A 55,062-nucleotide genomic window follows, 5' to 3' on the forward strand; every position below is an offset into this window, starting at 1 on the left:
TCTGCTGCTGGGACCACTCCATGTCCCTCTTGCACCATCTCACCTAAGCAGAACTCTGCATGGATGGTTGAGAGTTAAAAAAGACGTGTGCAAGTCCAGTCTGCACGGTAGGAATCTCACCCAGCTTGTGGAGCTGTAAATCTAAAGAATTTGTACTAAAATCAAGGTGCAGTTATTCCTTCCAGATTTACTGCCAATCCAGTGAGGATAAACATCAGTCATCTTCCAGGTCATTAGCAGCCTTCTCCAAGCATTGCTTTCCGTGCTTTGCTTTCCAATCCTGAGGCCCTAAGTATTTACAAAGCACTGGAGCAAGGCAGATGCAATTTCTGAGACACAGATCCCAGTTTTAACATATGTAAGGAAGAAAATCTTTAAATGGTCAATGTTTTGGTTGAAAACTCAGCTTTCCCCTTTAAAAGAGCAGTAACTATTAAACACATATATTCTATAGCCCCTGTTGCTCTAAGATGGGCTATTATTGCCCTATCAGTGCATCAACGTCAGCAGCATCAAGGCATATTCTCTTCCTTTCACCCCCAGGCTTATTTTACTCATGAGCTAATGCAAGGAGATGCAAAAGGTGGTGTTTGACTTTGGGATGAGGTCTTTGGGGCACCATGTGCTAGCTGCTTTGCCACTGAGCAAGGCAAAGCTGCTGCTCCACATCCCCTCTGGTGTATGTGGCTGACTTGGTACCTGTGAAAACCTCGCTGGCTACCCAGGCTTCTTCAAACAGCACCTTGGCTACAGCATCCCTCCCCTCAGCTCTCCTTGGGAAAAGGCTATTAGAGAGAACATGCTTGCCTTCAACTTCACTGGGCTCACTCAGGCTTGGAAAGCCTCCATCACAGCTGCTTGTACCAAAGGTTGGGGTTTTCTGTCGGGCTTTTTTCTTCCCTCTCTCTTCCCTCTCTGGCCTGGATGAAAGCAGCAGAACCACAGGTGATGCAATTTGATTAGAAGCTCCTGAGGCTTAAATTAAACAGAATTATTTAACAAATCTCTGGGCCGTTAGCCCTGTCTCTAACAACAGCCATGCCATAACCTCCCCGTCGCTCCTCCCACATACATTTCCCTTCTCTTACAAAGGCTCAGCAAGATCCAATAAAATAAAATCAATTCTAAAACCCCCCTTCAGTTAAAAAGAAGAAAGTGGCAATGACAAAAACAGACAAGTGACCACAGCACCAGATGCCAGATAGTTTGCATGCTGCAATGTAACTTAGGCTGTGTAGCATCCCTGGGGGCATTGGTGCCCCCCCCTCATGGGACAAGTTGGGTGTTGTGAAGATGGAGATGCTGCCCACTGCTATTGACCTTTCCCTCATCCTCTTCTTCAGTTCTGCACAAGCCAGCTAAGCCTTCATCTGTGTAAATAAATTGGAGTCTCCGGGGGAAGGTATGCCCACTGCCAGACAAATCTGAGGTGACGCATACTGCATCTAGCACTAATGCATTCCCCTGATGCTCTTCCCAGGGCTGCTGCTTCCAACCCCACTGCCAACAGCCAGCCTCCTCATCTCACCCCTCCAAACCTAACTGAAGAGGACCCTGAAGAACCAAGATTTCATTACTGAGAGACAGCATGCATGACATTTTTTTTGTTTTCTAATTAATTTTTAGTTCTTTGTTCCTTGCTTGATGACAATTTCGGTTTCAGAAAAGCTGGACTTTCTCCTACTTCCACTTCAGCCACAGCAGCTGGGCTTTATCTGGGGTGAGACCTTTTAACAAAAGCCAAACTCTGCTCTATCTTGTCACTGGTACTGGGAGCACCAAGTCAAACATGAAGTTATTTTTCAGTGTACAGTAAATCTGTAGTAGCTGGTAATGCGTTAAATTAACTACATGTTGTTGAAAGCAAATCAATAGGTGAGTTGAGCCTGGAAAATTTTACTTCTCTGGTTCTGATATTTTATCCTATAAGTTCTGTTTGTCTCACTGTTTGTCTCCTGTTTCTGTTTTTTCCCTGGGACAAGATCAGCCTGACAGACATGAAATCTCTGTTTATGCTGAGAAACTTTGTTCCTTCTTGTTTTCCTGCCTAAGCAAATTAAACACTTTGAATTTTAGTTGTCTCCAGCATGCCTGCCCTGCAGGAATGTTACTGCTGCTATTTGCAGAGAGATGATGCTCAATAAAAGAGCATAACTCATCCCTTGGTATTTTACACTTCCTTTACTCTTGGTTGATTATCAAAGATTTCAGTTCTATCTTAGTACTTCCTTCCAGCTTTGTCCAAATTATTTGTCTTGAACATTTCTTGGCTTGAAAGTATATGTCAAGTTCAGTCTCCTGCATGGTGATCCCAGGACTTCTACTACAGCCAGAAAATACTGTAAGTGTAGCCTGCTCCAGAGCAAATAAATCAGCTTGAACAAGGAAAACAGGCTGGAGAGACTCCAGTCGTATTTTTCACTTCCCGGGCCAAAGTTTAGAACTGCTTGCGTTTAATTTCCACCACTTCATCAGCTCCCAAATAAAATAGTAACAAGATATAGTCCAGATCAGTCAGAAAATATAGAAACTGAGGAGGTGCTTTTATGTGCTCTAGAAGCTTGATACTGCTTTTATGAAGCCCTCTGAATTTATTTATATGTATAAAGACAAACTTTCATGTATATAGAAGATCTGCTTTTACCATCTTTAAGGAAGTTGGGGACATGTTTCCTTTAATAATACACAAATAATACAATAAATCTTATTTGAAAGTATTTTCTGACTCTTCCCTAAGCTGGGAGACAATTAAAAAAATAAAAAGGAATAAAAAATGCTATTCAAAATGTAGCAGGCCAGAGCTCTTCTTTTGACAAATGGCAAACAAAACTCCCAAAGTTTAGCAGTCACTTCCAAAGACAAAGAATTCAGGCTTTCAGAGTGGACTCTGCTTCTGACAAAGCAAGTTATCCCATTTCTGCAGTAAATCATAATCTGTAAATAAAGGGCATTTTAAATGTCAATTGATGTAGTGTTCTGGCATGGCTGTATTTTGGTAAGAAACCTATCTTTAGCAAGATTTCTCTTTGAAGTTTGTACAGGACTCAAGCATTCATTTGATGTTCTGCTGCAAGTACCACAGAGGCAACCTTAATTCTGGCATTTCCACACTTGTGTGGGCTTGTCTGCGCAACCTTAAGCCTTTTGTATGTGGCAAATACAGATCCTATTTCTCCTTGCCCTTACACTTGCTCTAGTCATTCACGTCCTTGCAAAGCAGGTGCAAAACGTCATGACTTCACTCACGCAAATGATGTAAAGGTCGGTCAATGCCTGTTATGATGCCTCAAAGTTAATTACCCCCTAATTTGGGAGGGGGAGGGGGTGATAGAATTGCAAATATAATCCTGAATTTAACAAATATAAAAGAGCATTTAATAATTGTAGTTATGTTGTTATCCCCAGACACTTTCTCATTTTCAACAGGATCTGCTCCTCTAGGGTAGGAGGTAATTGCTTATTTCCTTTTCACTTCAGTGATTGCTCTAGAGTAGCTAATGATTTATTAGGAGAGCTGGAAGTGTTCAGGGGCTCTGCAAGTCAGCCAGCAGCACTGTGTCCAGCACCTTTGATGCTGATAACAAAAGATTCATCAGCCCAGAATCAGGACCACTAATCAGGAGTGCTGCCAGGTGGTGACATGGTGATGATACAGGCTCTTTGCAGAGATTCCCTTCCTGTGATATACCTGCCATGAGTCAGGCTCTGGGAAGGAAAGATAATTCTGGCATAGGAACGTCTTTTCCACCCCGTGTTTACCTGCTACAAAGCTTCCTCCAGGCCATCAGAAGCACAGCTGCCTTAGCAACAAAGCCTGTGGTCTGACTGGAACTCTCTCCAGACTTTCGGGTTGTCAAATTAACATTTGCATCAATTTTATTTTCACATGACTCATCGCTGGGGGATTCAGTCTCTCTGAACAGCCTTCAAATGGAACTGACCTTTCTTTCAAACTTGACCTCAGGTGGGGTTTTGGAGGGGGAGCAGGAGAGTGATTCAAATTCAGATGCCAGGGTCAGGTGGCTTTGGCTTTTCAGGGTATAGCTCACAAAGGAGGAGAGCTGTTACTGCACAGGGGACACTTGTGATACACACTTTCTGCTGCCTCTTATGGGTTTGCAAAAAGGACAGCAGGCAGGAAAACAATTGCAATACAGCAGAAAGTGTGCATATGGGACCCTAACACTGAGATTGGAACTTATCTTTGAGAAAAGACCTGTGAGTTGCATGACATTTACCCAAATCCTGTGTAGTCTCTTTGTGCTGGGGTGTTTTTTTTTTGCCTGGAACAAGCTGGGACATACTAGATGGAACTACAGAGAAGTATTTGTGGGGGACACACTTTTCTGAAAGCATAGAATCATAAAGGGGTTTGGGTTGGAAGGGACCTTAAAGCTCATCTAGTTTCAAACCCCCTCCATGGGAAGGGGTACCCTCCACTAGACCAGGCTGCTCAAAGCCCCATCCAACCTGGCCTTGAACACTGCCAGGGATAGGGCAACTGGAACTTCTCTGAGCAACCTGTGCCAGTCCAGGATGCCTCACCACCCTCATTGTGAAGAACTTATTCCTTATACCTAATCTAAACCTCCTTTCTTGCAGTTTCCCCCCTTATCCTGTCACTGCATGCCCTTGTAAAAAGTCCCTCTCCAGATTCAAGTTGGAAGGGACCTCAGGAGGTCATCTGCTCCAGTCCTCCTGTGCTTTCCCTCTGTTTCTTGGAGGGGAATTAAAGGCTTGCAAGGAATGAGGAGAACCTGCTGGTTTTAGGAAGTTCACAGAAAAATGACTGATTGGGCCCACCTCACCGAACAAAGTCAGTTCAACTTTGTCTCTGGTCAGTCCCCATTCCCAAATGGCACTTTCCTCCCCTTCTTTTTGTGTACACTCTTCAGCATCCTGCCCAGGAAAAATCCTCCTTGTATCACCCAAAATCCTTTTTCATCTTAGCTCTTCGATTTATGCCAGTTTTGGGAGCCACCAGCAGCTGTAGTCGAGAGGGGCACAAGATTGACAGGGAACATTCTAGCTTCTCCTGAAGGTTTGTTTCTTAGGAACTCTCCATTTTCAGAGGTTATTGGCTTGCTCTTATCATGAAAGCTGCCCCTGGCAGTACTCAACCTTCCTTTGTAAGAAAAACATCCCGGGCCTGAAGTTATATAAACGTCACATGGGTTTAAGGCATTTTTTCCCCACTCACTCATAAGTGTCAGTTGCAGTTTCTTATCCACAGCCTGGGAGTCCAGGAGCAGCTTGCGTCTCTTGTGTCTCCCGTATCTCATCACAGGGCACTTTTCACTTCAGAAATCTCTCTTCCCTTCTCAGCCTACTCCTCAAGTCAGGAGAAAGACTATCAACTGACGTCTGAAGTGGGGGGAACAGCCCACTAAGTAGCTTGTTTTGTCTCTCTGCAAAGCTGGAAGCTGAGGGGGTATTTGTAAGATGGAAAGACACAGGACATTGACCCTTTCTCTTACATTTTGCTGTAAGAGATTTGAACCATTGATACTCCAGTCCACCATCAAGTGGACCACCAGGAAAAGTCCCAACTGCTGAAAGCCTCATGGCAAGCCACGACAGTCCCCTTGCCTGTCAAATAACATAACTGTATGTTAAGACAAGCATTGAAAATACTGGGAAACAGATAGGAAAAGCAGGAGAAAGAAAAGGAGTACGAGGCTCCCTCCTTGCCAGAGCACAGAGCCAGCCATCAGCAGCACATGCAGACCCAAGCTAGAAAAGCCCAGCAAATCTTTGTGCTTCTCACTGTTGTGGGCACATTCCTCCAAATGCATTGGCAGAATTTCCTTGGCCTAGGGATGTAAAGTTGTGTCAGTTCCCCACAACAAGCACAGGACAACTGCAAGCAAGAGTTACACTCAAATGTCTCACAAATAATACAAAATAAATAAGACAGGAAGATGTTCTCCCATTTTTTTTCCCTGAGAAGAAATGATTCAATTTATAGTGGTTGCAAGCAAGACATTTTAGAGGGAAACACAGTATTTGGGTGACCGTCTCTCATACCTCTGAAATTTGTCTTGCTGATCTATAAACTGTTCCTATGACTCAGACAGAAATTCCAGCTATGTTTTAATGTAGCTCTCTTTTCTCTCATGTTATGTGGGCCTGATTCATCTCTTTTCCACACATAAAACTCAGTTGAATACACGTAATATCACAGAAACACAGTTGCTGACATGCAAGAAAATACTTTTCCAGAGATAAGGTTTGTCCTCTTGTTCTCCCTTTCTCTGACATACTTACTGTGCGTGGTTAGCAGAAAAGTTTAATATCTAAAACAGGAGTCCCACTGTGGGCACCGTGATGTTACTGATTCAGCAAATACATTTAATCCTTTCAGCAGGGTGTAATGCATTACCTGGCTTTAGTTGAAAGAAATTCAGTGGAGGTTTGTTTCTGATTCTTGGATCTTTTACAACAGCTTTACAGCCCACCACCAGGCTCTTGCTTTTGATGGGAACTGCCACTGATTAGCACTGATAAGGCAGCAGAAGAGGGACTAAGGGGCTTCTTCTTAGTCATCTTAGTCATCCATATGCTGATGAGGACAGTTCCAGATCAATAGTGTTGCTGTGCATGAAACCATCTAAAATACAATATTTTGCTGTATAGATACATTTATACATATATATATATATAAGCTGGAGTTTATATTAAAATATATATATAGGCTAGTTTAATGTAAACTCAAAAATAGGGGATAAGTATAGACCAAAAGAAACTTAGAACCTTGGGGCACCAACAGATTAAACAGCAGCTGAGTGATGGCTTTGAGATCTTTGGTTATGTTGGGATTTGTGCCTTTAAGGTCTTGGTTTTAGACTTCTGGTTAAAGTTTCAAGAGGTTGAAATTCCCAATTAATTTTATTTCTCTAGAAGATTTTCATGCATCATTAATATGTGCAGTTTATTAAGCAGGCAATAATAGCATTACAACAGGAAAAGAAGGAAAAAGAATCAGTGCAATAATTTAATCATGTGGCTAAGCCTGCATAATAGGGACAGAACTTCTGAGTTTCAATAACTCCATGTCTGTCTGACCTTGAGATAGTTGTATCTATCTGTTCATCTGTCATCAAAATTATAACCTGCATTACAGATGTGATGAAAACTTGCAATCCTGCCTTGGAAGTCCACAAAGAGCATCTGATGAGTGGTACTTCCCTGCATATCACAACTGTGGAATTGCTTGCAGGGAAATCTTGTCACCAGAGACAGTGGAGCATAAAAACCCAGTTACAACCCGGCTGTTCTTTCGTTTCTATTTCTTTTAGTAAACTTGTATCATCACTATTGATTTTTCTATTAATACAGGGCAGCAGCTGACCAGGACTTGATCAATTACCTGACCAGGCATCATGATCCATCACCTACCTAATTGCATCCCTGAAAAAAATGGTGCTCAGCCCTTTAATGCTCTACTTAAAAGTAATACAATTGTTCTGGAAAGATGTTAATGGTGCTGTGCCACATTTTGAAACAATATAGCTGTTAAAAACTCATTTGGAAGGAAAATACTGATGTTAGGTATTGAAAGGAGAAGTGGTGTGAAGGCTCTGTGTTTGCTGCTCTAATGCTTTAATGCACAAAAACTGTCCAACTCTTGTCAATTATGTCTTTGGTTTAAAGACAGGGCTAGTAACGCAAGGGGAGATATGGGGATGATGGGCCTGACTGCTGCTGGCATAGCCAGGTATGGGCCCAATGGGGTCACCTTGGTTTGGACAGTTTTGACATCAGCAGAAAATCTGGCTCTACGATTATACCTCTTCCAAGGAGATAACTGCATGTTTCATAGCAGGCCGTAACTCTCCAGTGCAGTCTTTGGCGCTGAGTCCTAAACAAAAGTCATCTCAGAAGAGTTTGACTCAGGAGGTTGCAAGTGCAATTTGGAAGACCTGCTTATGTGATTAATGTATGCACAGTGACAGTAAAATAGTACGTCTTTCTTGCTATTGCTAGGATGACCCAGCCTGTGTAAATCAGGGACGTCCCTGTGTCTTCAGCAAGAGGAGATGTACCTCTGGAGGGTCAAACTAGAAAGCTGGGATGCCCAAGATGCACCACAACTAGGCCAGAGAGATGGAAAATTAGACTACCACCTTGTAGTGCTGGCCACAGACAGGAGGACAGACCAGTGCTCTGTTCTCTCCTCTCAGGACCATTGCTGGGGTTTTTCAGTAAATGGCTGTCTCCTGTAAAGGGAACAAGCAATGCCTGAAGCAGGGATCAGCACCCAGGAAGGCCATCAGAGAAGATTTAGCAGCACTGCAGGGTCACCTGGGCCAAAGGATCACCCATCACCTCATACTTAGGAGAGCCTCCCTTGACACTTAACTTTGATTTTCTTTGATGGCAAAATACAGCAACTTCTTTCTGCTCTTCCCCCACAAACATTCCCCATCATCCCAGATTAGAAATTCACCACACACACAATAGGACCACATTCTACTCATCATTTTCTTTAGTCACACCTCTGTGATGTTTAATAAGTCTTCATTGAATTTGACAGCAGCCATATGCCAGAAGCACAGACATAGCATTAGTCATATTTCTTCTAGTCTGGAGTAATTCAATAATGACTAGGTAACGAAAGCCTGCCCCTTACTAGCATGTTGGGCTTTTTGCTTTTTCTTTTGCATATTCAAAATTTAGTCATTTTTTTTTTTCCTGCAGTTCCACCCTCTCTGATGTGGACAAAGCCTTGTGAACTGCACAGTGAAGGCTGTGCCAGAGCATCAAGGAATGAGGGAAGAACAAGTGAAATGAAAGCAAAAGAGGAAAAAGTACATGAAAACAAGAAAGGCAGAGGGAAAAGTGGAAGCAAAACTACCAGCAAGCCACAAGCATCCTGGGCCATTGCCCTGTGCCTTGTTTGAGACCTGTGCAAACTCACCCCAGAAGTGAAATGGCAACACGCACCCCCCTCTATGGTGCAAGGAAACATATAGTAGGACACATGCCAGGTAACATGGAAGAGCAGTACTTTAAAAAAGGTGCTAATCTGCACACAGAAGTCTTCTCTTTCAAGTTCTGAGCTTTCACCCTGTGATCTGAAGTGAGCATTAGGCAAGAGAGTTATGACAGCTGGTGGACCCATCGTATCTGCATCTTTTGCTGTGAGTCCTCCTCACGAACTTCCTTTCTCATTACGTTCCTCCTCAGCCTGGGTTTTTTTTTTGACTTTCTTCTGAAAACCAAGGGCAGGGTTTTCATATGTCAGTGCTTAAAATTAGGCCGTAAGCACATTTTAAAATAAATATCAGGTCAATAGCAGAACCACTTCAGTCTCCATTAACACTAAGACTGATGACAAACTACTGCAGTTCACATAAGATGACTTCTAATTATTTCATGTCTGAGGTAGGACAGTAAGGATGTGCTCTCCCAGAGTGCCTCATGAAAATCAGATTGGGGTATTTGTCTCGGTGTACCAGGTGGGTTTTAAGACCTGGCTCTTACTGAGCTAAGGATCACCAAGTGGAGGAGGCAGCACTGTCCTCAGGCCATGTGCCACAACATGGTCACTCCTACAGCAAGTGTACCTCTTCCTTTTGCTCGCCCAACAGCATCTAACCCTAACACAGAACAGGCTTTCTCTGTACAAGGTTTTTGACCTTCATGAGGCAGCTGATGCTATGGAAAGGCCACAGATGGACAGGAGTAATTGTCAATTATTCACAAAAAAAAAAACAACAGGCTGTCCAAGAAACCCTGAGATGTATGACACAACAAAAGACAACAATGAAGTTTTATCAGCAAGGCATTTTGACATTAGATGTTTATGATGGTTCTGGGGACTCAAACATCAATCATCAACATCCTGAGCTGGGGCTCCACATGTTGATCTTGCTCTGTTCCTACACTCCTGTTCTGTAGTGCCTGCTAAAAGCAGTACTAACAGGGGCCAAAGACAGCATGTTGCCAGCAGCTGAAAAACAGCCTGGGAGAGATGCAGCACCATTGGCTGGAGATGGGAGATATAAAATCATGAAGAAGGTAAGATGGGCCAAGGAGCCAGCATAACTGACCATGACTGCAGATATACTTTACCCTGGAAAAAGGTGCTTAAATGTACAAACACCCAAAGAACAACAGCACCCTTGAGTACCATAACTGTAAAAACAAGAGCACTTTCTCAGACCTCACTCTCACAGACTACTGAACTTTCACCCCAAATAACGTTCTGAAGGTCAATAACCCCTTCATATACCTGAAGTTAGGTATCTCCTTTCTGTTTTCTGATGCCTCAGGGCTTTCTGCATCCCAAATACAGCTGAAGAGATCTAATATTAGTGCTCTAATTTTGAAAGTCTCGGTCGCCATGATCAATATATTAATGCTTAAACTGTTAAATATATACACTAAATTATATAGGTGGTACACTGTGACTTACTCAACATTTCTATTTTCTGCCTTTTCAACTCTAGAGAGGCAAATTTCCTTTTTATGAAGACCACCCTTTGAAGTAACTACTTGTGTGAATAAGGGTTTGTAGGAAGATACCTGAAAACTCTTAAGTTGTTTGGGTAGGAACCTCATCTTTTCATCCATGCACAAGATACAGGAAGTAGACACATACTCTTGTTAAATTGTATGTTGTAGCCGAGACCTCTGTTCTGCTGTGTGGGCTCATTTGGAGTTATATTCTGCTCCATTAAAAAGAGTGGGACTACTTGATAGCTAATAGAACTGAAAATTTCATCCTGTGTTTGCAGACACATTGTCAAATCAGAATCAGGGGGACTTCATATTTCGGATGAAATCCTCAAGCTGGAGTGTCCTTTCCTGATCTTCAAGGCATGTTCAGGTACGTTTGTACTGGTAAATTAAACAGTCTAAGGCCTGTTAGGTCCACCAAAACATGGTGGACCTTTGCTGGCAGCTGCCTGGAGGTGCTCTCAGTTGCTGTGCAACTGCTCCTGTTGGGTCCCAGCGGGCTGTATTGGCAAGCCCTGCAATGGTGAAAGCAACTCCTTTTGGGAACTGAGAATGCTGAAACCTGTGCCCCAGCTTAAAAAGATGATCATGGTTCCTTTCATAAGCCCACTCCTCCTTTCAGGTTCCCAGGGATCTCTGAAGGGCTGTGAAAGCTGCAATAACAATCTTTAGTAAGAGTAAAATGTTTCTTTTCAAGTGGTTGCGTTATGTGTTGGAAGCATCTAAGCTTACTAAAACATTCACCTGGAGGGAATGAAAACACCCCCTCAGACACACACACATACATCCCGTGGATAAAACCTCTTTCTAATTGCAGCAGGAAATGTGACATTTCAAACTGGATGGACAAAGGCACTAATCATCCCCAGTGAGGAACAATCCTGCAGGGACTGCAAGAGGGAGTGGGCAACCAAGCTGCTCCTTTCCAGCTCAGTGCCAATATGCTGTGAAATATGTTTTCTTAATTTAATAAACAGCCTTTCTCTCACCCACACTACCCATTCCTCAGAGCAAATACGAAGTGGAGAGAGCCTCTCTTGCAACAAAGGTGGGAAGTTGGCATTGGTTATGACAAAGGTTCCCCATTCTTTTGCACAACATGCATATTTTCTTCTGCTTCCCAGGGTGTTAAAAGACTCAGGTGGTTCATTGCCATTGACAGACCTCTAGTTAGTGTTTAAATTTTTTTCTCAAGTGCGAGGAAACCAATTTTACATTTATTTGATTGCAAACTCACATCTTTAATATAGCATATATAAAGCTGCTTTACTACCTGTCGTCCACTCCCCGGGCTGCCAGTCTCTCCAGGAAAACAAAAAAATGATGGTAAATTTAGACATTCAGCACAGGGTATGACCACCTATATAAGCAATGCCATACCACTTGTTGAAAGACACTGTCAAATATGAGCACACAGTCAATAAATTATACAGATCTAATGCAAAATACCCCATGTCCCTTTTTCCCACTGCCAACCACTCCTTGTCAGGCAGATATTTGCTGCAGCATTTACATGGAGTATTTTTATACTATTATGCTGATGATTATTATTATTATTTTTATTCGTTATCCTATTTCCTTACACAGACACACTGGAGGGGAGGAAGGTGGGATGCTCTGTTCTTGCCATCTACCTCTCTAAGCAGTTTGGTGGCAGGCACAGACAAGGCATTTTGGGAAGGGGACATCCCACCCAGGAGTAAAGTAGCTTGTACCAGGACATTTGCCCACAGGAAATGCAAACCTTGCCAGGGGCCTGACTCGGTAGGAAAAGGGATCTGGGTGTAAGTGGGTAGCATCACTGTGCAACATGCATGTCTGAGCACTGGGGATGGCCCGTGACAGCCTGTCACCACTGCTGCGTGCTTCTCTGACCCCCCCTCTGTCTTTGCCTCGCTGGCATCTTGCTTTTCTGAAGTTTCATGTTTCAGTGTCCAGCTGTACTTGAGGTAAAATTTGTTGACCGGCGGGGGGGGGGGTGGGGGTGGGGGGTGGGAAGTGATTTACTGTGAAGCACTGGCTGAAAATCATTTTCTGAACCACTGCACAATTTTAATCAGACGACCATACTGTGTCCAATCAAGGGAGGATTTGTGAGGGGAGCAGGGAGGCGTTTCACTGTGGCCTTCCCCAGAGGACAGTAAATCCAAGCTCTGCTCAGGAATATGAGATGTCTCGGGCTTCGCAGCCTGCCCAAACCTAATTTGCACTAGAATTACATGGCCATTATTAATGTAGACTGTGACTCAAATTGATTACTTTGCTATTAGTAAGAGCAACATGTTCACTTTGGTGATGGCAGCTTCCAACCCAGGAGGAGTACAAAGGCAAGAGAACAAAGCAAAGTTTCTGCTCTTAAAGAGTACACGTGAATGAGAAGGGCTGTGAGTGAGGAAGATGATGCTCAGGCAAGAGTTCAGCATGCAGAAGAGCATGGGAATGGCTGGACTCAGCATTTTATGTGCTTTGCACATGTTGCATTAACAAATAAAATCACCTAGCTTAATCTTTGAGCCCCTGAAGTCCTATTACATGTAATGGGAATGTCTCTGGTTTTAATTCAGGACTCCTAAGGCTATGGGAAATCCCAGACCTTCCTGGGGCTCCTGTTCATATTTGCGCTGAGGTGCTGCTTTGTGGGAGGCCCCAAGCACACTCCTGCACAGTCTCACACACTTCTTCAAAGCACTTGCTGCCTCTGCAGGGTAGAGACAATATGCTCTGCAGTGAGGACTGCATCCTCCCTTCTTGGCCCAAATGTAGCCAAAGCTACTGAGCAATTTAGGGGCACCATAAATGCTTTAACAGGATAGTTCACATCCCACTTCTTCCTCCACCCCCATGGTGAATGTGTCCCCTTCAGAGCGGGAACCTGGACTTCAAATCTGCAGTGGAAATCAAGTGCAGAAGGTTTGAATATTGGTCTCCAGCATCTTCAGTACATGTCTGCTTTTTACATGCATGGTTTTTGCAAAAAGGACGTGCCCTGCCTTGGGCACCTAACTCCTAGCAAGGGCTCAGGACAGGCAAGCCCAGAGGTAATGAAGGTGACACTCTACTACTGATAGGAGTTACCCTGATGTCAGGAGCTTTGATCTCTTTTCCGAGATCTCCTACTTGCTACAGCACAAGCCTCATGTAATGAAAACATAACCCTGGAGCCAAAACTCTTCCCACACACCCACACACCAATCCTAACTCCACATGAACATACATTCTTGTATTCCCACCCACAGGAATCTCTCCACACATTAAACCACCTGAAGACTGAAGCTGGGACAAGGGAGGATGAGGAAATTTCACCATAGCCTTCTGCTGTTTCTGCACAGCTTTTCCCTGTGCAGCTTTTTCCTGTTACACTTGCTTGACATTACAGGATACCTGTGACAAAGCAAAACGAAAGGTTAAGGTGTTGTCACCCAGGCTAACACACTGAGCAATCACTCTGTTTGCTCTTTAACCCTGGCAGGTATTTGCAGGGCTCCAAAGTCCTCCCAAGCAGTGGGTGGCAGTGGGGAAAGGCAGCCCTGTTGCCAGAATGTCTCTTACCATGGAGTCCTGAGCTCCAAGGGAGCACTATTGTATTCTCTGATTAGATTTCCCTTGGTTAGAAAGGACAGTCAGTCTGATACACTAATAATATAACAATACAGTTACTGATAGGTTAGCAATAGGAATAGCAACAAAGATAGTCTTAAACATGCAATTAAATCAAGTTAGGTGAATCCCAGCACCTTTTCCTGGAGCTCCAGCTGCTACACATCACAGCTGTAGGTGAGCTCTGCTGAGTGCAATGCTATGTCCCAAATAAGCAAACAGGATAATGGTCAGGTTCTCTCCTCTTCCCTCCTCCTCAAGAATGGGAGAGGAGTGGTATCTCCTTGCAGACAATGAAATTCAGCTTGTGGAAGTGCAGATAATATAAAACCAGTCAAAGGCTGAATCCTCAGTACTCAGATCTGGAGAAGACTGAAAAGGAAGTGATGAAGGGAAAGACTGCTGTATCAGCAAGCCTTACATTTCTTGCCCACATCCATTTGGGACGAGCACATGTATACAAATGCACACCTCACAGAATGGTATCACAGGGCTGATGTTCGGCAGAAGGCTCTTCAGCTGCCACTGAAGCAGCTCAGGTTCAACCCAAGGGAGCTCCTGATGGCTGAGTGACATGGTTTGGCATCCTGCCCTCCAGCACCGCCACCAGTTGGGTCAACTTTCCCGCCTGGCTTTCACACGTTTTAGTTTTAGCTTACCTTGCATCCCTGGTAATCAAATCCAAGCTCAAGCCCACTTCTACAGCCAGGGTGTGTAATGCAGCTATGGTTTCATTTTGCCATGCATTGTGTCCCATTGTGGGTTCCCAGGTGCTTGGGCATGGCCACCCCACTTTTGGAGGCACTGCAGCACCAAAACGTGTTGGCTGGGTAACAAAATTCGGTGTAGGGAGGAATGCATATTTTTCTTAATCCATGGGAGTAAAAGGAGGCTGGCATGGAGATGGGCTGGTCTTCCTCCAGATGGATGCATTCATGCAAAGATGGGAAAGGATTACAGGTTGCTCTCATGCCCTGCCTGGCTCCAGCCTGCTCAGTGCTGAGCCTGGCCCCATCAACTATTGAGAGCTGCTAGGGAGAAGTTGCACTGGTCTTTATTTGTTGTCTTGGGAAATATTTATTCTTGACACAAACCAAGTTTACTTCTGTGATCTGCTAAATACTTCCACATTGTTTCTTAAGCAGAGTTGGAAGCACTTCATTCCAGACCTGTTTGCTGCATCTTTCCCAACCTGCTCAGAGCACTGGGGGAGAAGCCAGGATGCCAGGAAGCCAGGATGCCAGCCATCGTACCTCGCAAGCCAACATCAAAAGCCTCCTGTTCAGCTTGTGAAAGTGAGTATTTTGGGAGTATTATGTTGCCACAGCTGTTAATTTTTCACACAGCAGGTGGCAAACCTGCCCTGTTTGAAGGGCACAGTGGAAAAGGCCAGTTGCTTTGTAATATTTTACAACACAGGAAAGTGGGGGTTGTCCATAGACTCCACTGAGTATCCAGCCCAGAGCATCCACACAGATATTTTAAGCAAATACACAAAGCTCTTGTTCAGTCTCTTCCTCCAAGCTATGGCAAAAGCAGACAAGCCATTAATTGCACAGGCAGATGGCTATTAGGAAGTGTGTGAGAACTGGCTACTCCATCGCTGTGTAGGTGGAGCTGATTAGATGGACCTGAATCAGAAAGAAAAAAAAAAAAAAAAAGAAAAAAGGAACATTTCCTACATTTCCTTTGCTACATGGTGAGAAAAGCTTTTCCCGTGTGACTGCAGAAGACGATTCAAAAATAACAGCAAAATTGCTCCTCACTTCCCCGCCGAGCCATGTTACTAGCAAGAGCACTTTGGGGTTTATATACAATTCCTCCATACCTTCACTGCTGGGCAACAAGCACATAGGACCAGGATGAGCATAGAAGAGTTTGGAGTCTTCTTCACATGGGCTGGCACAGGTTAAACACAAAGAGACCAGGTACTACAGTATCAGATGCCCACTTCTCCACAAGCTGCCACCAAAAAAACCCTTCCCTGTTCTTCTGCTGTCCTATCTTTAAGCATTTCTGGTTTAGGGAAGGAATTCCTTTTGGTGGAGGAGTTTTTCCTAACCAATCTAAACCTCCCCTGGTGCAACTTGAGGCCATTCCTCTAGTCCTACCACTTGTTACTTGGGAGAAAAGACCAACACTCACCTCACTACCACCTCCTTGCAGGCAGTTGTAGAGAGATAAGATCCCTCCTGAGCCTCCTTTTCTCCAGACCAAAGAACCCCACTTCCCTCAGGTGCTCCCGATAAGACTTGTGCTCTAGACTGCTCATCAGCTTCATTGCTCTTCTGTGGATGTGCTTCAGCACTTTAATGTCTTTCTTGTGTTGAGGAGCCCAGAATTGAATAGTGTTTGGCGTGCAGCCTCACTGGTGCTGACTACAGGGGGACAATCACTTCCGTGGTCTTGCTGGCTATGCTGTTGTTGATACAGGCCAGGATGCTGTTGACTGTCTTGGCCACGTGGGCACAAGCTGGCTTATACTCAGCCAGCTGTCGAGCAACACCCCCAGGTCCTTTTCCTGAGCAGCTTTACAGACACTCTTCCCTATTTAATGGTTTCTCTATTTAACAGTTTTTTTGATGGCAGAGGTTTACCTTGTCTAGCCAATTCCAAAAACAGAGGCTAATGACTAACCCCCTTCCCTCTCCCCTGAGAAACACAGTACCAACCTCCAGCAGTCACTGCTGGCCAGATTAGCAGCTTCTGCAAATCCTGGCCTTTGTTACCTACTTGCCTCCATTTATTTTACAGGGCACCTGCATGTTTCTGTCAGGGAGATGACTCCAGTGACGGAAAGAACACTCAAGGTGGGTTGCATCATCTCTGAAGCCCTTTGATGAAGGAAATAGTCAAATATTTGGGTGTGTATCTTCTCTCCTTTCAGCTGTTGCCTGTTGTTATCTAATATGTTTTACTTTTTCAGGACAGGTATTCTTTCTCCACAGGTTAGTGCAGCACTTACTTAGTAGAACTTGCTAACGACACTCATCTTTACTACTACAGGGCAAACTGAATATTGCAAAATAGTGCTCTGAAGTGAACCAACAGAAAGCAGAACTTCAAATCCCTTCCCCCTCAATTTTGTTTACAAATGCAAACCAATAGCATTACAAGACATCAGTGCAGGGATAAATTCTCACCTAGAATGAGATTCATGAAGAAGCTGGAGTCAAAATTGTCTAGGGAGCAGATACATAACTTATGTGGTCAATCTAAAGGCTTTGACTTTCATTGTCAAAACCCTTATCTAGGAAAAATCATTAGCTTCATACTGCAGTACTGTCAATACAACACTCCAAACAACAATTCATTTTTAAAGGATATCTTAGTATCACCAGCAAAAAGACAGTTATTATGGGCCAGAGACACTTGATGCATATCCCGCATCATTTTTGTCCATCAAGGCCAACATTGTGGAAGCAGTCTGCCCTCAAAAGGCCAAATACCAACAGTGCACCGAGCGGAGATGGTGGGCTGTAGCCCAAAGCCCTTGACCATCACGGCAGCTCTCCCCTGCATTCCCTTCTCTTCTGTCTCCTATTTATCATCACTTTTACCCTGATTCAAGATGAGCAGTAACAATCAGTACTAGACAGTCAAGGGAGTATCAGAAAATCACTGTATCAGGCTGTGGACAGCCTGGTCATCAATCTCCCTTACTATTCAGTTATTTAGCTTTAAACCCAAACATATTAAAACAGTGGAAGAACAAGGGAGAAAATTCTCCATACCCAAGGCTCCCGCAGCTTAGCTGCCTTACAGGAGTTTGTATTGTCACAACAGATGTAGGCAGGGATGTGATTAAGTGTGCAAGAGGAATGACGTGGACACGAGCACAGTTCTCACCAGGGATCTCGAAGCAGTAACTTATGGACATGGCTCTAACAAGCATGTAAAGCCTCACTGCCTTGCTATTACTTGTCTAACATTTCCTGTTGTAAAAAGAAGGTTTGTTTTTTGTCTTTTTGCTGCATGCTACAGTCCACAGTTACTTCAGATGAGGAAACTAGCTGGAGATGAGCAGGTGAATGTCCTCTTTGGCACAGAGCAGCACTGGAAGTGGTTCCACTGTTCGCCACCTGCTGCCACCCTCCAAGGAGAGCTGAGGAACATCAACCATGCTCAAACAGAGCTGACAATTACACAGGGCATCCAGTCTGTATGTTAAGCCATGAGGCATGAAAATCATGGTAATCAGGGCTTGCAGGAATTCAAGGGGGCACAGAAGACCCAAGGTATCAAGTTAGGGAGCAGCTGGTCTCTGCAGCAGGTCTCCACAGGAGAGTCACACTTCTGCTGTCCTAACAGCAAGCTGTCAGCAGAAAGGAAGGAAGTTCCTTGCATACCACTGGTGCTGTTCCCAGAGTTTTTTGCTACAGATGGACACATATCTGTAGCACATAGATCTGTTACAGCTCTCCATAGAAGTGAGCGAGCCCTTGCAGGTGAGATGTGCTACCTCTCAGCTTTGACCTGTAGTAGTAAAGATGGGTGTCATTTGTAACCATTCTGGGAAGCCTACAGCCATGGGGATGGTGCAACAAGCTTTGCATTTATATTTTGAACAGAGCATTACCACTCCCCTACATCTCGTTCATCTGATAAGCTATGAGAGTCAACTTAAACAGCAACAGGAGTAAAAGGTCAGGCACTGTGTAACGTCTGCATGTAGAAGAGTAGCTGAATGGTCCCCAGCGAATCCTTTTCAGGTTATACTAAATTGCAGCCTCAGCATGACTTAATTTGATAGAAGATAGATTGTACAGCTGATCAGCTTTGGGGCTTCCATACGATCCGTCTTGAAGAAACCAGTTTTGTTCTAGGGTATCATAGAATCATAGCATAGTTAGGGTTGGAAGGGACCTTAAGATCATCTAGTTCCAACCCCCCTGCCATAGGCAGGGACACCTCATACTAAACCATACCACCCAAGGCTCTGTCCAACCTGGCCTTGAACACCGCCAGGGTTGGAGCACTCACAGCCTCCCTGGGCAACCCATTCCAGTGCCTCACCACCCTCACAGTAAAGAATTTCTTCCTTATATCCAATCTAAACTTCCCCTGTTTAAGTTTTAACCCGTTACCCCTTGTCCTGTCACTACAGTCCCTAATGAAGAGTCCCTCCCAAGCATCCCTATAGGCCCCCTTCAGATACTGGAAGGCTGCTATGAGGTCTCCACGCAGTCTTCTCTTCTCCGGGCTGAACAGCCCCAACTTTCTCAGCCTATCTTCATATGGGAGGTGCTCCAGTCCCCTGATCATCCTCGTGGCCCTTCTCTGGATTTGTTCCAACAGTTCCATGTCCTTTTTATGTTGAGGACACCAGAACTGCACACAACACTCCAGGTGAGGTCTCACAAGAGCAGAGTAAAGGGGCAGGATCACCTCCTTCGACCTGCTGGTCACACTCCTTTTGATGCAGCCCAGGATACGGTTGGCTTTCTGGGCTGCAAGCGCACACTGAAGCTGGCTCATGTTCATTTTCTCATCAACCAACACCCCCAAGTCCTTCTCCGCAGAGCTGCTCTGAATCTCTTCTCTGCCCAACCTGTAGCTGTGCCTGGGATTGCTCCGACCCAGGTGTAGGACCTTGCACTTGGCATGGTTAAACTTCATGAGGTTGGCATCAGCCCAGCTCACAAGCGTGTCAAGGTCCCTCTGGATGGCATTCCTTCCCTCCAGTGTATCAACCAAAAATGTGGGTCTCTTCTAATGTGGCTGTAGTAGCTACATTTTCTGCTCCATTTTTCTCTTGCAGGCTTTGAAGACATCCAACCACGTCACCATCCAGAGCATAGTGAGAGCCGTCGGCGTCTTCCCGGGTATTCCCAAGCCTTGCTGCATTCCCATGCCCTGCTGCATTCCCAACAAAATGTCTTCTTGTAGTATCTCATTCTCTGATGGATGTAAAAATGTGGTTCTTAAGGTGTACCCAGCATGACAGTGGAGTCCTGTGCATGCAGATACCGTCTCAGGAGACCCTTTTGAAATGCTGAGATGATCACTTGCTAAAGGGGAGGGCAGGACGGGCTGGGGAGTGTTTCACAATATGTACATTGTGTTTGCACTGCCAGTGCCTTTTGTTTGGAAAAAGACAAAAAAAATGTACGGAAATCCAAACAGTGAGGCTGGAAATGGAATGGCAATTCCAAGGAAAGAAAACACAGACTTCATGCTTGGGGGGGTTGGGCAGGGAGGAGGCAGATGAAGAGCCCCTGGTTTGGGACAACACTGTTGTCATGGCCTGATTGCCCCACCACTGTTCCCAGAGCACGTCCATGCTCCAGGAGATAAAGCAGGAGCTGAAGGAGCAGGCGGAGCTGAAGGTGCTGGCAGAGCAGCAGGAGGTGAACAGGGCCACACTGGAACAGTTGGTCACCACATCCCAGCAGCTGCAGGAGCAGGTGAGGTGCAGGGAGAGCTCCCACCACCCACCGGCTCAGGGGGGTGGTCCTGATGGGGTTCCCGGCCACATCCTCTGGCTGCCTGGGGCCATGGAGCCACCACAGCACCAGGGGTTGTTGGCTGCATCCATCCCATCTCAGAGATGCTTCCTCCTCCCCTTCTTGCAGATGGAAAACGCTGAGGGCAATGGTGAAGAGTGCAGGGCAGGAGCAGGCAGAGAGGCACGCAGTGTGCCCCCTGTGCAGGGACACCAGCATGCAGGTGAGGAATCTCCTGCAGCGCTTTGAGAAGCTGCAGGAGCATGTGGACCCCCTTCTGTCGAGGCAGGAGGCTCCTCCCACCCTTCCTGGGCCGTTCAATAGAACTTGAAACCCCAGCAGCCAGGCAAGACTGGGGGTCCCCAGCTGAACCCCGAGCACCCTGGCAGCCCAGCAGCTACTCAAAAAGTACTTGTGTTCATCCAAGTGCCTGTGTGGCATGGCGGGACTCTGGCTAGGGATGTGCCCATCACGTACAAGGAGGGCTCGGCAGCATCCCTGGCCTGTGGCCATGAGTCACTGGAGGAGCTGAAAAGAGCCCCTGGCCACCCCACGTCCCCAGGGCCTGTGCCCCCTGAGCTGCCGCACTCCCCCTGGCCTGCACAAGCCCCGTTTGGGAGCCTGTGGTCCCAAAGTCGGTCTGTGGGAGCCAGGCAGTGCAGCAGTGGGAAGAGGATGCTCAGTTGCTGCTGAAGGCTGTGGCAAATGGGCACTTGGGTGGGAAGGGCAACAGCAGCAGCACACAGCTTCATGCCAAAAGCCATTCCCAGGCCAAGCCTGCTGCTTTGCTCTCTCTTCTGCGGAGGGCTGAGCACCACCCAGCCGCTTTCCTTCTCTTCTCATGGGTGATGCACAGGTCATGGCTGCTGAGAGCTCCACATCTCTCTGTCCATATTGGCAGAGGGTCTTTCTGAAAGATACTGAGGCAGCATTTGCCTTAAAAGGAAGGATTCAGTGCTTTGATTTTTTTTCTTCACTTTTGGTTGGCTGGGTGGAGAGTGGGAACTGGGAATTTCTATTCCTGCTTTGGAGAAGGCACTGAGACCCCGGCTCTCGTTAACACTGGTTCCCGAGTCCTTAGGGATTCCTGAGCCCTTGCGCAGCCAGAGGGACCCCTGGGCAGTCCCTGCTTCTGGCAGGGGCCTGCTGGGCAGAGCTGAGCAAACAGCCCATGGGATGGGCTCTGGGAGCACTGACTGGGAGGACACCTGGGCATGGAGAAGCAGCTCCTGGAAAGGACAGCTCCAGGCAGCAGAGACATGGGCAGGGAATGAGCGGTTGGCAAACCAGCCTGGGGAGGAGGTGTGTTCAGGCAGCTCTCTTGTTGTCTGTTATTGGAGGTGTCTGCTGGCAAACAAGGTAAAATGAACAAATAAGGCTTTCTCAAAAGCAGTTCTGGACGCAGTGGTTTTTAGATGCCCTTGCTACTGATCTCTCCTTGCTTTGTCTGGGATCTCACCCTGTCGAGTTAGGAGATAACAAACTTCAGACAGAAAGCAAGCTGCTCTTTAAGAGTTGAGGTGAGACTTTGCAAACACAGGTTCTCAGGCAGCAGGAAGTGTCACGTACCTTTGTGGAGATAAAGAAACTTTCAGAAACCTAAAGTAGAGTAATGATGAAGCAGCACTGTGATAACAAGGTTGCTCTTCCTTTCACAGAGCCTTTGTTAGCCCCTGCAACCCTACCACCGCTGGGTAGTGACATGGTTTTGTGGTTGACTTGGCAGTCCTGGGATAATGGTCTCTTCCAGCCTAGTTGATTCTAGTATTCTATCACTAGCATGCTCCATAACCTCATGGCCTAACTCCCAGACTACCTTCAAACCTCTGGAGAAAAGCACAGTGAGCCATGCAAATGCTCCTGCAAGTAAAAAGTCCCAAGATGAGTTTAATATCAAAGAGGCAAAATGACAAGTTTAGTACCAAAGAGGCAAAATGAAGTTTAGTTCATAGAATCATAGAATCATAGAATGAACTAGACTGGAAAAGACCAATTTATTTTCTGTCAAATTCGGGTTCAGCTTTCCTGCAGGTAGTACCACCAGCACCCAAGATACTGCGTTTTAGCTCCAGTTTCTCAAACAAGTACATTTGCACTACTGGCTACTCTTATGGTAGCTAAGTCTAGCAGTCCCAAAGGAGTGTTCTTCCTCCTCCTCTTCATCGCTCTGCTCTGCCTGGGGTAGGCACGTAGGTGGTCTCTGCTCTGGAAAAAGTTCATAGTAGAAAAAAGGTGAGAAATAAACAGAAAATAAAGAGTGGGCAAATACAGCACAGAGTTTAAATGACTGACATGAAGCAGGAGGTCCGATTGCTGTAAACTAAGCCCGTAAGCACAGGCCTGCAAAGCCATAACCGGGACAACAGAATCCTTCTACAACTTCCTCCTAAAGGGCCTAATAACCTTTCTGCATGAAACTCTCTGGACTCAGCTGGGTGAAGGATTATAGTAGCAGAGTATTACAGTTATTTAGGCACTGTAGAGCTGAACATCTCCTGCCAGGTCCTGCACCTAGAGCTGGATACCGAAACCCATTGTGAGTCTGGTTCCCTGACAGGAATTGGTAGATACCTGTCCCTGTTGGAATTCAAATTGTTCCTTTTGTGCACTTTTTGAATTGTGAAAACCAAAATGACATTGTTTTCCAAAGAAAATGGAAAACTAAATTCTATAAAAGGTGAAGAGAATGCATTCTAGAGCCATGTGTTATTCTTGAGCTATGCATAGTTTCTGGTGCTACTACTAAGACCCTGTTTGCAAAACAATGCTATAACCATCAGGCAATAGCAAACTAATCTGTGCCTATAGGTATATAATATTCCCTTGCTGCGGGCAAGTTCCTAAAGTTCACAACCTGCTAAGTAATGAAGTGCCTCTTCTACCCTTCCCCTTCTTGCCTCCAAATTTTCTGGCCTCACCCTTTCCCTGATTCCATTAGGTGCTTTGACTGCTGACAGACCCACATGTGCTGGGCTTGCCTAATGCTGCAGAGTGCATTCCCAGGTCACGAATGAAAGCTCGGAACTGACATCATTTGCCCTGCTCATAATCCATCGTTAAGGGAAATTAGCAGGGCAACAAGTCTCCCAAGGATGTGTGCGGCTCAGCCAGAGCTGCACCTTGACTCGTTTACACATCTAGAAGTTTGGAGGCAGCTTGGCTTCTTTTCCTCTCACTACTCCACTCAGCCTCCCCTGCTTCTCCCCTCCTAAAAGCAAATCCCTGTCTGTTTTCCATGGCTGGGGCAATGGCCTGAGCCGGCCCTTGTGCAGGGCAGTGTGCCAGGCCAGTACTCCAGAGGAAATTTGCCTTCCTGCAAAGCACATGCCTTTAGATTTTACTGGGGTCACAGTTATGCCCACTGGCAGAAGCAGAGCCGGTTATCCTCAAGAGCACACCTTAAGGGCCAGAAGCAGCGTTTTCCAGACGGACTTGTGTCAGTACAGAGGATGTTCTGTCTTGTACGATACGTGTATGAGGTATTTCTTTCATAGAATGGCAGGATGCATCCAGGCTACTCCCACTGGTAGCTGAGGCCATCCTTCAGATCAGTCCTGTACAAGTTAGCATGTTACAAGAGCCCAGGGCAGGAGCAGGCAGAGGCAGGCAGTGTGCCCCATGTACAGGGACACCAGCAGGCAGGTGGGGAATCTCCTGCAGTGCTTTGAGAAGCTGCAGGAGCAGGTGGACTCCCTCCTGTCGAGGCAGGAGGAGGGCAAGGTGGAAAGACAGAGGAGCCAGGTAAGAAGATGGTCACATGTGGGGCTTGGGAGGGGGCTGCTGGGCCCACCCCTCCCCTCCAGCCAGTTGTGCTTCAGTGTAATGTTGGGGAGCCCCTTGCTCCCCACCCCAGATTGGGTTGTATGAGTCAGCAGCATGGAGAGAAATTCAAGCCATGCTGCAGATGTCCTGCTGGCACTTAGAGCCCGTGGCCACTTGCCCAGTAAACTGGGTCTGTCCCTGGCGGACAGCCACCCCTGCCCTGCATGGCACTACCATGTCATATTCCTCCCTGAAGCAGGACCAGGAGGTGCTGAGCCGGTTGACAGTCCAGGAACAGAAGCTGCAGCAAGTCCAGCAGTAGCTGTGGGAAGGGAGGGCCTCCAAGGTGAAGGGTGGTTCACCCCCGCCGTGCAAAACTGGCACCTTTGGGGCTTGGTGGCCCAAGGCAATATCCCTCTGAGGATTCCCACTCCTGGCTTTTTTCTCTGAAATGAAGGAAACTATATAGTTCTTATAAAATCCAGCTGATGATTCACAACATCCAAATAATGCTCCTGATTCATCCTTTATGAAAACAGCCTGATTCAGCCCGGCAGTACATGACCATTCTCAGAAACTATTAATTCTCACATTAAGACTACTGAAGGTGTCTATATGACACAACTTCAAATTTACATAGAGTATTACCAGTAAAAGAAAATTCTAAGTATTCTAAAAAGTTTTTACTCTTTCTTTCCAGATTTAAAATCTCAGGATATGAGTCACACTAATTTATGTCCAAAATTCAAGTATGTCTGGAATTCAAGATGTACACACAAGTACAAAACTAATGAAAAAAAAACCCTTCATTAAACCTCTCAAGCCAATGCAAATCTGACCAACTTCAGTTGCTGCTGAGGCAGAACCGGAAATGCATTTATAGTCAATCTTCTGCATTCACAAAGGAGTTTTGTTGTGACATTTATATACCAAAGACTGATGCTGGGGAAAAACCCCAGTGAGTGACAACCACAAACAAAAAGAAAGCAGTGCACACCTCTCAAATCAAGCAATATCAAAGAAAACACGTTTATCCAAACTTAGTGGTGAAAGTGAAATATTAAGCTTATATTAATTTATGAAGACTCCACTGACCCTGACAGCAATTTGTGCAAACTCTGCTTCTATTCTTGTTTTTTTTTAAATTCAGAATTATACATTAATGGAAGAAGTCTGCTGCAAATCACAAGAGCTGACAGCTACTGACATGCTAAAATATCCCAAGCACACAAGGTCAGGAGAGGTAAGAGACGATCTGGTTTGGTTAACACCACTATGTGAAGACTGTAAGGGATTCCATTATGTCTTACAGGTCTCTAATAAAAGAGTGTTAAATGAAATATTTCTAAATTAATTTTAAAAAATCCCAGGAAGTACCACTGCTTCCACAGTATCATACTGAAAGACATTTGCAAGCGGAATTACATTTAAACATGTTCCAGTTGTTCTCCCAAGGTGTCTACTGTCTATTTTTATAATATTCCTAGAAGGGATTCCACACAAACCCCGAGTCTGACGTCTCACTTGGAAAATAGCACAAAGCCTTTTCTGGAGGTCCAGTAATCTATTCATGCCAGAATGGGGTCATTTTCATTTCCCACATCTAAGTACTGCAGCAAATCATGTGTATGCATCATGTTACATGAGAATGAATATTACTCCAAACCCACCATCTTCCAAATGTTTCTTTATTGTTTTCACAACTCAAAAAAAGGATAATTCATACAGCCCTTGTCTTTGTGTTTGCCTTCAGCTCCCCTTTCAAAGTGCAAAACCCCAAACATCTTCTTGAACAAGTACTTAGCCAGTTTTCCCCTCTCTAGCTGTGACTTGTTTTTCCTGCAGTAGCTCTTCTTCCTTCTTCTTGTGAAGCTTTAGAAGATATTCATCAGGCTCAATTCCTGCATCCCTTAACTCTGACATGACTTTCTCCAACCGATGCAATGTACGGGCACTCTGCACTTTCCTAGCAGTGATGTATAATGTAAATTCCTTGAAGCCCATCAGTTTACAGGTATCCACCTCACAGATATTTTTAACATCTCTGGTTTTGTCCACCTGGGGGAAGAAAACTAAACCTGACATTTTTTCCAGATCTTCAATATTTACTTGGAATTCAGGCAGCTGGTGACTGAAGCCTATGGGATCATTTGGCACCACAAAAGCCCCCAGTACCAAGGGCTCTGTAGATGTTCTGCTCCGCCTGGCAAGGATCACCTTGTATAGGTGGGATGGCACAGCTACATCATCCTTCCCGATTACCTGTCAAAAGGAAATTCATGTTTCAGATACAGAACTTACCAGTTGAGGGGAAAAAAAAAACCAAGACTAATCCTACAACCTCTGAAAAGGAGCCACAGCATGTTACGTACCCACCAAAATCATGTGCAACATTATCAGACTAGAAGCGGAGGTGGAAGGCACTTGTACTGGGTCTGGCTAGGATGGAGTTAATTTTCCCCTGAGCAGTCCGCATAGTGCTGTGCTTTGCATTAAATTCACAATGGTTCAACTTAAGAGCTTTTAGGTTTTAAACTGACCAGAATTCAAGTCTTACTGGTTAGACCAAAGCCAGAGAAAAAGCCTTCAGGAGAAAGCAAAGCCTTTACTAAAGTTTTTCATGCACAATAACTTAGTAGTAACACTACTACCATCTCTGTCAAACATGTGCTCTTAGATTTCTTTGTTATAGAATACTTTCCTCCCCTTCCCTAAACTAGGCTATTTCATGGCTTTGGTGTAGTTTAAACATTTTTTGGTGTGTTTGTGTTTCTTTGTGGATTTTTTGTGTTTTTTTTTTTTTTTAATAAAATGATCACGCTTATGCCACCAAATTTTTCCTAAATAAAGCTCTGCCTAGACATCTAGCAGTCACTGAAACAGGTAAGCAATAAATAAATGCCTTATGGCAAATCTACTTATCCTTTCAATGACAGATGTCTTGATAGGGAAATTAGAACTCCTGCGTGTCAAAGCACTTTACATTTAGCATTCAGTGTGGGTGAAACCAGAGTTACAGCTCCTTAGGTTCAATGGCATAAATAATCAAAACTGACTGATGCACCGATAATTTTAAAATATACTAAAAACTATGCATCAACACACTGTGCTATCTGGTGGATTAAAACTGAATTACAAAATCATAGAATCACAGAATGGTTAGGGTTGGAAGGGACCATCTAGTTCCAACCCCCCTGCCATGGGCAGGGACACCTTCTACTACACCAGGTTGCTCAATGCCCTATCCAAGCTGGCTTCGAACACCGCCAGGGATGGGACAGCCTCAGCTTCTCTGGGCAACCTGTGCCAATGCCTCACCACCCTCATTGTGAATAACTTTTTCCTAATACCTAACCTAAAACTACCCTCTTTCCGTTTAAAGCCATTCCCCCTTGTCCTACTACATGCCCCTGTAAAAAAAACCCTCTCCAGATTTCCTGTAGGCCCCCTTTAGGCACTGGAAGCTGTTCTAAGCTCTCTCTGGAACCTTCTCTTCTCCAGTCCAACTCTCTCACCCTGCCTCCATAGGAAAGGTGCTCTATCCCTCAGATCATCTTTGTGGCCTCCTCTGGACTTGCTCTAACAGGTCCATATCCTTTTCATGTTGGGCCCCAGAGCAAGCATGAATGGTGTTGTGAGCTTAACCTATTTGAGATAGGTGGCACTCAAACTGGGGATTACATACAACGTATTGCGGGTGAGAGACAGGCAGCCAAGAAGCTTCCGGAGTGGAAAAAAAGCCCTGAGGGGGACAGGAAGGAGCTCATATTTCCATATTCAACCAAGTACATCCAGTGACTGTTGAAGGCAAAAGGCTGGAAGCCCTTTTCTCCCCTGGGATTGCAAAGTCTGCACTACAATCCCACTCTCTGCATGCTCCTAGGGCAGGGCAGAAGAGAAGGAAGAGACTACGCACAGGTGCACCTGCAGCCTCCAGAGAGAAGGCAGTAGTGATAATAAACCCCGTTCCCCATGCTCAACCTGGCCACTAGTCTCCAGACTTGCAGCATTCCTGTGCAGTATGGCCTGCACTGCCTTTTCCAGGCATGCTTTGTCCTTCTTCACATACTTTGTCCCACTATAAATACATGTACATGTGCTAGGTCCCCCTTAGCTCGGCTCCCTCCCCTTCTCAATACCTCCCACACACATACCAGCATCCTCCTTCTGTTGTATAAAAGACCAGAGGAAGGGTAAACATACAGATGGAGCTGCTACAAGTATCTCCAATTAGGGGGTATATGACATATGTAAAACAAACAGGTGAATGCGTGTTGAGTGAGCTAGCAGAGGGAACGAGACTGAATCTGAGAACTGAGTGGGTGGATAGAAAGGCTGGGGAATGAATAGAGCTGAACATAAAATAGTTAGGTATGAAATGGAAATGCTGAATGCCTGAAGTGGGTGTTAAGGGAAAACAGACCCTATGCTTATGCAATATGATGCAAATATATATATTCTATGCAAAATAATGCACATTTATGCATAGTATATTTACCTATGGAAGGAAGGAAGCAAAGCAAGAAAGAAAGGACTAGTTACAAATGAAGGAAGGTTTGGCCTTTTCAGAAATGTAGTTCTAAATACAATTCAGCCCTATACATGCAATGGCCATACATGTAATTCATGTACCAATTTAGTTCCACATAAACTCTCTTTTTAGGATTTAAATAAAATTTAAGTAGTGAAAAGGCTTTACACTAGTCTTCTGGATAGCAATACTCTACTTCTGTAAGTAATTACTTCACTGAGTTCTAATACTGTTAAAGTGATTAAAACAAACTTCAACCTGCCAAATGGCCAGAGTTCACAAATGTCCTTTCCTTACATAAAATGGGGCATAAAGTTCTATTCCCAGCTAATTCTGCTGGTGGAGAATAACATCAAAGGAGTGTGCCTGATTTCTCTGACAGAAGAAAAAGCATGACAAGGAACATGTAAGGGGGGTTTTCTGCAGTTTAACACTTATGTGAACCACACACAGGATTCATCACCAAAAAATCATACTGCCAGTGTGACCCAACGATTTCTGTTGACAAGGAAATGCATGCCATAATATTTCCATCATTACACTCTAATATACCACAATTTGCTTTTTTATGTGAGTATATACAGAAGCTGCAGGTGAATGTTTCCACAGAGTTTTCACACACACACACACACACACACACACACACACACACACACACACACACACAGTTCAACAGCCAGGGGAAGAAGGTGTGATTCTGTAGAAGTGAAGTTTGCAACAGAAGCAGTAAATAGGAAAACCAAACTCAACAATTCATTTCCTATTGCCACCTAGAGGATTTTCTTACCTAACAGCAGTCTGAATCACTATTCTGATCTGCACCATCCCATTTATCTCAATGCATGCTTAACAGAGGCAGATAGCATATGCTCCTATTGTAACAGAAGAGAAAATGGGTTAAGATTATCCATGCACAGATGTTGACTTGATTTGTGCTAGTCTATCCATAGGCAGCAGATGATCTTTCAGCAATCAATGCCTGAAACAGCTCTGTCCCAGCTGGAGAAGAGCAGCAGTTTTAAATAGTATCTGTGATTCAAAAAAGATCTTATGCCCTAATACAAGCAAGAAAATACAGCAATACCCTGTTGAAAATCACTGCTGTCCCACACGCTTTCATACCGTGTTGGCAACAGGCCAAAAAGTAAATTTTTGTGTAATCCTTTGAAAACTTCCATTTTGCTACTGCAATAAAATTCTGCTTAATCTTTCAAATTTTCAACAGCCTCATAACAGAAAAAAAAAAAAAATAAAGACCCTCCAGCTAAAAGCCTTCTTTTTATAGTATTAAATATATTCCTTTCCCATCATCATCTGGGAAACCAATGTGAAATTTTAGATACTACCTCTCTTTGCTGTCTGTATCAGTTCAACATAAAAATGTTCACTGCTCTACCTTTTTGTGGCTGCTTATTCCTTTCACTTTTGCTTTGCTCTTGTTTCCTTTGGTGATCTGGTGCTGCCTGAAGCCCTGTGACTGAAGTAGTGTCATCTAATAATGCAACATTATGATAAGGCCATTTTCAGCATGGTATTTATTGGTTTTTATTATTACTGACATTTAGGGGTGTTTACATATTGCTAAAACAACAAACATGTTGGTAAGTAGTTATACAAACTTAAACAGCTCACAGGGACAGATAAGGATAAGGGAAGAAGTAACATGGCTTCTTAAAACAAAGAGAATTTGTTTCTTAAAACAGCGAGCTTTGATAAATTTGGCCCAACAGCTACATCGCTGGATGAGGAGTTGTCTTAAGATCGGCCTTCCTCAGAATTTTAGCCAAATCTGTTCTTGGTCATGGTTTTTAAAACTGGAAGGACAAAATTGGTAGCATCCTTGGAATGCTTAAGTATCACAATACATAATGAAGAAATTTGCTAATGGCATCTACAGTAAGCTGAGGCACATGACATTACCTAACGTCACCTATGTGGTGGCAGTCAGATAAATATGAAGCAAAGGAGTCCCTAAAAATTGCAGTCCCTAAAAGTTACAGTCCCTTAAAGTCTGGAGTTTCTGAGAAATAAAACTGCATTCTTACATTAACAGGAGGAAGGAATATGCCAGGTGTAACAGCAGAACACTTGAGATTATATTAAAAGAAAACACTGTTACTTTTACTAGAAATTTTAAAACATACATAAATGTTACCATATTTTCATTTTATACTGGACCTGTTACAGCTTCCCAGAGTGGTAAGAAAATTACCATCTTCTAAAAGAAAGTAATCACGAATATAAAAGTAGTCTTTTGCCCCCTAGTGACTAGAAAATGAAAATCAGCCGTGAAGAGAATTAGCAGAGAAGGGACTAGCCTTTCAGCAGCGAGTGCCAGCTCTGGTCTGGCAATTATCTGAGATTCTCTTAGAACCCAGTAAATAGAAACCACATTCAATCATGCCTTAAAGGATAGCGCAAACTGAAGACTCCTTGCATCAGAGGGTACCATCATCAAATAAATTAAAATGATAGCTCCAGAAATTCCTTCTATACTCCAGCAACTGTTTCTTAACTCTTCCTGTATAATCAGAGTTTAGAACTAAGCCATACTGGAAACCACAACTGACTGAAAACAAGCATACACACAATTCTGTGTGTGTACTTCCACCTACATTTGGCAGTAACAAAATTAAGGCTTCTGTCACATTTCCTGATGGACAGAATTCAAGGACATCATTCCTGTCACCCAAAATAAGACTTTCTCTGAACAGGTACTTGTTTTGTTTCAGCTGTAACTTTAGGTATGACACTGACCAGATCCATCAGATGTTTTATTATAGATGATATAATTCCTGCTGATATGACACCAGTTTTGACAATCCAGAGCTTTTATTATAATTTGATACTAAATTCTGTATAATAACAGACTTTCTAGCAGTATAAAAAATTCCCTTTGCTAGCAGTATAATTTTATTTACTTGATTATTGTGACAACATTAACTGCCTTCATCCATTTCCTTTCAGATTCATGTTAGGCAGCACTGATTCTGTCGATAGTGTTTTCCCCCAAATATTTGAGAGAACTCTGTCAGATGGCAGTAAGAACTGAGGCAGACCTAGCAATACAAAAACTAGAAAACACTACTGATAAAAAGCACAGTAACAATCTGCAACACTGCACAGCCAAGCACTTCAAAATGCAAATGCATGTACTTCAGGAAAATTTAATTTGTTGTAATTGGTCTGACTGCTATTGCCAAATCATTTGGAAATACTAAAAAGAAAGGAAGAAAGAAAAACCCAACCCCAAAGAAATGAAGACATGCTAAAAAAAAAAAAATACTGTGCCTAAATACATAGTTATGGCCTTAAAAAACAGAAACCCCAGCCCCTGTTTTTAGTTTGCTTGGGGTTTGGGTTTTTTTGTTTGTTTGGTTGGTTTTGGTTGGTTTGATTTTTACAGACTACTACTTCTACAGAAGACATTTAGGTTTCTTACCACTGAATCCACTACAATCTCTATTACCACGCTTCCTCTAATAAAAGGACCTTTGGGATGGGTACAGTGCTAAATAAAAGCAACCTCATAAATCTATCCTTTGGTGTCTCTTCTCCTCCAATCTTAACCCACCATCTATTATTTTCATTTGTACATCATGTCTAAATTTAGGGCTGACAGAGCTCTAGTCATTTATACCAGCTGATCTAAGACCAAGCCCTTTGTATGTTAAGTTTTATGGGATATATGTAACAGACCAAAATCTTACTAGTTGTCTCCATGGCCCTAAGCCCATTTGGAGCAGTCACCAAAGAGTCAGAGTCCCCAGGTTTACCTCCATTAACAAAAATTCCTTTCCATATAGTATCTTGGCTAAGAGAAAACCTCTAGTGATTCTGAAATTTGACTAGGGAAAACCATAAAGTACCACCTTCTATTTGAGAGGTGCAACTTGTTGCCACAGAACTAGATGACATGTAAGTATATCTTCTGGTACAGTTATTGCATGTCTCTGGCCCAGGCTCATGATTCAATTTTGAAAATTAAACAGCAGACATAATTCCAGTATGAGCTTTGTATTTTTAGTATACACTAAAAAGTACCCAAAAATGTGTACTTCGAATAACAAACAAGATGTTATCTACACTGTGCTTTTGTTCACCAACCACAGGCAATTCTTAAATTATTGTTTACTAGGATGGCATTGGGAATAAGAAGGGTGCAGCATCATGCATGATACAGTAGAATTACTGCAAAAATTGTATTTCAAACTCCACATCTGCTGACAGAGGAAAATCCCTAAAGTGACAGTCAGGGGAGAACAGTATGTATAAAACAAGACAATGCCATTTTGATTTGATCGGGACAAAGATGAAAAATCTGCATCTGCCTCTGCAGCGACAGAGGACAGATTTTTCTTGTTGGCATTCTATTTTACATATATTCTCAAAATATGTTTTTCAGATACAAGCATGGTCATCAATCTACTCTTTGCAATAAGAGCCTCTGCTGGAGACGGATGAAATGACAGAACATATCTGAGGATACAGCAAGTTCAGCCAATAGACAGAACAACACTGGCATCTAAGGAGTTCAAGGTTAATTCCCTTTCTGGAACTAAACAGCAAATGGTACCAGAGTCCAAGCAGGAACTGGGAACAATGCCATGACCAATGCTCTGTTTTTCCTCTATAGTGGTCTAAAAATAACCTTTTTGGATGTCTGATGAGAAAAACACCAGCCTGTAAAGCCATGGATACATACTTCACCACTCCTTTAGACAAAAACAAGGAAACAGATTAATAAGAGGATCTGAAACAAACCAGTGCAGACACATTCACTGTAGTACTTCTGCGTCTTCTTTTTTTCCACAGTTCTAGTCTCAGAGAAGAAGAAGGAAGACACTAGAAGGAAGCTCAGCCTTAACCATCACATAGCCAGACTACAGGTCATGAGTTTCAGCACTACTGCATATACTACAGCACTTCTCCTTAAACAGCACATACAAATGAAAAGGACATCCTCTCACATCAGCTTCATAAGCCCAAACAATGAAGACTAAAAGCCTTTCATTTTTTTGAACCTAGCAGAATTCACTCTGAAAGACAACTAAGTACCACCTTCCCTTCTCATTCAGCTGCCAGCTCTTTGCGTTCATGGTTTAGGAGCACAATCCCAGACTACCAAAATCAACAGTATTAACTGCAATTATAGCCAAGGTACCTGTTTGAAAAGAACATCTCTCCAGCCAGTGTTCCCTCTTCTAAGTGTAGTGTTGTTGTAAGAAGGAATAAAAAACCCCAACAACCCAAACCCAACATACCACTCTACTCTGAAGTCTCTCTCCCCAAAGGACAATGGCAAGCACAAAATCTTATGCCATAAAGAGATTTCAAAATTGTAAAACAATTCTCAACCTGTATTTATTTACACTTAGGAGTGTTGCTAAAGAGGACCTAAATAAAGGAACTAAAATTTTTTTAAAAAGGAAATAACCCCAAAGAAAACCAACTCTTCCTACCTGCAGACAGCATTAACTGTACTGAAATAAAAATCAATTTATATATTGAATCTCATCATAGGAAGCCAAGCAAAGGATGTGGCCAAATGGTAAAATGAAAACCTGAATACCATCATTCCACTGTTTACAATCTCACTAGTTTATATTAAGACCGAAACTGAGAAAGCATTTATTAAAAAGACCAGAGTTGTCATCAAAGCCAAAGATGATGAAGACATCTTGGCAACAGCCAAGAACAGAACGATATGATAATCAAAGCAGCATGGACATTTTGTGCCTATTATTCCATCACCTTACCCTGGTATCACGTTATTTTGAATAAAGGCAGTAAAATGCAGTGCCTGCTATTATTTTTACCTGTGGAATACTAAAATTTACATTTCAAAACCTAAATGGAGAGCAACAATCATCTTCCAGAAAATGTAATCCTTCTCTTCTAATCAAACACGTTCTCTAGAGAAAAACTAGAAAAAGGTGACCAAGATTAAAGTGAAGCAGTTGATAGGTGCAGTTGACAGATGACTCAACTGCTTCCTGAAAATAATTTCCAGATACAAAATGTTCAACTCAGCTCAGGATTTTTAATTTTTTGCTATGCAAGACGACAATGTATCTTTAGAGATAAAAAAGAAAATGCAATATCCTGACAGCTGCAAGGAGGCAATCTCCAGCAAACTATGCGCAAGCCTGGTGAAAATTATGGTGCCATTTTGCATGACAGCAAGCCAAACGTCCGGCAGAAGACTGTTGAAAGGGAACATCTTCATCCTGCTCCTAGCTTCGTGCTTTTGGACACATCTCAGGCTATCACCAGTAAGCACTGGACTCCTCTGTGTGCTCCTTTATCTTTCTACAGCACTAAAAAACAAGCCCAGTAAGCAAATAAAGAGTCCAGAATGGATGGTTTTCTATTGTACTGGGTAATTAAGCATCTTGTGGAAGGATGTGACACGTCATCAGCACTAGCAGACATGGAAAAGGACTGGAAAATATAATGGGCAGTAGCCAAGTCAGCACTCTTTCTTTGGTTGGCAAGGAACTATTGCCAGTCTAAAGATGGCTTGGCTGCTAATTTATGGTATCCCTTAACCACAGCTCATGTATGCACTTGAAAACAAGCACAGTTGCCACCTTCCTCACTAGGATGTAGTGAGAGATGAAGTTGAAACTGACAGTGAACATGAAAGGGATAAATTATTATGGCTGCATTTTCATATGCATATGACTGAAAAAAAAAAAGACAAACCCAAAACCAAAGCTGTAATTTCATCACAGTCAAGATTATAGCCATGGGCAGGTGGGAACATAAGGGACAGTTTTCAAAGAAATAAAAATGTAAAAGTGAACAGAAAAATTACATTATTTAATGACAGAGTTCCAAGTTCAATCAAATGGAAATCAAATGTGTATTTATGATGGAGAAATAATGCCTAAATCTTATAGCTAAACAAGGCAGTGTTGAAAGCCTAACATCTCTCTTGTTTGTCTCTCTCATATACCTCTGAAATAGGAGCTTGTTATAGCGAGCTCACTCATTGCTCCTCAGAGAACTAGTTGGACAGCTGAACCACTCAACAGCTGAAGCTGCAGTTGATCCAAGCACTCATTTTCAAGGAAAAGTGTTTTTTCAAGAGGCACAAAATACAGCATTTATTATTTGCATTATGCTAGCTTTCATTTAGCAACTGAAAACAGCAATAATATCTCATTACAGTAGGGGCAGAAGGCAATAGACTCACTCCTTGAATATCTTCCTATGCTCAAATCCTACAGATGTCTGAACACTTGCTTACAAAGAGTAAGTCAGGATAAGCAATAATAAATTAATCTCTCAACTTGATAGCCTATCTTTTGTCTGTCAGTGACAGTTTCTAGAGACTGTACACTCCAAAATCTTCAGAGTATTTTAAGCAGGTAATAAAAAAGGGTGACTAAAAGAAGGGGGGGGGGGGGGCAGAGGGGGCGGGAATCAGTAACATGGACCAGTGATTATACTGCATTCACCTAAAACCTACTGAACTTGAATGAAACGTTTCAGCAAACAACTGCTTTTGAAAGTAATGGAGCACAGGCATTCCAACACAGTTCTGACAAACCCACACTACCTCTGTATTGCACTGTTTCTAAAATATATCAATAAATGATTGAACGGATGACTACACATCAGTGAAGCCCACTCTCTGCTTAAATACTGTCATGTATTATTGAAATTAGAAAACAGTTTTACTGCAGACTGAACAGACATTTAATAGATCTCTCTTTGTAAGTAAAAAAAAAATATTTCAAAATTGTACTTTACACAGTTTACACAGTATGCTAGAGATTGGAAGGGACCTCGAAAGATCATCTAGTCCAATCCCCCTGCCGGAGCAGGAACACCTAGATAATGTTACACAGGAATGTGTCCAGGTGAGTTCTCAATGTCTCCAGGGAAGGAGACTCCACAACCTCCCTGGGCAGCCTGTTCCAGTGCTCTGTCACCCTCACTGAGAAGTTTCTTCTCAAGTTTAAGTGGAACCTCTTGTGTTCCAGTTTGTACCCATTACCCCTTGTCCTATCATTGTTTGCCACTGAGTAGAGCCTGGCTCCATCCTTGTGACACTCCCCCTTTATATATTTATATACACTAATAAGGTCACCCCTCAGTCTCCTCTTCTCCAAACCACAGAGACCCAGCTCCCTCAGTCTTTCCTCATAAGGGAGATGCTCCACTCCCTTAATCATCTTCGTTGCCCTGCGCTGGACTCTCTCCAGCAGGTCCCTGTCCTTCTTGAACTGAGGGGCCCAGAACTGGACACAATATTCCAGATGGGGTCTCACCAGGGCAAAGTAGAGGGGAAGGAGGACCTCTCTCGACCTACTAACCACCCCCCTTCTAATACCCACCAGGATGCCATTGGCCTTCTTGGCCACAAGGGCACAGTGTTGGCTCATGGTCATCCTGTCGTCCACTAGGACCCCCAGGTCCCTCTCCCCTACACTGCTCTCTAACAGGTCGTTCCCCAACCTATACTGGAACCTGGGGTTGTTCCTGCCCAGATGCAGGACTCTACACTTTCCCTTGTTATATTTCATCCAGTTATTCCCTGCCCAACTCTCCAGCCTGTCCAGGTCTCGCTGGATGGCAGCACAGCCTTCTGGCGTGTCAGCCACTCCTCCCAGCTTAGTGTCATCAGCAAACTTGCTGATAGTACACTCAATTCCCTCATCTAAATCGTTGATGAATATATTAAATAATACTGGTCCCAGTACTGACCCTTGAGGCACTCCACTAGTTACAGGCCTCCAACTAGAGTCCGCCCCATAGACTACAACTCTCTGGCTTCTCTCCTTCAGCCAGTTCACAGTCCACCTCACTACCTGATCATCCAGACCACACTTCCTCAATTTAGCTGTGAGGATGCTGAGGGAGACTGTGTCAAATGCTTTGCTGAAGTCAAGGTAGACCACATCCACCGCTCTGCCATCATCCATCCACCGTGTTATTTCCTCATAAAAGGCTAAGAAATTGGTCAAGCATGATTTCCCCTTGGTGAAGCCATGTTGACTGCCCCTCATAACCCTCTTATCCTTGATATGCCTTAAGATGGCACCAAGGACAAGGTGTTCCATCACTTTCCCAGGGATGGAGGTGAGGCTGACCGGTCTATAGTTACCCGGGTCCTCCTTCTTGCCCTTTTTGAAGACTGGAGTGACATTTGCTTTCCTCCAGTCCTCAGGCACCTCTCCCGTTTCCCAAGACTTGGTAAAGATGATGGAGAGTGGTCTAGCAATGACTTTCCGCCAGTTCCCTCAGGACTCGCGGGTGCATCCCATCTGGACCCATGGATTTATGGATGTCCAGATTGCTCAACTGGTCTCTAACCCATTCCTCATCCACTAAGACAAACCGCTCTGTTCATCTAAGGTCTCAGGGGTATAGGGCTCTTCAGGACTGCCTGCAGCAGAGTAGATAGAGACAAAGAAGGCATTCAGTAACTCTGCCATCTCTGTATCTTCTGTCACCAGGGCACCCATCCCGCTCATCAGTGGGCCTACACTGCCTCTGGTGTTAGTTTTATCTGCCATGTATTTGAAAAAGCTTTTTTTGCTGTCCTTGACCCTTCTCGCCAGGTTTAATTCTAAGGAGGCCTTAGTCATCCTAGCTGCCTTCCTACATCCTCTAGCAGCAGCCTTATATTCCTCCCAAGTGGCCAGCCCCTCCTTCCATGACCTGTAAACTCTCCTCTTCCACTTGCGCGTACCCAGCAATTCCCTATTTAGCCACGCAGGTCTCCTGGCCCTCTTCCTTGACTTCCTACATGTCGGGATGCTCTGATCTTGAGCTCGGAAAAAGCAATCCTTGAATGCCAACCAACTATCTTGGGCCCCTTTACCTTCAAACAGCCTTGCCCATGGGATTTCCCCTAGCAATTGCTTGAAAAGGCCAAAGTTTGCCCTGCTAAAGTCCAGGGTTGCAATTCTACTTGCTATTCTACTGGTCCTACCACACAAGATCCTGAATTCCACCATCTCGTGCTCGCTGCAACCAAGGCAGCCCTCTACCCTTACTGCTTCAACCAGACCCTCCTTGTTAGTGAGGATGAGATCCAGCAGCTCCTCTCCTGGTCGGCTCATCCACCATTTGCAGGAGGAAGTTATCATCCATACACTGGAGGAACCTCCTGGACTGTGGCTGGGTTGCTGAGTGGTCCTTCCAGCAAACATCAGGGAAGTTAAAATCCCCCATGACGACCACGGCCTGTGACTGTGAGGCCGCTCTCAGCTGCCTGTAGAAGGCCTCATCAACTTCCTCACCCTGATCTGGTGGTCTGTAACAGACACCCACAACAGTATCGCCCCTGCCAGCCTGCCCCTTCTCACCCACAGACTCTCAACTCGCTCGTCATCTGTCCCTGCACAGACCTCAGTGCATTGTAGTTGCTCCCACACATAAAGAGCAACCCCACCACCCCTCCTGGCTGGCCTGTCTTTCCTGAAAAGGACATAGCCCTCCATGACTATATTCCAGTCATGTGAGCTGTCCCACCACGTCTCTGTAATTGCCACCAGATCATAATCTCCTGACTTAACACAGGTTTCTAACTCCTCCTGCTTATTTCCCATGCTGCACGCATTGGTGTACAGACATTCCAGGGAGCAAGCTGAGCACACCGATTTCACCCTAGGATTATAGGAGGCCTCCCAGTCTTCATCAGTTCTGGAGTGCTGCCCCACTGGGGCAAGCCCAGCTACTTTTTCATGTGTAGGCAAGATACAACAGCTCTACTGAACTTTTTCCTACTAGTATTGGATATTTAGTATGTTTTGTATGTACTAGGAAGTTTAACCCTGTTTTATCAAGCTACAGGATCAATTTTAAACAATTAAATAAGTATTTGTCACTGTACTGTTAACCCAGCCACATAGATACATACCTGGTAAGTAACACTCTTCTTCCCATCATCATTTGTTTGAGGCAAGGTCAGAGGTCCAGAAACTACCCAAACATCCTCAAATCTCTCTGTCAGTTCCCGACAATACATTTCCATTCTGGAATATATTTGTCAGAGAGGGTAAAATCAGCTGGGAAAACTTACAATCATAATCTTTGAAACATACTGTGAAAGGCAAGATGAGGTCCTGATGGTTTGGAAGCATTTCTGCAAATTCATGCAATTCACTCACAAGCCAACAAAGGTAAAACACAGGTCCAAGTCATACTTCCTACTTGTCCAGTTTAACTTACTTACAGATATGCTTGTGTTATTGCACGCATTTGAAAATGGTTTTTGCAGCCTTACCACCTGTCCTGAAAATCCAAGTTCTCTACTTACTATGCCTAACTCCCACACTTCACACTAGAAGGATACTGTTGATGGTCACCTGGGACTAGTAAAATACTTGTTTTAAACAGCAGTTTGTGGCGTTCTTGCTTCAAAACGTTTACTGCATTACTGGATTTGTATGTTCTTCCCCAAGGAATCAACATCCTGCAACAGACTGCTCTTTCCATAGCCCAGCATACTTAGGAAAGTTTCTATGTGCCATTCCCACTAAGTCTACTTACTTTTTAATACAAAACTGTTTGAAAATAAAGTGGTAACTCCAGAAAGACTAACTTTAGTTATAGAGTTGCACTTCAATCAAATGTACAAATAGACCAGAACACGTGATGATCAGCCCAGCCAATCTGGCTGCCTCTGAACAAGGAAGTTTCACCTCCTCCTCTGTCTCATCCCTATTCCTCCTAACTCTCCCTTAGGCCACCTTAAGTACTCCTCATTTGTCAACAATCCTGAACAAAACCAGTCCTTTTTTCTTTTTTTTTTTTTTTTGTGCTGGGTTAGTGAGCTGAATCAGCTCACACACACCAGAATTAGCAGGAATGAGCCCATTCTTCATGTGATACACCAAAACACTGACCAAAAGCTATTTTTCTTCTTGCCATCATCAGCTTTGCTTCCAAGCAGCTCAGCTCCTCCAGCTGTTTCACAGCATGGCAATAAAAGCACCGCCCGGCACAGGAAAGGATGGGAATAAATGCAGCTGGGGAGCAAACTGCTGTTAGTGGCAGTAGGGACAGAGATCAGGTTACAGCAACCACAAAATCACTCTCAAAACAAGACAGGAAATGGTAGTAAAACATCAAGAGAGAAAGAAGTATGCGTGTTGGTGGGAAGAGAATGAGGAATAAATACTAAGGTGCAGTTAGACCACACCACTGAACTAATCTAACAGCTTACTATCTAACAGCCCTGCTGAAAGATGCAGTCCTGATCCCCCTTTCCTACCGTGCCCCTCGTCTGCCCCAGCTGAACAGTCCTACTCCGTCTTCCATGTTGGTTCTGGCACTCATCTCACCAGCTAGTCCCATTTTCTAATTCATCAGAAACATGACCAAATAAAACAAAATGCAGATCAGTTTAACTGGGTTAGGAAATGGAACTGACTTACTGCAGTTTGGCTAGTACAAGCGCTGGAACTGGGAAAGCAGCAAGAACACATGATTGGAGGGTGAACTCAACTGAAAAAAAGACTGTCAAACTGACTAAGCTGTATTGTCTACCTGCACCTCAGAAGAGAATTCAAGAAGCAAGCAATTAAAAAAAAAAGAGAAAGGAAGACAGTTCTGAAGCCAGGAAGGGATACAACACATATGAAACATAGTATCCTTAAAACTATTTATCACTAAACAAGTGACTGACAAAACCAGTGGCACCAACACCTTGCTCATGTATTTAAACTGTAGGAACAGAGTTCTGAGGTTGGGAGAAAGTGGTAATAGCTGCTTCAATTGGGGGGTGATAGTGCCAAGGGAAATTTGTCAAATACTCCCCATGATTTCATAATTATGCAGAGATCCTGCTCAAGGGAAATAAAGAGGATTTCCAACCATGAACTGGTACAAATACCTAGCTCTGGTATACGTAAATTTTATACGCACATACATTAAAACAATACAAAAAAACCCTCTTAAAATGTTATAGCATTTTATTTGTCTATAAAACAGTATAACCTTACTGAATGCCTCATATGATTTTACATGCATTCTTGTAAAACTGGAAAGCAGTGTGCAGTTGCATGATGATACATTTCTTGTAGACTTTCAGTAAAATGCTGTACATAATTTTGCTAACCTTCCTTTGAGCAAACACTGTGAAATTCATCATTTTTCCCTCCTGTTTCTGAGTCTTAACATTGTATAGGTCCTATGCAAGAAACACTAAATGAATGCTACTTTTATTAATGTTCTTCTGTGCTCAAAGGAATGAAAGAATAAAAATCTGAAGTGAAGAAAGTTTAAATTTATCAACCACTCACTTTACCTCCAAACCAATCCAGCCAGTTCTCACAAGTGACAGAAAATGTGCCTGACCGCTCCTTGAAGCCAGAACCTGAAGAAATGCCCTAGACCAGAAGTAGTCACAACTCAGTGGGAAGCACTCAGTTGTCCAATTCTTCTACTGAATTTTCTGTAAGGGCAGAAATGTTAAGCCTGGTACCTTTATCCACATCAGCCAGAAGAAGTAATTTTATCTATTCTAAATAAAGGTCCTGCAGTTTGACCTAATAAAGAACTAAAGTAGTCGTTATACTGTTCTTGCACCGCAAGGACTGCTCTTCATTTCGGAGAAAGTTCCTATGATCTCTACAGATAGCCTATAAAAAGCATCAGAATACCTGGATGTAAAAAAGCTCTATAAATATAGAATTTCTTATTTATGCCACTGCCTGATATTTTTCACATAGTTTACTTACAAGTAGTTTCTCACCTGTTCCAAAATCCAGCATTATTTTCATAATTCTGAGGCACGATGTTAGACAGATAAAATGTTTCAGCCATAGCTCTCTGCATAGAGAAAAGAAAGAAACATTTACAAGCTAAACACACATTTTAGAAGATTTTGGATCAAGATACATTTTTAGTTTAGTCTTCATTTTATCAACAGAAAAGAACAGATAAAAACTAAGTCAGAACATCTACAAAATTATTTTGGATTCAGAGGTGAATAACTGAGGTGATGCAAAATGTAAGTAATTTTTTAATTTTTTTTTTAATAGAAACATAGCACAAGAATATCCAGTTCTAGAAGCACAGGAATTACTCTCACCCAATGTCAGTTTTGTACTGTCTTCTTTCTGAATGGGAAGAATGCTTTCACCCATGCTTTTCCTTTATTTGACTGCCTAATGGCGAGCTTTTTCCTTCCAAGAAATGGTTTTATTAAAAATATTCATTAATATTTTACAAATCCATAACATGCAGGCAACTAAATGATTTATGAGACCATAATGGTCAAGCATCTACATATCTGCTTATCTTTAAAAAGCATTATAAACCACTCTGAACAGAATCATAGAATCATAGAATAGTTAGGGTTGGAAAGGACCTTAAGATCATCCAGTTCCAACCCCTCTGCCGTGGGCTAAATCATCCCACCCAAGGCCTCGTCCAGCCTGGTCTTAAACACTGCCAGGGATGGAGCATTCACAACCCCCCTGGGCAACCCATTCCAGTGCCTTCATAGGTCCTGTACTTGTGAACATTCTTCACACACTACTTCTTCAAAGTGAAGGGGCTGACAAAACTCCTTAGGATAATGAGCAAACACTACCTGCACTAATTAAACTGTGGAAGATTGTATCACCTCACTGCATTTCAAGCCAGGACCAGGATCTCTCTACACGAGTAGCTTACCAGCAAAATGCCCCCAGATACCACACATAAATAACCACAAAGACACTTCTATTAGAAATAAAACAACTGTTCTTTCCTCCACCACATTCCACTGTGTTGTCACTCTGCCCCACTGCATACTGTTCTAACTCGCAGAAATACAAATTCAAACTGCTTCTTAATTGACAAATTGCTGCATTAGGCACATTCCACAAGACGATCCAATAAATCCAAGGCTGCTTTGTTAGTCGGCCAAGGCATTAGGGCATGCTTTCTTACAGCTCAAATAAATGACAGGTGAAGACATTTTATAGAGTGAAAGAACTATGGCAAAAGAAGGGTCTAATTTACCTCATACATACTGCCTGAAAGAAAAAAGCCTTTTAAATCATCCAGGCAATCCCCTTGCCAATACAGAACAGTACTTAACAGCATCTTTGCTTTGCCCAATCTAGCCTTAAGCATCTCAGCACCTGCTGGCCAGAATGAAGTCATCATTCCCTGTCTCCTTTTAACCAAGCTTCAGAAGACACTTTCGAGGTTTGTTTGGTGAAGGTTATCACCATTTTACAGACAGACAATGTGACACACAAGAAGTTGGGAAGACTTGCTTAACACTACACTGTACAAGATATACTCACACCATCTCTGCCAAATAAGCTAATCTAGATGTGGTTTACTGAAGAGAGGTATGTCACCAGAGGATGCACCTGATTTAGACACCTGAAGCAGTCTGTGAGAGCATCCTACAGTGCTCAGTCAGGGACAGACCTTGTAACTCCAAGTCTAGGTCTGCGCATCAGTAATGAGATCATGTTCCAACTCAAAAGAGACTGCAAAAGGAACATCACACATCACTTTTAAGGGCCTTTAGATCCTTTCTGACTGATAAACACAAATTAAAAAGAAAGAAAAAAATCCTACTGTTGAAAATTTGTTATCTCCCGCAGGTGCCATGTGTCCTCGTGACCATCCGCTTCCAAGGTAGTCTTCATTGACAGCACTAAACATTAGTGGGATGTTAGGATCTGGCCTGAATTTACAGTGCCTTCGGTCTGCATTGCCTGAAGAATAACATGCTAAATTGTTAGGTTATTATAACAACATCATAACAACCACACAAAAAGAACTGGTTCTGTCATAGCCTGCCAAATGATCAATGCTTAAGGATTCAAAACATTGAGCTAAATGGGTTATTTTCCTCCTCAACCATAAAAAAAAAGAATAATTCTGCTTAAATATCTGTGCTCCAGTTCTAAATTCTTCCTCACAACACACTAGAAATTCTAACATGCCTTCTGTTTTACAGAGAAAAAAAAACCAAAAGCAAAATCACAGAATCACAGAATCATAGAATCATTAGGGTTGGAAAGGACCTTAAGATCATCAAGTTCCAACCCTCCTGCCATGAGCAGGGACACCTCACACTAAACCGTATCACCTAAGGCCTCATCCAACCTGGTCTTGAACACTGCCAGGGACGGAGCATTCACAGCTTCCCTGGGCAACCTATTCCAGTGCCTCACCACCCTAACAAGAAAGAATTTCTTCCTTATATCCAATCTAAACTTCCCCTGTTTAACTTTTAATCCATTACCCCTTGTCCTGTCACTACAGTCCCTAATGAAGAGTCCATCCCCAGCATCCCTACAGGCCCCCTTCAGATACTGGAAGGCTGCTATGAGGTCTCCATGCAGCCTTCTCTTCTCCAGGCTGAACAGCCCCAACTTTCTCAGCCTATCTTCATACAGGAGGTGCTCCAGTCCCCTGATCATCCTCGTGGCCCTTCTCTGGACTTGTTCCAACAGTTCCATGTCCTTTTTATGTTGAGGACACCAGAACTGCACACAATACTCCAGGTGAGGACTTTAGCCTTATCATAAATGCAGATTAATATTAAAGAAAAGGCTGATAAAGATATAAACCAGCACAGATTCACTTTTTAGGGCAATGGAGACACACAGATCTTCACCAACTGGAATTCCATTTTTATGTTTCAGCCACTACAAGTATTTCTTCTTGCATTTCTTCCAGTCTAGCCTGGAAGTAGAATGGGTGCATACTGATAAAATTACACTTGGTAAAATACTAAACCCATTCAGGAGAAAGTTTTAAGTCATTTGAGCTTCACAGGCACAGAAGTAAGTGTAGAGCTTTCATGTTCCTTTCCAAGATTCCCCTGCTGCCTTTCCAGACATTTGGGAATTATGCACAAAAAACGGCTAGGCCTAAATTCCTCTGGTAAAGAAAAATATTTTGGGGGATGCTTGCAAGGGGAGCTAACTTAACTGTTGCAGAGGTGGCAGCCCATTCTAAGCCCCTGTCTTTGCTAGACAGCCTGTGCCTTCTTCCCACGTTTGCTGACCATATACCTGTATTTGTGTACTGGCAGTGTGTAAACTCCCAGTCAGCTCCTTGTAGAAGAAAGTACTCTTGAGTGGGCTGCAACTTTGAGAGGACTCCTTCACAAACACTAACTGCTTTCCTTGGAAAAGTGACGGCCAGACAAGACTTGCATGAATTATTCTGGCACCGACAGCCTCCAATAAGACACCACCCTTCTTGAGGAATGGCATGGGGCTCAAGATCTTCCATGGTTAAGGAGCGTGCTGCAGAGAAGCAGTGGAGGCACATGCAAGGGCTGACTCAGCTGCACCTGCGCAATGGCTCCACACAGGCAGCAGCATAGAACACAGTTGAAAAATAACTGGCTTAGAGCACCATCACTATTGTGCACATTTTTTTTTCCCCAAAATGATAAAATAATTCAAAGTATGTACAGCATACTGATTTTTTTTTAATAAAATTCAAGGTGTCACCTTAGGCATAATTTCACAGGACTGTTATGTAGTCTCTTTCCATTTAAGCACGAATCAGTATTCTCACGAGAGAATGTTCCTCAGACTTGGCATTTTATAAAGCATTTTCTGTTGCAACAACATGAAGGACAATTTTCAATAGTGATCACTGCTAGTTGTTAAAATTATTCTTTCTTCTGTAGCTGACTATGCATACACACACAAACTGCACCCACTCTGGCTTTTTTTTTTGTCACAGCAATATTGCTACTGAGCACACATGCACCCTATGCTTCCCTGTGCTACATACTGAGAACAAAGTGTGGTACACGCTCTCCACTTGGCAACTCTCTGAAGAACCCAGGATCATCTGTCTGTATGTCCATGTAGGTGATGTCAAAACAGAGCAGAGGTTAGAGGAACTTTATGCAGTGCAGGCAGAAGGAAAGAGCTTCACTTTTCATTTTTGGTAAAGCATGTGACACTTCAAGACAGGATTGATGCTTTGGGAGCGACACTGACAAGTATATCAGCGTGCAAAACAACAGGCTTCTTATTTTTAAAATATCATATTTAATTTCAGTATTTAAGACAAAGCACAATTTATCAATTAACTTGAGAAGTGGAAAAATATATTTATTCTCTACTCACTGTCTTGATAAAAATGGTTAATTTCTTCTGTAACCAGTTTTGTACACCTCATTTACATGTATGTTTTTAAACATTTGATCTCTTACTTGCCAATAAAATATGGTTTTTTACACCACATCCTTTCAAAACTCTAAGACTTGGCTTTTGTGACCTTCCCTGAACAGCAACAAATCTCCATTATGGTAGCTATCAGGCATAAATTGGAGCTGAATGCATCAAGATGCAAAATTTCAATTTGCAGATTAGCTGAATCTGATAATTTGGAAAATATTTTAACAATTCGGCTGTTAAGACCCACTCCAAAGTAAGCCTGGAATTACTGCTTTCTTCTCAGAGAGAAGTGGAATCAATGATGCTACTTAGGGGATGGTTATAAATATTTTCAGGATCAGGCTTTTCATTTTGAAAGGTAATTTGAAGACAGTGATTAAAATATATTTAGAGGGCTACTGCATCCATAAAACATTTTACAATTATACACTTATCTCCATTACTAATAATTTGCTTTACAAAAGCTGAACTAATGCTATAAACTTAATTTACAATGACTGTATACTACTCATATTTCATTCACTGTTGACAGCAAAAAATCACTGAGCCTCTGTCTTGCTTAAAGAACGGGGGAGAGCATATCAGATAATGCACATCAGAAAATACAACAGAATGGCATCAAAGTAAATAATGGCTGCAGTCAGTAGGGAATGCTCTATCTAGCTTTGAACGATTACAACTGTTGACACCCTTTGTTCCATTTTTATCTCACAAATAGGCATCCATCTTTCCTTCTCATTCTGAGCAAACCTCTAAATTCTGTAGATTAAACAGTCTGGCCACTTCACAAGGCTTCACACATAAGGAGCACTCTGTAAACTGAGAAACCGGACCACAGAGCTACGTTAGCTAAGGAAGCAAGAACAATTTTTATGTGCTCAAGCAGGTTTGAATAGGGTAAAGAAAATTTAATTTTCAGTGTTCCATTTTTTCTCCATTCATGATTAAAAGATGTATGCTAAGATTCCCTCCTGCAGCATGACTTCAGTGTTTACACTGACACAGCTATATTGATCTGGTGTTTACGGACTGTTCATAACAGAAATTTCTCATGGAAGGTAGCTATAGTTCTTCATTCCTCACTTTCATACTCAACCCACTGGGCCAAGTGTCTTTTGCAGCCTTCAAGACATTGTTCAATACCAGACTAGTCCCAACAAGAGAAAGAATACTGAAGAATCCTGCCAAACTGCAGTGACAGATCTCTTCAATCACTGGCAACATCAGCCTTAATACTGTCGTGATGCTAACATCTACCCAGAGGCCTGCTGCCTTCTGTGGGATTGTGAATCCATGGAAAAATACATGCCTAGAGATCACTGTGGGATTTTTCTCCCTGCCTGCTCCAAGGTCTACCTTCTTTGAACAGCACAGCCCATTCTAGATGTCATTTAAAGGTAAATAAATAAATACCTACATACCCAGCATCTTCTGCTTTGAAATATGTTCAATCACCCATCTGGGCACCCGTTTTGCCTGGTCATAAGACAGTGCATGATTTGTGTAACATCTGGTCTCTGTTCCAGCCTCAGGGAATCCATACTTTTCCAGCAAAGACTCTTCTACCGGTTCTAAGGAGAAAAACACATAGGAAGGCATCCGCAGGTGAACTGTGGCCAGAAACAAACCAGTAAGAAAAGCATTTCAGTGGATGTAAACATACTGTATAGGGTACTACCTGAGGTTACTGCCACAATTAAGACTTAAAAAAATACAAAGAGAGCTATCCAGTGAAGCTCCCTTCTACTAAAAAACTTGTGCTCTTTGTCATGTCCTCACATGAGGATCTAACAGGATCCATACAGACATTTCACCCTTCAGAGCCAGAAACTGCACTCCTCCTCACAAACTGAACTGTACAAGTTGTGAACAAGCATGAATACTGCCTTCACTGGGAAGGCTTACATTCTGCTGAATTAATGAAAACTTCAATTGGAGATGTTTAGGGTTTTTTGCAAGTAACATTTTTCTCTCATGGAGGAATGTTTACATCTGTCTTACTGACTTAATCATCTTGCAGACATCTGTTCAACAGAAACTCACGTTTTTAGAGCCATTCTTCCTGTGCTTTCCAACACTCCCAGTACTTTAAAACCTTCAGACTGCAGAGAAAACCATTCATTCCCACCAGGCCTCAGTGCCCCCCAGCAGCTCCCCTGCTCCCCCCGCTCCTAGCTGAACAGCTACCACCCGTGCTGGACTCATCTCCCCAGGGCGAGCAACAGCTAAATCTCAGTTACGGCCTGACATGAACTGTGTGTTTAAAAATAAATATATCTGTATCTATGCGTGTGCATGTTATGAGGCCGTTACCTGATCACACAGAACAACTGCTCTCCACTGCAACACGGGACATTCACAGCCATCGCGGCAGCAGCACAAGCCACTTTCCTCGATGTCACTAACATTTCAGTGTGAGCAAGTGTAGCGCTGGGAAGCTGCGTTTTTAATTCAATTTACAGCCCAGCATCCTCAAATAACCTCCCCACCAGCCCGACGCACGTACAAGGGGAGTTTCCGGCCCTTCCGGGACCTTTGGGATGGATACAGCGGGGAGAAAACCCCTCTGAGAGGAGGGAGAGGGTTTAGAGACGGGCGGCTGCTGGGACTGGGGCCCCGCTGTGGCTCCCAACTCCGCAGAGCCACGGGGCCGCCGCGCCCGGGCTCCCCTCAGCCCGCGGCTCTTACCCTCCAGCAGGACTGGCACGGGACCCGGCTCCGCCTGGCTCTGGCTGCGGAGGAGCCGCCACGCAGCCCAGCACGATGCAGCGGCGCCCGCCGCGGCCCCGCACACGAAGCCGCCCAGGAAGCGGCGGTGGCGCGGAAAGGCCGCCATGGCGGCTGGCGGAGGGGCATCCGAGGCGGCTCTCTGAGCCACACCGCCCCCTGCCGGCTCCGCCGCGGCGGCGCGGGAGCCTGGTCGCCATGGCGGTACCGCCTGAGCGAGGTACCGCCTCAGCGGGGCTGCCGCCCCGGGAAAATGAAAAGCGAGGAAGGAGCGGAGCGCGATTTGACCGAGAGCTGTGAAAAACGGAGAGCGAAAGCGCGGGGCTCTCCCCCACGGGACCGCCAGAGGAGGGGTGCCTAAGCCAGTCCTCAGGCAGCAATGCCAGGGGCGATGGTCTTTGGCTCCAGCCCCAAGGCATGGTGCAGGGTTGGGTTTAGTCACCATTTGGTGACTTGACGGCAGACTTTTGGTTAAGAAAACCACCACCCCGATTAGCACCGGTTTTCCCTAACAGGTGCCTGTTAATGTTCCTGGCGGCCTCATGTAGAGGATAGATTTAGATTAGAAATTAGGGATAAATTCTTCCCTGTGAGGGTGGTGAGGCCCTTGCACAGGTTGCCCAGAGAAGCTGTGGCTGCCCCATCCCTGGCAGTGTTCAAGGCCAGGTTGGATGGGGTTTGAGCAACCTGGTCTAGTGGAAGGTGTCCATGCCTGTGGCAGGGGGGTGGAACAGGATGAGCTTTAAGGTCCCTTCCAACCCAAACCATTCTATAATTCTATGACATGGGTGCATTGCAAGCATTTCCAACCCTGCACCAAGCAAGAGGCATTTTTGCTGAGGATCAGCTTAACAATGGCAAAAACATGAGGGCTGCACCACTACCACACCATCACTTTAGCACAGGCAGCTTTTTGTTTTGTTTTGTTGTTTGGTTTGCTAGCAGTCTCCCTTAACCAAAGAAGAAAATAGCTGTCCTTGTTAAGGACCTGACTGTGCAGTATCTGGGGACACACTATGAACAGGGCATGCTTGTTCATACTGTTCATGGCTCTAACAGCAGTTGTACATTCGATGTTCACTTCCAGTGACTGTGAAGGTATTAGTGGGTAAATTTTTGCAACTTAGGTTTGAACCACTTAAGCAATCACTGTTCTTTGCTCTCGCCTCTGATCCTCTGCTAGAGCTAGTGGAAGGGAAGGGCAGACACTTCTCTGCATAGTCCTGGGATTTAGCTTAAACCCCCCATCAGTGGCAGTTGCAGCTATGTTGCTGGACTTTGTTGAGACAGGTTAGCATGCACGTAATGCTCTTTGTGGACGGTTCTTTGCTGGGAGTAATAAGCAGTTTTACCACAGTGCTAAAGAGGCAACACAATTAAAAGGATGCAGTGATTCAAGCTAATTCCTTCTTCCCTTTGGAGGAGTTTGCAGTTGATGGGTAGTAGAGGCCTCAGCTATGACTCTTCAGGGATTTTGTTAGGGATTTTGGATTACAGAGATTCCATTAAAACACCAAAACATTCTTCTGTAGAAAGTGAAATACTCCAGCTAGATGCCAAATACAATAAAAACAATTATTTTTAACATTGCACCAACAACAGAAACAGTTATTTGTAATTTACTGTTTATTTTCATATACAAAAAGATAAACTTGAAATAGTTCTTTCTAGTTTTTTCCTCCTATCTGTTGGGGTGTAGCTGCTTCACACAGGGCAAATACTACATTCATACAGGTTTATTCGGACACCCAGTGCAAAGCTGAAGCAGCCAAACTCCAACTTGGCAGATCTAATTTCAAACTTGAGACTCATTTCTAAAATACCACAGTAAAAAGGAACAAAGATCCACTGCAAATTCATGAACTATGATACAATGTTCTTTGCAAAATGTCTTCATTTCATAACTGCAATACAATGGATATCTGCATTAGGCCATTTTATATATACATTTTATATATATACTTTTGCAGAATATATATATAAAATATATATATAGAAAAAATCAGCACACTTCAATCCAAAAGGGGTTACAGCAACGAGCTTAACTCTCTGTATACTTTTTTCTTTAACAGGATACTTTAGTATAACTTTTGTTAACTCAGTAGTACAAGCTATCTCTGTTCTACATTTTTATAGCTACAAGAGTGAAATATAACCTACAACATTTACATTTCACATATCTTGGTATACAAACAGTACTTATTGAATTTGAGCCAAGGACCAAAAGACTCTTTAAAAATTATTTCACCATCTGATAGAGCTTCCTGTAATTTACACTCAGTTTATTCTGCAATCTTCTAGACCATTTACTTAATCTCATAGTTTGAGTTTAAATCCATTCAAACTGGAAATCCTGGAGAAACAGGTTACTGCAAACTCTTATGTATACTCTATATATACAAGTTAAGTAACACAGCGTAATAAGACTTAGCTATTTATCCTAAAACTGATATACACATATTTCACTACGCTAGACGAGTCTTAGGATTTTTATTTTATTTCTTTAAATAAAGCACAAATTTAGAAGTAGCTGGTAAAACTTACAATAAGGTGGTTTAAAATGACAAATGGTTAGGGTGAGAGTTCTTTCTGCTGGTGCCAAAACATTTTCTTGTGAGTTTCGTACTATGCTGTGTTGTTTAACTGTATGCATCTAATGTTACATGCAGAAAGCTCTTTCCACAAGAATTGACATCAAACTGTACTTAAGTCAACTTTACAGTATAAAATTTGTTAAACTTAAGGACGAATGTGAAAATATTAACAGGTAAAAGATCAGGCTTTCAACTCTATCATGAGGATCATGCAGAATTCATAAGCAGATAGTTTGAGCTGATTGACAATGGCATTGTGCGGACTTACAGCATAGAATTGAGGTCAAGAATGTTACTTAGTTTGCAGTAACCACCTCCTTCAATTCTCATCCACCAACAGATTGACTTTTGTATCACAGTTATTCCACTGGAAGGCCAGCAGCATTGCAAAATGCCTCCTTCTGGGAGATTTTAGTACTTTTGTGAAGGATTTACCAAAGATAATCATAAACCATCAATAGCCATAGATGCATCAGACAGTTGAGGAAAAAATGGGGAAAGAGAAACATCTCCTTTTCTTCCTTTCATAATAGTGAATGAATTACTAGCCATTAATTACCAGTAGTTAATTAAGAGAATTACTAATAATAGTAAATTCATTACTATTTGGACTGGAAAGCTACAGTTCTGTCCAGTTAAAACTGACTATAATGTTGCATCAGCTACATCGATACATTTTTTAAAAGCAAGACATCTGGGAGGGAAACAGTAAAACGTTAATGACCAAAATGGTCTTATTTTTCCCCAGAAAACATAACCTGAAGAGAATTCTCTTCAGCAAAGTACCATTAAGAAGTCACTGTGATTGAATGTCTGCTTGTATGAGAAGGCTCTTGGGAGAAGGTAGCTGGAAAAAGAAAAGGGCCAGACAGGTTCTAGGTCTTGCCAACATACTCTTTTTGCTACCCACAAAGTTGCTCTAGGACTAAATTCATGTTCTGGAACTATGAAATGCTCCAACTTCCTCCTATGCCATGGCTGGATTTTTGGTTTGGGTTGTTTTGATTTTTTTTTTTGATGATCTGTTTTTAACAGGAGTGGGAATACAGAAATGCCAGCGACTACTGAATTAGGATTTTAATTGATTAGGATGGTTACTGGTTAAACTTCAGTTCCTCAAAACAGTGGAAAAGCTGCATAAGGTATGGCCAATACCTTTCTTTTCAGAAAAAAAAACAAACCAGAAGCTATAAAGTCTTCCCAGAACATTTTTTAATTTTGCAATACTGACCTCACTGGAATGTTATACATTGAGTTTTGGTTGATGGTTTGGGGTTTTTTAATAGCTGGAAATATTAAGAGGCCTGTGCTTCAAAATGGGTTAAAAAAAATGCATAAATAGTGTTTTAATCACATCATCTGCCCCATTAAAATACTGAAATAAAACGCTAATAAAGGAAGCACTTTTCAGAAACACTTTCTTGATAAACATCCAGCACAATGCCATTATGGAGCTTCAGGGAAGCCCTTCTGGTTTCAATGTTGGCAAACAAAAAAGTTTTGCTTTTTTCCTTCAGTCCTTGGGGATTACGCTCTATTTACATATATATAACATATACATATGTGTATATATGTATATGATACATATATATAAACACCCATATATAGCAAGGTTCCTGTTTGTGTATGTTACAATATTGTAGTATCAAGGAGAATCCAGATAGCAACACTGTTTAACATGAGGTTTGAGGTAATTGGTTCTTGAAATACCTGGATCACAGACTGCATCCAGAAATAACAACTGGGCAATGAGAAGTGTTTTTTCAGACAGAAAAAACTAGTAAAAGGTGAAAAAAAAAAAAAAAAAGCTTACAGCAGTTGCTTTTACATGTCAAAATAAAGGCACAACAGAATAGCATTACATTTCAGAACAGCTGGGTGGACATAACACAAGTATCACCTCTTTCTGTGGAAATGTCCTGACATAAAGGATTACTGCTTACTCGAGAGGTTACTGCTTCAGTCAGGGAACTGAGCATCACCCTAAAACTAGAGTTTTGAAAGAGAAGTCCCATGTAAGTAAAGGACCAGGTGTGTTTAGAAAGCGCTCCAGGAACACACAAACACACACTCATGGTCCCACAGAATTGGATGGCAGCTCTCCTCTTGGCTTCCACAAGGCCAGGATTTCACTGAGAACATGGATGGCAGGTCTCTGCAATGGCAGAAGCCTGCTTGAGGTCGCCTAAGCACTAATTTCAAAAGGTACACTGTCAAACCAGCTTCAAGGGATTGTGGCACATTGTTTGGTTTAAAGCTTTTTTCAGTAACTCTTACCCCAATGACACTGTGTTGTAAGGTTAAGGGAACCGAAAAGACTGGAGTGAATTTTAGATCCAATGGGAAAAGTTAGCTTAAGTGAAAAGAATACATTGTAAAGCTTTTTCTTTCATACTTTTAGAATACCTTGGGCTGGTTACGCAAACTTGGAACGCTGTTTTTCTAAGTAGGACTTTGGACATGACAGTGCTCCTTTAGTGCCTCAATCCCACACTGTGAAATCTGACATTGGGAACACAGAACATGTATCTGCATGTTCTGGTGTGGCCTGATTAGTTGTGTCACTTCAGAGAGAAGGAACTTCTAGGAATTGGTTTTATCAGGACTCTACTGGCAACAGCTCCTTACAGATCATATTGTCAATGCAGCAGATGCAGCTGCTATAAATGGATATGGCAGCAAGTGAGATCAGCCTGGCTATTTGGTCTTGGTAAATTCTTAACACCCTGACTTCACAACTCACTGCAGCATCACGGCATATGCCAAAAGGCACACTGCTCACATATGGATACTCACATGAATACATGAAAAAGCTCTTC

General features: G+C 43.2%; 1 protein-coding gene across 1 annotated transcript; it reads right to left on the reverse strand.

Moving 5' to 3' along the window:
* Nucleotides 1-25,941: 25,941 nt before the first annotated feature.
* Nucleotides 25,942-49,802, reverse strand: EXOG (exo/endonuclease G). Its single transcript, XM_062621397.1, has 6 exons — nucleotides 49,611-49,802; nucleotides 48,344-48,493; nucleotides 44,347-44,486; nucleotides 42,518-42,594; nucleotides 39,680-39,794; nucleotides 25,942-26,531 (listed from the first exon to the last, which is right to left on the reverse strand). The coding sequence occupies exons 1-6, from the start codon at nucleotides 49,756-49,758 to the stop codon at nucleotides 26,070-26,072; spliced, it is 1,092 nt and encodes a 363-aa protein (XP_062477381.1). The 5' UTR covers nucleotides 49,759-49,802; the 3' UTR covers nucleotides 25,942-26,069.
* Between the last annotated feature and the right edge of the window lie 5,260 nt (nucleotides 49,803-55,062).

The sequence above is a fragment of the Pezoporus occidentalis genome, unplaced genomic scaffold (assembly GCF_034315485.1).
Source record: "Pezoporus occidentalis ecotype Australia unplaced genomic scaffold, CSIRO_AGI_Poc_V1 ctg23, whole genome shotgun sequence".
In the NCBI taxonomy this organism is placed as follows: Eukaryota; Metazoa; Chordata; class Aves; order Psittaciformes; family Psittacidae; genus Pezoporus; species Pezoporus occidentalis.

What these genes read in the sequence shown, in the direction of transcription:
- EXOG (XM_062621397.1), bottom strand. Translation starts at nt 49,758, where the DNA reads ATGGCGGCCTTTCCGCGCCACCGCCGCTTCCTGGGCGGCTTCGTGTGC. An exon ending in CGTGCCAGTCCTGCTGGAGG is followed by an intron (nt 48,494 to 49,610) that starts GTAAGAGCCGCG and finishes TTTTCTCCTTAG; the next exon opens with AACCGGTAGAAGAGTCTTTG. An exon ending in TTCAAAGCAGAAGATGCTGG is followed by an intron (nt 44,487 to 48,343) that starts GTATGTAGGTAT and finishes GTTATTCTTCAG; the next exon opens with GCAATGCAGACCGAAGGCAC.